The 72089-nt window shown below is 35.9% G+C and overlaps 1 long non-coding RNA gene across 1 annotated transcript; it reads left to right on the top strand.

The window, feature by feature from the left end:
• Positions 1 to 4140: 4140 nt before the first annotated feature.
• On the top strand, positions 4141 to 44139 carry LOC145526205 (uncharacterized). Its single transcript, XR_014068738.1, has 3 exons — positions 4141 to 4271; positions 4398 to 4785; positions 43905 to 44139. It is a non-coding gene; the product is annotated as an uncharacterized LOC145526205 (long non-coding RNA).
• The last annotated feature ends 27950 nt before the right edge of the window (positions 44140 to 72089 follow it).

Consider the following 72089-nt stretch of genomic DNA (forward strand, 5'->3'; position numbering starts at 1 on the left):
AAATACAATACAGCATTCTTAAGCATCAAATTGTGTTGGTATTATTATTATTTCTTGTTAACTTATAAATATAAATAGTATCCATGGTAGTAGCTAATTTTACATATTAAAAACACTTTATTTTGCTATATATTATACTAGGTAATTTATATAGAATACTCTAATCCTTTGAGGGCATCTCTGTAGTATTTAGCATAAGATTAGCAAATATAGGTTCATTAGGACTATTTTATGAAATAATAAAGAAATGTGAAGACTGGAATTTTATTTCAGCTCTACTATAGCTTGTGTCCACCCTCTTTCACAAATCCATGATTTTCAAAATTATAAAAAGAATAAGAAGTTCTTCTCATCTTCAAAGGAAACAAGCTAGATTATAATCTTTCTTTTTAATCTAAATTACTAATAGCAGGTAGTCCTGTTAAAAATGAAGACATATATTTTGTGCAATCTTAATTTTTAAAGGTAAATCTTAATATTGATCACAGAATTCCTTCAAGAAACATATTTTTTTTAGTTCTTTTTTTTCATTTTTTCTGGGAAATAGGTGGTTATTTAATTTATTATTTCATTGCTAATGTTTCTTATGGCCTAAACAACTCCCTGAGGGTAGTTAATAATCATTTTCAAAATGAATTGATAGTTGAATAACAAAATCCTCTTTCATGTTCAATCCATGCAAATATCTGAAAATGACTAATGCATAGCTCCCTTTCCCTGTGAATCATATTACCTTCCTCTAGCTTAAACATAGCTGTTTCTTTCAAAGGCCATTATATGAAAACAACATTTAATAGAATGTCCATCAGAAACATGTCAAAAAGCAATAGTTAGAACCCTGTATGGAACAGCTGCTTGGTTCAAGATTGAGAAAGTAGTATGACAGGGCTGTCTGCTGTCACCCTGTTTGTTTAACCTCTATACTGAGGACAACATGAGAAATGCCAGCTGGATGGATTACAAACTGGAACCAAGATAGGCAAGAGAAACATCAACAACCTCAGATATGCAGATGATACCACTCTGCTTGCAGAAAGTGAAGAGGAACTAAAGGACCTCTTGATGAAGGTGAACAAGGAGAGTGAAAGAGCCAGCTTAAGATTAAATAGTAAAAAAAACTAAGATCATGACATCTGCCCCCATTATTGCATGGCAAATAGAAGGGGTAAAGGTGGTAGAGACAGAATCCCTCTTCCGGGGCTCCAGAATCACTGCAGATTGTGACTGCAGCCATGAAACCTGAAGATCATTGCTTCGTGGCAGTAACCTGATGGCAAACCTAGACAGAGTGTTGAAAAGCAGAGACATTACCCTGTCGCCAAAGTCCACATAGTCAAGGCTAGTCTTCCCAGTGGTCATGTTCAGATGTGAGAGCTGGACTGTAAAGAAGGCAGAAAGCCAAAGAATTGAAGACTTTGAACTGTGGTGCTGGAGAAGACTCATACAAGTCCCTTGGACAGCAAGGAGATTAAATCAGTCAATTTTAAATGAGATCAATTCTGAATTTTCATTGAAAGGACTGATGCTGAAGCTGAAGCTCCAGTATTTTGGTCATCTGGTGCAAACAACTACTCATTGGAAAAGTCCTTGATGTTGGGAAAGGTTGAGGGAAGAAGGAGAAGAGGACAACAGAGGATGAAATGGTGGACGGCATCACAGATGCAATGAACATGAACTTGGGCAAACTCCAAGAGATGGTGAGGAACAGGGAAGCCTGGTGTGCTGTACTCCATGGGGTCGCAAAAAGTTGGACAGGATTGGGGGACTGAACAACAACAACAACATCGGAAATATATTTTGATTAAATTCAGCAACTTACAAAATAATATAGAGCAAATTACTAAACACTTTTTACATTTTGGGAGATTTTGTATACTCTAAAGTTCCATAAAACATATTAGCATTTGTTATATAAGGCTATTATATAGTGTTGTTATATAATGCTACTTATGCTTCATTAGATAAGTTGCATCTGGTGATAAATTTAATTCTTATAACAATCTCATGAGTCAGTTAGTCCTATTGGCTTTTAAAAATATATTTTTAAGTTTAGAAATCCGTTATTGTAAATGCACATGTGGCTTTATGCTACTGAAAATGCGGTTCTGAGATATGAATCTAATAAGCTAGTAATCCTGGTACATAATAGAATATTGTGGATTTCTTAAAGGGTTGTTTCTATTATGGCAGGCTAAGTGGATACTCTTTGCCTATTACATATCCCAGATTTATCTGCCTATAAATTTTATGAAAAATATATTGAGAATATTCTGGCATCACATATATTTGTAAACTAGATAAAATATTCATTGATAATATCTTTCCTTTGAAACTATTCTCAATGTTTGCTCTTACGTTTTTCTCCTGAAATTACACTGACATCATAATCAAGTTTAATTTATGTGTAGTAATCACTATCATATGCATCCAATTAAAAAAAGCATGGCATCTTTGATGCCAATATTTGTATGACCAATCAACATTATTTAAATATTATTAATGCTGAGGTGTGTAACACTTTCATCAGGAAAACTGCATTAAGTTTCAAAATGTAACTCACCATTCACTATTTGGGGTTTAGATCTCTCATTTATGTTTCCCCCATGCTTTACTATACTTGAAAAGAAGTTTAAATTAGAGTAAAATTGATGTTGCTTGACAATTCAGCTCTATGAATGTTAACACACATACAGATTCATGCAACACCATCACACTCAGAATGGAGAGGAATTCTATTACTCCTGAAAACTCTTCCATGCTGTTCCACTAAAGTCAAACATTTTCCGAACACCTTACCCTAGCACCAGAGCTTCTCTGGTGACTCAGTGGTAAAGAATCCGCCTGCCAATGCAGGGAAGGTGGGTTCAGTCCCTGGGTTGGGAAGATCACCTAGAGAACGAAATAGCAACTCACTCTGGTATTCTTGCCTGGGAAATCCCATGGATGGAGGAATCTGGTGGGCTACAGTCCAGAGGGTTGCAGAAGAGTCAGATACAACTGAGTGACTAAACAATAATAACAAGAAACCCTAGTAACCACTTATTTATGTTGCATCATTTTTCAGTTCAGTACAGTTCAGTCGTTCAGTTGTGTCCGACTCTATGTGAACCCATGAACCGGAGCATGCCAGGCCTCCCTGTCTATCACCAGCTCCCGAGTTCACCCAAACTCATGTCCACTGAGTCAGTGATGCCATCCAACCATCTCATCCTCTGTCGTCCCCTTCTCCTCATGCCCTCAATCTCTCCCAACATCAGGGTCTTTTCAAATGAGTCACCTCTTCGCATCAGGTGGCCAAAGTATTAGAGTTTCAGCTTCAATATCAGTCCTTCAATGAACACCCAGGACTGATCTCCTTTAGGATGAACTGGTTGTATCTCCTTTCAGCCCAGGGGACTCTCAAGGGTCTTCTCTAACACCACAATTGAAAAGCATCAATTCTTTGGTGCTCAGCTTTCTTTATAGTCCAACTCTAACATTCATACATGACCAATGGAAAAAGCATAGTTTGACTAGACGGACCTCTGTTGGCAAAGTGATGTCTCTGTTTTTTAATATGCTGTCTAGGTTAGTCATAACTTTCCTTCCAAGGAGTAAGCGTCTTTTAATTTCATGGCTGCAGTCACCATGTGCAGTGATTTTGGAGCCCCCCAAAATAAAGTCAGCCACTGTTTCCGCTGTTTCCCCATCTATTTCCCATGAAATGATGGGACTGGATGGCATGATCTTAGTTTTCTGAATGTTGAGCTTTAATCCAACTTTTTCACTCTCCTCTTTCACTTTCATCCAGAAGTCCTTTACTTCTTCTTCACTTTCTGCCATAAGGGTGATTCATCTGCATATTTAAGGTTATTGATAGTTCTCCCAGCAATCTTGAATCCAGTCTGTGCTTCTTCCAGCCCAGCATTTCTTATGATGTACTCTGCATGTAAGTTAAATAAGCAGGGTGACAATATACAGCCTTGACGTAATCCTTTTAGTTTTGTCTTTTCAAGAACATTATATGAGTGAAATGGCATGCAACCTTGTAAAATTATCTTGTTACACTCAGTATGTGCCCCTTAAGAGACATTCAGGTTGTTGTAAGTATCAATAGAATGTTCCTTTGTATTACTGAGTAGTGTTCCATTGTATTGATGTGCAGTTTGGATAGCCATTCACCCGGTGAAGACATTTGAGATGTTTTCTGGGTATACAGTAAGTCCCCTACATATGAACCTTCAAGTTGTGAACTTATAAAGATGTGAATATGCCTTAGCATATCCACTCATGTAAGTTTGTTCACATGTCTATTTCACACTGTCATGTGTAGCATCCTCTACAAGAGGTTGCGCTTTGTGTACCTTACTGTACAGTACTGTATAGAGTACAATAATACAGTATTTATTTCAAGCCAGAACTCCAAGAGGATAACATCATTGAACTCCTTGCTGTTCAACACGAGGAACTTACTAATGAACACTTGATGAAATTGGAGGCCCAGAGGAAGAATGAAGAGAGACAAGAGGGAAAAGTACCTGAAGAACCAAAGAAATTCATGATGAAGGAAATGGAAAGGGAATTTTCTTTATTTGACAGAGCACTGTTAGTTTTTGAGGAAGAGGAGCCAAATAATAATGGTAGAAGAAGGTTTCAGCAGCTGTTCAGAATGCAATCCAGTGTACTGTGTCATCTATGACAAGAAAAAAAAGAACTATTACCAGACATCAGTGGATCATTTTTTTCAAAAGGATAGATAGGATTGAATTCAGCAAGGAACCAGAATCTGTGTCATCAACACCACAGGTGAGTGAAATTGGAGCTTGCCCTCCATCTCCTATTGGTGACAATCCTTCAGCTCTATCATCTTCTCTGCCATCTCTTATTTCTCCAGTCAGTAACCCTTCTTGCCTTACTATTGATACTTACAACAACTTGAATGACTTAACAGCTACATGTTGAGTGAAATGCCACCCCCTGTATGCCAGCTATTGTACTGTTCTACTGTACTTTTCAAGGTATTGTATTGTAAGATGAAAAATGGTTTCTTAATATTTTGTATTTCTTTGTTTTTATGTATTATTTGTGTGAGGAGTATTATAAACTTATTATGGTATAGTATTATATAGCCAATTGTGTTAGCTGAGTAACTAGATTGATTTTGTTGGACCTATGAACAAATACACTCTCGGAATAGAACTTCTTTGTATGTAAGGGGTTCACTGTATTATGAATAGAAGTACTATAAATATTTGCATATAGGTTTGTGTGTAAATGTAAGATTACAATTCTTTAGGGTAAGAACATAGGAGCAGAATTACTCAGACAATGGCAATATATGGACAACTTTATTAGAAATTATAAAGCTTCTTCCTAGAATGTATGTATCATTTTGCATTTACACAAGAAATGTGAAAGAGATACAACTGCTTGGTATACTTGCCATCAGTTTGTATTTCCAGTATTTTATTTGCTTATTAAAATGTTTTTTTCAGGTGTCTTAAATTGAAGGATAGTTGCTTTACAATATTATATTAGTTTCAAGTGAACAACATAGTGTTTCAATATTTTATAGATTATATTCTGTTTAATGTTATTATACTATATTTTTGTGCATGCAATAAATCTTTGTACCATATTTTTTTATACATAGCTTGTAGTTTTTATCCTCTATCCCTATATTGCACCTTCCCCCTTCCGACTGCTGCTGCTAAGTCACTTCAGTCGTGTCCGACTCTGTGCGGCCCCACAGACGGCAGCCCACCAGGCTCCCCCGTCCCTGGGATTCTCCAGGCAAGAACACTGGAGTGGGTTGCCATTTCCTTCTCCAATGCATGAAAGGTAAAAGTGAAAGTGAAGTCGCTCAGTCGTGTCCGATCCTTAGCGAACCCATGGACTGCAGCCTACCAGGCTCCTCTGTCCATAGGATTTTCCAGGCAAGAGTACTGGAGTGGGTTGCCATTTCCTTCCCACTACCCACCAGTAATCACTAGTTTTGTTCTCTATGTCTGTTACTCTATTCAGCTTTGTCATATTCATATCTTTAAATTATTTCAATTCCACATATAAGTGATAACAGTCTTTTCTAGTGACTCAAGTGGTAAAGAATCCACCTGCCAATATGGGAGACACGCGTTCTGTCCCTGGGTTGGGAAGAATCCCTGGAAAAGGAAATGGTAACACACTCCAGTATTCATGCTTGGGAAATCACATGAAGAGGAGCCTGGTGGACTGCAGTCCATGAAGGAAATGGAAAGGGGATTAGATATGACTAGTGACTAAAAGAATTAGATATGACTTAGTGACTAAATAGCAACAATAAGTGATCACATACCATTTTTGTTTTTCTCTGACTTATTTCATTAAGAATAATATCCTCCAAGTCCATACAGGTTGTTGTAAATGGCAAAATTTCATTATCTTTATGGATGATAAAGATGATATATTTCATTGTGTATGCACACACACAAACACACACAAATGTAGTTGCTGCCGTTTAGTTGCTAAGTCATATTTGACCCTTTTGCAACCCCACGGACCATAGCCTTACATGCTCCTCTGTCCATGGGTTTTCTCAGGCAAGAATACTGGAGTAGGTTGGCAATTTCTTCTACAGGGGATCATCCCTACCCTGGGATTTAACCCATGTCTCCTGTATTATAGGCAGATTTTTTACTGCTGAGCCACCAGGGTAAATATATTTATGTATAAAGAAATAGAGGAAAACAATAGAATGGAAAAGACTAGAGATCTCTTCAAGAAAATTAGAAATACCGAGGGAATATTTCACGCAAAGATGGGCAAAATAAAGCACACAAAAGGTACAGACCTAACAGAAGAAGGAGATATTAAGAAGAGGTGGCAAGAATACACAGAAGAACTGTACAATAAAGATCTTCACGACCCAGATAATCATAAAGGTATAATCATTCACCTAGAGCCAGACATCTTGGAATGTGGAGCCAAGTGGGAATTAGGAAGCATCTCATGGACAAAGCTAGCGGAGGTGATGAAATTCCAGTTGAGCTATTTCAAACCCTGAAAGATGATGCTGTGAAAGTGCTGCACTCAATATGCCAGCAAATTTGGAAACCTCAACAGTGGTCACAGGCGTGGAAATGGTCAGTTTTCATCTCAATCCCAAAGAAAGGCAATGCCAAAGAATGCTCAAGCTACTGCACAATTGCACTCATCTCACATTCTAGCAAAGTAATGCTCAAAGTTCTCCAAGCCAGGCTTCAGCAATATGTGAAATGTGAACTTCCAGATGTTCAAGCTGGTTTTAGAAAAGGCAGAGGAACCAGAGATCAAATTGCCAATATCCGCTGGATCATCGAAAAAGCAAGAGAGTTCCAGAAAAACATCTATTTCTGCTTTATTGACTATGCCAATGCCTTTGACTGTGTGGATCACAATAAACTGTGGAAAATTCTGAAAGCCATGGGAATACCAGACCATCCGACCTGCCTCTTGAGAGACCTGTATTCAGGTCAGGATGCAACAGTTGGAACTGGACATAGAACAACAGACTGGTTCCAAATAGGAAAAGGAGTATGTCGAGGCTGTATATTGTCACCCTGCTTCTTTAACTTATATGCAGAGTACATCATAAGAAATGCTGGGCTGGAAGAAGCACAAGCTGGAATCAGTATTGCCAGGAGAAATATCAATAACCTCAGATATACAGATGACACCCTTATGGCAGAAATTGAAGAAGAAGTAAAGGACCTATGGATGAAAGTGAAAGAGGAGAGTGAAAAAGTAGGCTTAAAGCTCAACATTCAGAAAACTAAGATCATGGCATCCGGTCCCATCACTTCATGGGAAATAGATGGGGAAACAGTGGAAATAGTGGCTGACTTTATTTTTTGGGGCTCCAAAATCACTGCAGATGGTGACTGCAGCCATGAAATTAAAAGATGCTTACTCCTTGGAAGGAAAGTTATGACCAAACTATACAGCATATTAAAAAGCAGAGGTATTACTTTGTCATCAGAGGTCTGTGTAGTCAAGGCTATGGTTTTTCCAGTAGTCATGTATGGATGTGAACGTTGGACTGTAAAGAAAGCTGAGCACCAAAGAATTGATGCTTTTGAACTGTGGTGTTAGAGAAGATTCTTGAGAGTCCCTTGGACTGCAAGGAGATCCAACCAGTCTATCCTAAAGGAGATCAGTCCTGGGTGTTCACTGGAAGGACTGATGTTGAATCTGAAACTCCAATACTTTGGCCACCTGATGCAAAGAGCTGAATCATTTGAGAAGACCCTGATGCTGGGAAAGATTGAAGGCAGGAGGAGAAGAGGACGACTGAGGATGAGATGGGTGGATAGCATTACCGACTCAATGGACATTAGTTTGGATAGGCTCTGGGAGTTGGTGATGGACAGAGAGGCCTGGTGTGCTGCAGTCCTTGGGGTCCCAAAGAGTCGGACACGATCGAGTGACTGAACTGAACTCATACCACATCACTTGAATCCATTTATTTGTTGATACACAGTTACCTTTCTTCTGAATCTTGCATATTGTAATTAACGCTACTATGAATGCTAAAGTGTATTTTTCTGTTCAAAACTGTTTTTTCATTTTCTTCACATATATACACATGAGTTGAATCACTGGATCATATAGTAGCATTATTTTTAGTTTATTGAGGAAATGACATGCTGTTTTCCATAATGAATTAATCAATTTACGTTCCTACCAATAACATACCATGTTTTTGTCAACGTTTGTTATTCGTGTTATTATTAACAGCCATTTTGACAGATATGAGGTAATGTCTCATTGTGCTTTTAATTTTTATTTTCCTGATGATCAGAAATGTTGAGCATCTTGCAAATATCTGTTGATCATTTGTAGGTTTTTCCATATAATGTTTATATAAATCTGCCCATTTTAAAATGGATTGTTTTTGTTTATTTGACAAAGACTTGTATGAGTTTTTTTTATATATTTTGAATATTGATGCCTTATAAGTCACATATTTTCCAAGTATTTTCTCATATTGAAGAGGTTGTCTGGTCGTCAGTGGTTTATTTTGCTATGCAGAGCTTTTACATTTGTGCAATTTTGCTTTTGTTTTCTTTGTCTGAGAGGACAGAGCCAAAAAAATTAAAATTTCTAGATCTTATGTCAGTATTCTGCATATGTTTTCTTCTAGAATTTTTGTGGTTTAAATTCTTATGTTTAGGACTTTAATCCATTTTGAGTTCATTTTTGTGTATTTTAGGAAAAAGTGTTCTACTTTTATTATTTTATATGTGGCTATTTAGTTTTCTAGTACCACTTATTGAAGAGACTGTATTTTCCCCATTGTATTCTTAGCTCCAATGTCATAGATTAATTGCCCACAGGTAATTTTGTTTATTTTGAGGCTCTCTATTGTATTCCATGATCTATGTGGCTGGTTTTTGTTTTTGTTTTGTGTGTGTGTGTGTGTGTGTGTATGTGTGTGCCAGTACCATACTAATTTATTTACCTTAGTTTTGTAAAATGGCTGACATCTGGAGCCTAATACCTATGACTCTGTTCTTTTTTCTCAATATTGCTTTGGCTATTCAGGGTCTTTGTGGTTAACTTTATCTTTTAGGATTATCTGTTTACTTTCTATGAAAAATACCATGGATATTTTGATAGAGATTGCAGTAAAATCTGTAGATTGCTTTGGGTAGTGTGAACATTTTAAAAACACTAATTATTTAAATAAACATGGGAGATCTTTCCATTGTTTTTTGACATTATCATCAATTTCCTACATCAGTGTTCTATAGTTTTCAGAGTATAGATCTTTAACCTCCTTGATTAAGTTTATACCTAGTTACATTTTTCTTTTTGATGTGATTTTAAATGGGATTGTTTTCCTATTTATATTTTTAATATTTCACTATGTACTTGGATAAAGGCTGGTTGAATTTCAGACATTCAGGCAGCAGCTTTTGAAGTATTCATGTTGGCCACTTTCAAGGAAAGATTGTGAGATGAGTGCTTTTTCTCTTCCCTCTGCACTGATCCCTGGGGGATAGCCACAGCTAGTCCTTATGATCCATTTAAGAACCATTTCTTTGTTTGCTACGGTCTTGTGGGCCTCTGTCTTCCCCTTCTCCTCCTTCCCCCAATCTTTCCCAGCATCAAGGTCTTTTCCAATAAGTCAACTCTTTGCATGAGGTGGCCAAAGTATTGGAGTTTCAGCTTCAACATCAGTCCTTCCAATGAACACCCAGGACTGATCTCTCCTAGGATGGACTGGTTGGATCTCCTTGCAGTCCAAGGGACTCTCAAGAATCTTCTCCAACACCACAGTTCAAAAGCATCAATTCTTTGGTGCTCAGCTTTCTTTATAGTCCAACTCTCACATCCATACATGACCACTGGAGAAACCATAGCCTTGATTAGATGGACCTTTGTTGGCAAAGTAATGTCTCTGCTTTTTAATACGCTGTCTAGATTGGTCATAACTTTCCTTCAAAGGAGTAAGCGTCTTTTAATTTCATGGCTGCAGTCACCATGTGCAGTGATTTTGGAGGCCCCCAAAATAAAGTTTGACACTGTTTCCACTGTTTCCCCATCTATTTCCCATGAAGTGATAGGACCAGATGACATGATCTTAGCTCTCCGAAGGTTGAGCTTTAAGCCAAATTTTTCACTTTCCTCTCTCACTTTCATCAAGAGGCTTTTTAGTTCTTCTTCACTTTCTGCCATAAGGGTGGTGTCATCTGCATATCTGAGGTTATTGATATTTCTCCTGGCAATCTTGATTGCAGCTTGTGCTTCTTCCAGCCCAGTGTTTCTCATGATGTACTCTGCATATAAGTTAAATAATCAAAGTGACATTATACAGCCTTGACGTACTCCTTTTCCCATTTGGAACCTGTCTGTTGTTCCATGTCCAATTCTAACTGCTGCTTCCTGATCTGCATACAGGTTGACTGAGCGACTGAACTGAACCGAACTGTGGGTCTCAGGGATTAGAACTAGTACTTTGGGGGCCCTTCCCTCAGGTGGAAATCTTAAGTGTTGAAGTGCTATATGACAGTAAAAATCTTTCACTCCTCAGGCAGAAGCCTGGAGTATGAATGCCTTCCAAATTAAATGTTGCTGTTCCAGACATGTGGATGGTCTTTATGGTAAGAGTATGTCTCAGGCTTTCCTATCCTTGATATGCTTATTATCTCATTAGCCTGATGTATAGGAGTCACTTAGCTGGTTGCTGAATTTCTTTCAGGGGATTACTCTATGTGTAGCTGTAGATTTAATGTATCTTTGGAAGGCAGTGAGTTTTGGAGTCTCCTATATCACTATTTTGTACTGGTATACTACTATAGCATTTTCTGTTAACTTTTTACTCTTTTTCTGACATCTTTTCAGTTTTTTCACATTTGATGTTGTTTGCATGTTCATTTGTTTATTCTACTTTTTTTTTTTAACTATATGAATACATGTGATGTTTTCAGTGCTTCTTCTGAGTGTTGCTATATGGATGCTTCACATTTTTTAGTCTACATAGAAACATTACAATCATTTAGATGCTTATTGTCCTCCTCTATGTGATAGCTGTCTATATATTAATTCTTTACCTATTAGGTATTCCACCAGATAATTTTAAATTGTTCTTTCAATTTTCATACCTGTGTTAAAGAACTCCTGAAGAGAGGAATAGTTTATTATATTTGCTCATGTATTTACTGCCACTATTGCTCTCTCTGCATTCTATATATTCCCATCTTTCTTTCATATTATTTCCATTCTGTTCCTTGAAGATTTTTTTGTGTAATTTTTATGGAGATGTTTTCTTGGCAACAAACTATTAGCTTTACTTAATCTTAGAATGTTTCTAGTTTTACAGAATAGAAGTTATTTTTTTAGCACCTAAAAAATTTCTGTGCCATTTCAGTACCATAATTTTTAATGAGAAATCAGCAAACATTCTTATTTCTGTTTTTTTATAGGCTACACTTTTTTTTTCGCTCTCAAGAGTTATTCTCTGACTTGCATTTTTAGCAGTTTGCTTATGATTTGTTTGAGCACTAATATTTGGATTTATCTACCTTCTTTGGAGCTTTCTGAGTGTTTTGAATTGTATATCTGTCACAAAGTTTCAGAAGTTTTTAGTTATAATTTCATTAAATGTCTTTTTTTCAGCCCCACAATCTTTCTTTTTTACTTTCTTAGAGTCTTGGGAATCAAATGGAAGAATTTCTTATCATCCAATAGGCTTCTGTAGCTCAGTTCAATTTTTTTTAATTAATTAATTAATTTATTTATTTATTTTTGCACAGAATGAATGTTTTCTATTGCTTTATTTGGATTTACTTACTCTTCTGTCATATTCATTGGACCAATCTATCTGAGGGTTTCTGTTTATACAAAAAATTCGTTACTATATTTCTGTGCTAAAATATTCAGTTGACACATTTGTATGCTTTATAGTTTTCCTTTTTTTTCAAGAATATTCATGATTCCTTGTTGAGCATTTAAAAAATATCTTCTTTAATATCTTTGTCATTTAAATTTTGTGTCATCTCAGGTCTGATATCTGTTGATTTTCTTTCCCCTGTAATATTACATGTTTCCTGTTCTTTATATGCAGATTAATTTTAAATTATGTCATGGACTTTTTGAAAATTGCATTGTGAGACTCCAGACTTTATTAAAATCCTAGAAATGAATCTTTTTTTGTTTGTTTTAGTAAACAAACAACATGGTAAATTTCAGACTCTCAGTTCCAACTACTTTCTGTGGGCTGTAATTCTAATATCAGTCCAATTTTCGAAGATTTTATTGAATCTATCCCATTAATTCATCACCTGGTATTCAGTGTGGAGTGCTTAGGTGGTGGTCTACATTTATTTCCCCATATATTCTTATTGTGGGATGATCAACACAGGTGCCACTCAAGGGTGAGCTCATCAAGTCTGAAACATAGCCTTGGATTCATTCACTTGAGCTCTGGTATCTACATGAATTTTCTGGGTTTTATGAACTAAATTGCATGTTCTCACAAATTCATATGTTGAAGCCCTCACTCCCAGTGTGGCTATATTTGGAGACGGAGTTGATTTCCTGTTCCTTGAGCCAAAATCAGAGAGTTTTATTTAGAGTTCTCTCTGTGCCCTAGTGTCCATTTCCAGATATCATGTCTGCCTAGGGTATGCTAGAGGAGAAACAAAATGTAACCAAACAAAACACCCAAAAAGCAAAAAAGGAAAACCATCAATTTGGTAACACTGAATTTTTTTATTCATTCTCAATCCACCTATTATTTTCTTTTGAGAGCCTCAAAAAGTTACCCCCATATTAACTACAGTCAATAATTTGAGTATTTTTATAAATAATTCTGAATCAAAATTAGAATACAGTATTTTTATAGGAATATGGTATATGCACTCTGTTACAGAGAGAATGTGAGTGATAATAGAGTCTTGCATTTTGATATAGAGCATTTGTATGTGAAATGGGTATGTAGTCAAAGCAGTATATAGTCAAAAAATAAGGCAGGAGCCTTGAAAGAGAGAAAATTTGCTAATATTTTACAGATTGAAAAGAATGATGATTGTGAAAAAGAAAACTTAGATTTTTATCTTGTGTACGAGGAGATTTAACTAATGGTCTTCAAGGTTTAGCTTTAGTTAAAGCTGTTGTCTTGTAACTCTAAGTTTGGTTGGCTCTCTGGTAAGTATTTTTTTCAAATATGATTTAACAAGATTGCCTATGTCCTCTGGAGTAGATGGTCATAATTACTTATTTTAATGGAGTTGTAGACAGCAGGTTTTTAAACCTTTGTTCAATATGAGTTTGAGCTAAAATGTGAGAAAATTCATTTTACATCGAGATATTTATGAATAGATTTTCTCCACAATCAATTAGGATTTTTAAAATTGCACTTAGATATGTTTTTACTTTGCATTCTACTCAGATCATAAAGTTTTATAATGGGTTTTATTCCTGAAATGAATTTAATTATATTCATATGTACTTATACATCAAACATTTTTCATAAACTTCTTTGTATAGTTAGTATAATTCATTGCTTTTGAAATGTTCTCAAAAATAGCATTGACCTAAAACTGTTAAAATTTAACTTCATTCTCTGATTGAAAAAGGATATTGTTTTGTCTTGAGGGATGTTCAATTAATCTCTGATAATCCCTGGCAATTTCCCCAAACATGTTCCTTGGCATTAACAATAAGGACAACAAATCATGGCAGAACCAAAATTATTAAAATTGGGTTAATAGCATTTCAATTTTCCCAAAGATTTCAGCCTATTGTTATCTTTGCTTTTACCAATTTAAATGCATAGATTTCAAAGCTGGTTTTAAATTGAATATTTAAATTAATGCATTGTCAATTTGTTGTTACGGTAAAGGAAAAAAATTAAGTTATAAACATGGATGTAGAGAAATAATGGCACACTCTTAATTTGCTATTTTAATCCCAATATACTCTGCCATTATCCATGTTGCCATTATCCATGTAAACCTAATGACATCTGAAAGCAGTATTGGCAAAGCCCATTAGCAATATGTTCTTTTTAAAAGCTAGAGTAAATTGTTGCTCAAAAACAAACAATGTTATTTTGTATGACTGACTTGGTATGCACCTAGTACCTCTGATCACTGTATCTAAAAGAAAGAAATGAGGAAAACGTAATTGTGTTAATTAGCAGCAAGCCCATGCCTAAGTAGTTTTCTTTTAGATAGTCAACTTCACCGTAAATGAAATATGGAGTAAATAGTTGGCAGAGTATTTAAACATGAAATGAGCTGCAAATAAATTGTTTCCTCAATGACTGTTTTTTTTTCCTGAGTGGAATTTAAATGATATACAAACAACAAAGCACAAGCCCAGTTTCCTCCATCTTGGGGGTTAGGTATCTTTAGGTTAAGAATAAAAAATGATCACCATTTCGCTCTCTCTGTCTCTCTCTCTCTCTTTTTTTTCCTGTCCTCTAATCCTACTCCTTACCCTTGATAGCTGGCGTTAAGGGAACACAGTGTGCTCTAAATGTGCTTAACAGGTGTGCAGATCCTAAACTGAAATCGATATGCTTATGAAAGTACACACATACATAGTTTGACATAACGGAGCTGTTGGGTTTAGCATAGTGAAATATTTCACTTATTGACCAAGAATAATCGACAGATACATACAGACCAATGTGTGTGTGTGTGTGTTTGTGTGTGTGTGTGTGTGTTAGCCACTTAGTCATGTCTGACTCTTTACGATCCCATGGACTATAGCCCGCCAGGATCCTCTGTCCATGCGGATTCTCCAGGCAGGAATACTGGAGTGGGTTGCCATTTCTTTCTCCAATACAGACCAATAGCTAATACTTTAATTCTTCATTACTGAAGAACACTTCATTACTTCTGTCCTCTTTAAGTGATGTTAGAACATTTAGAATGGATTTCTAATGTTTTATGTTGGTAGATATGATGGACCATTTTGCATTTTCTTCTAAACTTTTTTGAAACTGGTTTTCAATGTGACTCAACTTTTTTCTTGTATTTTAAGAAATGCAAGGGCAAACATCACATTCTTTCTGTGTATGATGATTTTTTTTTTTTTCAGTTCAGTTTAGTTGCTCAGTTGTGTCCAACTCTTTCTGATCCCATGGACTACAGCATGCCAGGCCTCCCTGTCTACCACTAACTCCCAGAGTTTACCCAAACTCATGTCCATTGAGTTGGCAATGTCATCCAAACATCTTATTCTCTGTTGTTTCCTTCTCCTCCTGCCTTCAATAATTCCCAGCATCAGGGTTTTTTCAAATGAGTCAGCTCTTCACATCAGGTGGCCAAAGTATTGGAGTTTCAGATTCAACATCAGTCCTTCCAATGAACACCCAGGACTGATCTCCTTTAGGATGGACTGGTTAGATTTCCTTGCTGGCCAAGGGACTCTCAAGAGTCTTCTCCAACACCACAGTTCATAAGCATTGATTCTTCGGTGCTCAGCTTTCTTTACAGCCCAACTCTCATATCCATACATAACCACTGGAAAAACCATAGCCTTGACTAGACAGACCGTTGTTGGCAAGATCTCTGCTTTTTAATATGGTGTCTAGGTTGGTCATAGCTTTCCTTCCAAGGAGTAAGCATCTTTTAATTTCATGGCTGCAGTCACCATGTGCAGTGATTTTGGAGCCCAAAAAACTAAAGTCTGACACTGTTTCCAGTGATTCCCCATCTATTTGCCATGAAGTGATGGGACCAGATGCCATGATCTTAGTTTTCTGAATGTTGAGCTTTAAGCCAACTTTTTCACTCTCCTCTGTCACTTTCATCAAGAGACTCTTTAGTTCTTCACTTTCTGCCATAAGGGTGGTGTCATCTGCATATCTGAGGTTATTGATATTTCTCGCAGCGATGTTGATTCCAGCTTGTGCTTCTTCCAGCACACCATTTCTTATGATGTACTCTGCATATAAGTTAAATAAGCAGGGTGACAATATACAGCCTTGACATACTCCTTTTCCTATTTGGAACCTGTCTGTTGTTCCATGTCCAGTTCTAACTGTTGCTTCCTGATCTGCATACAGGTCTCTCAAGAGGCAGGTCAGGTGGTCTGGTAGTCCCATCTCTTTCAGAATTTTCCACAGTTTAATGTGATCCCCAAGTCAAAGGCTTTAGCACAGTCAATAAAGCAGAAATAGATGTTTTTCTGGAACTCATTTGCTTTTTTGATGATCCAGCAGATGTTGGCAGTTTGATCTCTGGTTCCTCTGCCTTTTCTAAAACCAGCTTTAACATCTGGAAGTTCACAGTTCATGTATTGCTGAAGCCTTGCTTGGAGAATTTTGAGCATTAATTTGCTAGTGCATGAGATGAGTACAATTGTGCAGTAGCTTGAGCATTCTTTGGCATTGCCTTTCTTTGGGACTGGAGTGAAAACTGACATTTTCCAATCCTGTGGCCACTGCTCATTTTTCCAAATTTGCTGGCATATTGAGTGCAGCACTTTCACAGCATCATATTTTAGGATTTGAAACAGCTCAGTGGAAATTCCATCACCTCCACTAGCTTTGTTCATATTGATGCTTCCTAAGGCCCACTTGACTTCACATTCCAGGATGTCTGGCTCTAGGTGAGTGATCACATCATCATGATTATCTGAGTCATAAAGATCTTTTCTGTACAGTTCTTCTGTGTATTCTTGCCACCTCTTAATATCTTCTGCTTCTGTTAGGTCCATACCATTTCTGTTCTTTATTGAGCCCATCTTTGCATGAAATGTTCCCTTGGTATCTCTAATTTTCTTGAAGAGATCTCTAGTCTTTCCCATTCTATTGTTTCCCTCTATTTCTTTGCACTGATCACTGAGGAAAGCTTTCTTATCTCTCCTTACTATTCTTTGGAACTCTGAATTCAAATGGTATATCTTTTCTTTTCTCCTTTGCTTTTGGCTTCTCTTCTTTCACAGCTTTTGTAAGGCTTCCTCAGACAGCCATTTTCCTTTTTTTATTTTGTTTTCTTGGGGATGGTCTTTATCCCTGTCTCCTATACAATGTCACGACCCTCCGTCCATAGTTCATCAGGCACTCTGTCTATCAGATCTAGTCCCTTAGATCTACTTCTCACTGCCACTGTATAATCATAAGAGATTTGATTTAGGTCATACCTGAATGATCTAATGGTTTTCCCTACTCTCTTCAATTTAAGTATGACTTTGGCAATAAAGAGTTCATGATCTGAGCCACAGTCAGCTCCTGGTCTTGTTTTTGCTGACTGTATAGAGCTTCTCCATCTTTGGCTGCAAAGAATATAATCAATCTGATTTCTGTGTTGTCCATCTTGTGATGTCCATGTGTAGAGTCTTCTCTTGGAAGAGGATGTTTGCTATGACGAGTGCATTCTCTTGGCAAAACTCGATTATCCTTTGACCTACTGCATTCTGTACTCCAAGGCCAAATTTGCCTGTTACTCCAGGTGTTTCTGGAATTCCTACTTTTGCATTTTAGTCCCTTATAATGAAAAAGACATCCTTTTTGAGTATGAGTTCTAAAAGGTCTTGTAGGTCTTCATAGCACCATTCAACTTCAGCTTCTTCAGTATTACCGGTAGGGGCATAGACTTGGATTACCGTGACATTGGATGGTTTGCCTTGAAAACGAACGTAGATAATTCTGTCGATTTTGAGATTGCATCCAAGTACTGCATTTTGGACTCTTTTGTTGACTGTGATGGCTACTTCATTTCTTCTAAGTGATTCCTGTCTACCATAGTAGATGTATTGGTCATCTGAGTTAAATTCACTCTTTCCAGTCCATCTTAGTTCACTGATTCCTAGAATGTCGATGTTCACTCTTGCCATCTCTTATTTGACCACTTCCTATTTGCCTTGATTCATGGACCTAACATCCTAGGTTCCTACGTTCCTATGCAATATTGCTCTTTATAGATATATGTATATATATACATATATATATATTTTATTTTTATTTTTTTAACATATCACAAATCACAAACTCTTGCTTACATAGGTGGTCAGTACATCTAGGTTGAATGCATTTTACAGTGAAAAGTTTTCTATGGAAATTATATATGGTGATTCAAATATATAAAAATGTATGATTACTGTTGTAGAAGGCAGCTCCCATCATTTAGTACTAAATAGCAGATACAATGAAGGTACATCCTAGGAAAAAATGGTGGGAAGTCACAAGGCTTTTCAGAAAGAACCTCCATGAGGTTGAAAAGAACAACCAGAGTCCACGTTTTTACTATCTATTAAATCCAACCTTTTATCTCCATGATTGTTATGAACTAGCTTCCCTCCTGTTATTCATACTTTTTCTTTACCTGAAGTTTATCTCCTATGTTACCCACCGAGGATTTTGTAAACTCTACAGGTAATATAAGCATCCTTGCCCAACATTCTCCAAAGTCTCTGCGTAATATTTAAAGTAATATTCAACAGCTTAGTGTAACACTGAGTGTCCCTTAATAGATCTCTCATGAACCTCTCCCTACTTTTCTCTTTAATGAATCCCACTAAACATACATCCTCCTACCCCGTGAGCCCTGTTTCTGGAATAAACTTTCTTCTAATTTCTTACTTTCTCTTCTTTAAAATTCAAATTGTGCTAGATTCCCTGATAGCTTGTTAGCTAAGAATTCGCCTGAAAAGCAGGAGAGCCTGGTTCAATTCCTGGGTCGGGAAGATCCCCTGGAGAAGGGAAAGGCTACCTACTCCAGTATTTTGGCCTAGAGAATTCCATGGACTGTATACTCCATGGGATCGCAAAGAGTCGGACACGACTGAGCGACTTTCACTTCACTGCTAAGAAATCTTCCTTTACTAGCTAGTTTAATTTGCTTTTTTTCTATCAGCTCCTAAAGTATCTCCACGATTAGGCTGGCTGTAAGCTCTTATATTTTAAGACAATGCCTCAACTATAATGGAAAAGAGCATTATTTGGCTATAGATGTCTTACATATATCAAAATCTAGAATTTGTTGAGACAGGGACTTGGCAGTGAACTGAATCAGATCTGCAAATAAACAGGGTAGAAAAAAAAATTGTTTTGGTTTGTTTCTGGCCCTGATTTTGATTTAGTTGTTTGTTTGCTTGTCTTTTTCCAGTGAGTGCACCAAACCTAAATTCTGAGCTCAAAGATTCTGTAAAGAGCCTAGTTGTTCTCAATTCAACTTTTGTTCTTTGACTTTCGAAATGTGTTAGCAGGAGGGCGAGGTGGTATTGATGACTGATTACAGAAATAGATAGAAAACTTAAAGTGTACACAGTAATGGTTAAAGGGAGAAAATATAAAGCATAAACAATGAATCTAAACTAAAGATCTGAATCTGATATGTGGAAAGGATGTGAAGAAATAGAACTTTTTAGAAAGATAAAATAAGCATATAAATATGCAAATTTCATTTGCTTTATCCTGTACTAACATTCAGACTTGTCTTTATGAGGAGAATTAGGCAGTCTGGAGAGCATTGTACCTTGACTTGCCTTCTGAGACTTCTGAATCAGAAATTTCTTCACCCTTGATGGTTCATAGATTTCTTTGGAGTTCTTAGAATAATTTACTGGATGCATTCTATAGCAATTTATTGGTGTCTATGTTAAATTTCTTGTCTTGAAAATTAGAAGTGGTTGCTCTTCCCATATCTGATCGTCAATATATGTAAAAGAGATTCTGTGCAATGCTTGATGTGCAGAAAGTTACAGTCTTAATTCTGCATAGCTTAATGGAGGTCAGAGTATCACAAAGTTATTATTTCTAGATTAGCCAATCTTGTAAAATATCATTATGGGTCAGCTGATTGACATTTCATAAATAGTTAACTGTATGTTCTGAGGGAGCTTCTAGGACAAATTACTACTTATAGTAGAAGTAGTGCAAAGCAGTTATTAGAAATACTTATTTGGGTTTGAGGACTCTAATGCTGAGCTGTATTGGATTTTCAATTTTTCTGTTACTCTGTTCCTCTTTTCATACAAACCAGGGTATTATCAAACATTTCTAGAATTGAGAGCCTAAATAGTTATATGCCATACACTTTAAAATAGCTAAACATAAGCAGCAATTAAAATATGTCTTCTCTAGTACAGAAATAATTTTCATTTCAATCCTTCTTGGTTACTTTATAAGCCATAGTTTATAGAAATCTTGCAGAAGTAAACATTATATAAACATAGAATAATTTTGCTTGTAGTTTATGACTTATACATTACTATAGTTACTACAATTTAAAATCACATCAGAACCACTATACCACCTTTCTTCAATGAGTATTTTGTGATGAAGATAATGATGATTAAAATAAATTGCTGGTTATAATAAGAGAGTCCCTGCAAAATTTAATACAAAATTATTTAGAGAAACTATAGAGATTTTGCAAGAAGAAAAATTGCAGCCTTACATTAAAGTAACAGTTTTATTATTTTTTAACTCAGTTCTCTGTAAAACTAAAGTGATTATGTGACACAGTCAGGAAGCAATAAGAAATTTAGATATGCTTTTCATAGGTCTATGTTTTTAGTATCATTAATGCTTTGAAAAAAATCTGTTTTTCTAGTCTCCATGTCAAAATAATCAATCATCTGTTAAGTATAGCATAAACTGAAATATTGATCTTGGGTTTTCTTCTGTTTAGGTGATAACAATGTCTTTATTCAATTGCAAAACAACATAAAATATTGCTGATGACATATCTGGTCATACATTTCTACTTCAAAATTGCTCAGAAATATTAGTTGAACAAAGTTTCTTTTAGGGATGGATTCCTGTCCTTAAATCATAACCTTCTAAGTAGGACGTGGATGAGATTGTGACTAGACTGATGGAAGCATTGTAACAAATTTAGCAAAAGGAATTTGGCCACAACACCTGTAATTTCTAGGCAGTGGCCCACAGAGTATGTGACTAAAAGCATTTTCTCCAGCTGGCATAGTGGTAACCTTCCTTGCCTGCACACAATTCGAGAAGTTCATTGGAAAAAAGTGTAGCATGTATAGCCTGTGAATTTCTTCTCACAAAGTACACATGTCCCATCCAGAACTAAGGATCTTCAACTTAGCAAAAGATTTCAAATAAAGACAGATGCTGAGTTTGGCAAAAAACAATTTCCAAAATAACACTGACATGAGGTTTTTTCCCCCCTCCCCAAAAAAATACGTTTTTGAGGACTAAACTAGAATGTTAAGATTTTGACCAGATAAATAGAAGTCTTAATAACACTCACTTAATATGATACATTTTAGCTTTATATGAATTACTTTGTAATGCATATTTTCTATATACCTTTTGAACTTTGCAAAAAGTACAAAATATCAATTATACTTTTTAATTGCAAAAATAATAATCAAAGAATAATAATATATTTGTGCTTTGCTTTCCAGAAATAACTTGTTTTGTAGATAAGATGTACGTGCTTTTATGGAATTAGGAAACAAACTATATCGTGTGTGTGTGTGTGTGTGTGTGTGTGTGTGTGCACGCGCATGCAAGTGCTTGTGTGAAGCAGAAGGCAGCACTGGAGGGATGGAATGTGAGGGAGAGTAGGTAGGCCAGGAGAGGTTTGGATTCGCCTAAGTGTAGTGAGATGCCATGAATGTAGTGAGATGCCATGAAAGTAATTAATATTACTTTCATGGCATCTCACTACACTTAGTAATTAACAGAGAGAAATTTGTATTACATAGCTTGTGTTTTAAGAAGATCACTCTTGCGCTCCTCATTGATGCAGAGGGTCATTTATGAGGCTATTTCAGGTGAATAACTATAGTACCTCAAGCTAATAGAAAAATATGTTTATTATAGAGTCAATATTTATGTCCCAATCAGAATTCTTAAGTTCTAACGGTAACGTGAATATGCATTTGGATTGAAAAATAATAATGGAAGAAATGATGCCAACTGGCTTTCTGGCCAGATTAAATGAATAGATAACACTACTGTTTACTGATATTTGGAACACCGTGTGAGGGGGGGAGATATTTATTGGTGAGAAGAGAATTTTTAATTACACTTTTAATATGTTCACTATCAGATATCTATGAGATTTGCAAGCGGCAGAGCTGATAAAAACAATTCGATAATACAAGTCAGAACCCTAGAGGACAAGTGTGGGCTCAAAATAGGGGAGGTAAGATAGAGTAACAGGCATGTAAATAGTAATTATCTAGGAGAAACATACAGGAATGATAAAAAGATGTCAAGGTCTGAGCCCAGCATGAGAGGTTCAGTAGACAAGAAAAATCCAGCACTTTATTGAGAAAAGATGATAGCCAACAGGTCTGTATTTAGAAATGTAGGAAAAAGGAAATGAAGACATCTGTGTCAAAACTTAAATAAAATTTTACTTAAAACATACTTCTCAATATAGTAACTCTTTTAGCAAATAATTTTTATGTCTAAATACAAGGAAATTTCAACTCTGTCTTTAGGTAGAAATTTTTAAGATTTTGACAGGACAGAGTCAATCTACTAAGACCCTTTGAGGACTAGAATTACCAAGTTCCTGAAATTAACTAGTATTTTAAAAAAACTTACTACTTTGAGGAATGATCCTTTATTCCTGCAAAAGAACTAGTTTTAAAGTCATTCCATACATTGAAGATATTGTATTTCTTCATTGTATAGAATGACATAATATGTAATATAAATACATAATGTAACAGATCTTAGATAATATATAATATAGTATGATATATTATGTAATATATACATCTCAAAGATCTGAGTTTCATTTGTGAAAAATAAACAACAAATACAATATATTTGACCACAAAGCTTAGAAGACATTCGGCCACACAACAAAACAAAACAAAAAACAGTTCCTGTAACGCTATTACAAAAGAATTCAGATTCAATTCTCTGAATCTCCATGATTTTTTTAAGTGTACAAAGTGTTCTATGAATGAATAGCCTATGTTATCAATATAGCACTTCATGCATTTGTGCTGCTTTTCAATTTCTACATAAAAAGCTATTAATAGAAAGCAAAACTAGTGGAGTTTCTTACTGTACTCCTTTCTCTAGCCTTTTTAGATAGTACTCAAATTTGAAAGTGACGTTGAATAAACTGGGGATCTTGTAAATATCCATATTCTGATTTAGTCCTTCTGGAATATTATGTGAGATTTTGCATTGCTAATAAGCTCCCAAGTGATGCCATTGTTCTGTGTCATGAGACACACTTTGGATAGAAATGATTTAAAGAACTGAGTGGCTCTGAGCAGCTGATAGGGAGAAAGACAAGCATCTCTTCTTACACCCAAAGGGGAGGATAAAACCTAATCCAATTTAACAGTGGAATATGCAGCTGTACTTGGCTCTAAGAATCATAAGACTTATATGAAAATTTTTATTTATTTATTCATTCATTATCTGTCTTTGCCTAACACATTATCCCAAACTTTAGTGGGTAAAAGCAATAAATATTTACTACCACACAGTGTCTGAGATTTAGAAATATTAAGAAACAACACAGTTCAATAGTCCTGGCTCAAGGGCCCTCAGAAAGAGTTGTGCTCTGGATAGCTAGTCATCTGAAGGCTTCCCTGGAGCTGGGGGATCTGCATCCAAGGCTCTGTATCCACACACATGGCTTGCAAAAATCCTTTGTACCTCATCATATAGACTTATCTATGTGGATATCTTCACAATACGAAACTAGCTTTCCCCAGAGAAGGCAATACAAAAGAAAACGTGATATCTTCTGACTTAGGCTAAGTCACACATCATCATTTCCACAGTATCCTATTGGTGACACAGGTCAACCCACCCAGTGTTGAAAGGAACTATAGTGATTTTCAGTCTCAGCACTGACACATTTGGTCAATAACAATAACATAACAAATAATTCTTTGTTATGAGAGACTGTTTGATCCATTGTATGATGCTTAGCATCATTATGGCTCTAAGCAATACAGTAGTAGCCCCTCCCCCAATGAGATAACAAAATTTGTTTTCATAGATTTCTAAATGCTCCCCAGTGGCTAGGCAGATAGAAATTACCTGAGCTACAGCACTGGACTATACAACTTAGATGACAGGAAGTGGAGATCTTTTGTTGGACACTCCAAGATGGAGGCCATCTCATTTTATAAAGCAAATAAAGAAACCTTGTTTTATTTCTTGATAAATGTATAGTAGGGGATTCTTTAAAGACTGAATTCTACTAGTACTTACACAATGAATTGGTTGCATACCTAGATTTAATGATTAATTATAAAAAATTAATTTTAGTTTGAGTAGGTAAGGTATTATGCTTTGAATAAGTAAAGCATTGTTACAAATACTTTGGGTATTACTCAGAAGGAACTCAGTAATTTTCATATAAAATGCTTAGCAAAAGTCCATTTGTAATGCTTTATGTATTGTGTTTTATTACTGAATTCAAAAGGCCAGAACATGCACTACGAACTGCAATAACAACTGTCAAAAACACACACAGACACATATACATCTTCAGTGAGCTGGTGTCCAGATAGAATAATATAGCTCCCTGGATCCAGTAGTCATGCCCTTTGCATTTAAACATAAATTAGACTGATTTAGAATCATATTTGCGGCAAATCTTGTCTACTCCAAATATTGAGGATTGCTGACATGCTGAAGTGAGATTCAAAATATTTTTCTTGCCTCAGACATTCCTTAATACATAAGAGATAGAAATATTTTTAATGTCTCTAGAAGGTTTAAAACAATGATAATACAATACTGGGCAAAGGGAACAGGCTGCTTACAGAAGTATTAATTTCACAATTTATTACCTCACATTGTCCAAAAGGTTATTATCATTAATCTAAAACCTACTGTTTCTTCAGAGCTAATCTCTGGCTACAGTTCTTCCAAAATGATTTCTGCAAACTGCTCAGTATCATCTTTGAGATCCAATATTGGGAATTATTGTACAATGAGACTATGTCCCTCTCATAATCATACATCTATATGTCTTGATGCATATCTTCTTGATGATATTATCATTTATTTAAGAGTAGAGCTTATATTTGATGCCACTTTTTCCCTTTTTTTTTAGTTTTGAAGGTTTTCTAAACACTTATTAACTGGTGTTTTCAATCAATTTGTCAGTGTAGACATGCTGTAGTGTAGTGAAGTGATAAACACAAACTCTGAAACTAGACTCCTATATTTGTATTACAACCTTCATTTTCCATCTGTTTGAGCTTGAGGGAAGCATTAAGATATTTGTACTGAATGTTCCCTTCACAAGAGAAGTGCTTCCACTAGACATTCACATAACAAGTTCTCTGACTTCCTTATAGTCCTTGACCAAATGTCATCTGCTTAATAGACACATCAGAAAATTTTATTTTAATTGCAGCCACTCATCTTCCCTACTCCAGTTTACTAACCAACTACTGAATCTTCTTCAATTTTATTTTTTCTATATATTTATTTTTTATTTTTGATAGTATTTGAGTGAAAGTGTCAGTCATTCAGTAGTGTCCAACTCTTTGTGATACCATGAGGCTCCTCTGTTCATGGAATTCTCCAGGCAAGAATCCTGGAGTTGCCATTTCCTTCTCCAAGGGATATTCCTGACCAAGGGATAGAACTTGGCTCTCCTGCATTGCAGGCAGATTCTCTACCATCTCAGCAAGCAGGGAAACCGTTGGTAGCATTTATCACCTATCATACTATATCATTTTCTAATTTTTATGATTACTGACTATTGTCCTTTAACCATTCTAGAATGATCAGTTCAGTTCAGGTGCTCAGCTGTGTCTGACTCTGCAACCCCATGGACAGCAGCATGCCAGGCTCCCCTGTCCATCACCAACTCCCAGAGCTTACTCAAGCTCATGTCCATCGAGTCATTGATGCCATCCAAACAACTCATCCTCTATCGTCCCTTCTTCTCCTGCCTTCAGTCTTTCCCAGCATCAGGGTCTTTTCAAATGAGTCAGTTCTTTGCATTAATTTGCCAAATTATTGGAATTTCAGCTTCAGCATCAGCCCTTCCAGTGCACACTCAGGACTGATCTCCTTTAGGATTAACTGGTTGGATCTCCATGCAGTTCCAAGGGACTCTCAAGAGTCTTCTCCAACACCACAGTTCAAAAGCATCAATTCTTTGGCGCTCAGCTTTCTTTATAGTCCAACTCTCACATCCATACATGACCACTGGAAAAACCATAACTTTGACTAGATGGACCTTTGTTGGCAATGTCTCTTCTTTTTAATATGCTGTCTAGGTTGGTCATAGCTTTTCTTCCAAGGAACAAGCATCTTTTAATTTCATGGCTGCAGTCACCATCTGTAGTGACTTTGGAGCCCCAAGAAATAAAGTCTGTCACTGTTTCCATTGTTTCCCCATTTATTTGCCAAGAAGTGATGGGACCAGTTGCCATGATATTAGTTTTTTGAATGTTGAGTTTTAAGCCAGCTTTTTCACTCTCCTCTTTCACTTTCATCAAGAGGATATTTAGTTCTTCACTTTCTGCCATAAGGATGGTGTCATCTGCATATCTGAGGTTACTGATACTTCTCCCGGCAATCTTGATTCCAGCTTGTGTTTCATTGATGCCAGCATTTTGCATATTGTACTCTACATAGATATTAAATAAGCATAGTGACAGTATACAGCCTTGAAGTATTCCTTTCCCATTTTGGAACCAGTACATGGTTCCATGTCAGGTTGTAACTGTTGCTTCTTGACCTGCATACGGATATCTCAGGAGACAGTTCAGGTGGTCTAGTATTCCCATCTCTTTAAGAATTTTCCAGTTTGTTATGATCTACACAGTCAATGTGGAATTCTAGAATGTAAGAACTTTATTTACTGAGTTATCTCACGTATCTAGGAAAGTGATTGGAAATTTTTATACAATTATCAGGCTTCAATACAAAGTTTTTGACAAATGAAATTTTTTAAAATTGGGAAACCATCTATAAAAAATAATAAAACATTACTAATACTAAATGAGGTAGAAACATATGAACCTAATTGTGGGACTTTATTTAGAGCATTGGAAGAGGTCCTTACCAGTGAACAATCATGAGTTCATCGTCTTCATTAACTTTCCAATCAACCCACCTTCGATAGGCACTCAAATATCGTCTGAATATTTCAATTCAAATTAGCTGAACCTTGATTTCTTCAATATAATCACAATATATTGACTTATCATATAAAAATGCCCAGAAAAAATGTGAATAAATACATGTTCATTTTTTTAAAAAGGGCCTGGAATAACGTTAGTCCTCAATAAATAGCAGTCATTGATAGCTTTGGAGGTTAGGCAACCACCAAAAGCTGAGATTATATTTTTTTTCTCCAGTGAAAATAATATAGTTTCTAAAATCCGGAAATAAGGTATATAATAAAGGAATAATATTCAAGCCATATTTCTGTCAAAGATCCCATATTAGGATGCATTCATTTATCCTGTTTGTGGATTTGTCAAAAGATTGAACACAATCTCACACTAATAAAAGCTTCTTAGTGTGATATAGATCCACTTATCCTGTGTGTTTCCCAAGTGCCCTGCAAGCTCCTTTTATACAGAAATCATTTCACCACTGAAATGAGGCTATTTCCAAGGCTGATAGCAGTAGCCAAACAGACAATCTGCACAGAACATATGGCACAACAGTGGGGAGAAATAATTTTGGCTAAGATGAACAGAAAAATTCTTACTCTTGTGAAACATATCTTGTACTTCTTTAAAGCTCATTTATAGTCAAAATAACATGAAATATCAAGGTCATGCCTAGCCAGACGTATTAACAACATAGCTGGGAAGACATGGCTTTCAGGAAAATCAGAGTCTTGTATTGATATAATTGTCCTCTGGACGTTTTATCATTTCAAGATAGATTTATTCTAACAGGAGTCACTTATGACTCCTTTAAATGTTCAGATTGATTCCAAGGCAAAGTGAACTCCTCTGTATATATCTAGATGAAAAAAATATTTTCCTTGGCCCAAAGACGGTAGATCAAGAAACTCCTTGTCAGTATATGCATCTCTTTGGTGCAAAATGATAAAGGATAGAATATAATTTTCAAGTTATGTCAAGACATCAGTGTGGTAATGGTAAAACTTGAAGGTGATCTCATTCAACTTGAAGGATATCGTGCAGAATACTATAGTACAGCCCATCCTAATAGGAGAATTCATTTACTTTGAAGTAAATAGAGGCTTCTTTTTTTCTTCCCATAAATTTTTGTTTGAATGTGAATCAGTAATCTTGCTGGCAGCCTCACTATACATTTGTTATGGGAATTTTCAATGTCATGCGTTATATGATCTGTATCCTCAAATAGTTTCAAATAAAAGTTGTCTGCTGTTTTCTGGTGGAGTGCCAGGTGAATGAATACTTGTTTTATTTGTTATCTGTACATATAGTTTTACATATTCTATAATTAACCTGTCAATCCAGTGTCTCCTAGAAGCTGCTGCCAGGTATTATAGAGTATATTAAAAGCCAAGAATCCTGGCAGGAGTACTGGCATATTTTTTCATACCTGTACCTGAGTTTTCCTTAATAGACTAAGACCAATTTAATTTTTAGTATTATGTGTCTTGTTTTATTTTATATCTGGGCTATCATTTCATATCATAGAAAAATAAAACAGGTTTCACTGTAACATTCAGGAAAATAAGCAATCAGACTTTAGTAGAGGGGAATATATTGAAAACAAAATGAGTTCCAGATTCTGCCAGCTCAGGTAAAACCCAAGATCCATAAATGAAACTAATACAATAAAAGGAACTTTAAATTATCAAATATGATGTTTGGCATGAAGTTATTGTCTTTAGTTAATTAAGCTTAATTTTGTAGCTAATTTAAGCTATAATTTCAAGTTATAAATTGTGGTATTCATCAAATGCAAATAAGTCATTGTTTGAGTTTTTAATGTGAATAGCTGTTTAATATAATACTAAAATCACTGAAACTTTTATTACAAACTGCTATTAGAGAATATCTATTGCACAAGTTGCATATGGAAGATCTCAGTTTGGGAAACCGCTTTGAAAATTTTAGGAAATTCACCCAAATTCCATTCTGCAGAAAATTGGAAATTTCCCTACTTTTCAAGTTGCTATAATTCAGCATCACAGAGGGCTTAGATTGCATTTTTTTTTCTCAGACTCTATTTGTATATTTTGACTTGTTAGGAAATTGATGAAAATGAGAAGAGACCTAACCTTCTTCACTTAACAGATAGCAAGGAAAAAATTGGCGTCAATTCTCACAGAGCTTTTTGATGGTAAAACATGACTTACTATAAGTGTAAAACGTTTTGCACATGTGGCCTGGTATTATTATGATTTTTCTAAATCTGAGATAGTTGAATGAATAGATGAATTTATGAATTAAACTGCAGGATAAAATTTGCTAAACAGTAATAGACATAGATATATGTATATTTTGGTTATGTGAAAGATTTACCTTAACCAATTATTAATGCAACTGTTGCACGGATAACTGAAAGGACTCACAGGATTCCACAGATAATAAACATTCCCAATAAAAGTAAAGGATAAAGTACAGTCAGAGAAATAAAATGCAGGGAAGTACTTTGGTCTCAAGAAACCTCTAAATGCAGCTGCCAGGTCCTTTCTAAGTTTCACTGGATATGCTTTACCTCTGGATTATGATCTATCAAGACATGCAGGTAGATCTTCATTTTAAGAGAGCTCCAGTAGAAATATTTAGGGTTTTTTGTTTGTTTGTTTCAATAAGCCACAGATTTAATAGGGAAACGAGGCTGCCATATGTCAGTCATTCATCTACACAGTGCTAGACAGTGGTCCTGGGTTCTTCCAGAGGAGTTTCAACTTTAATACACACATTAAAAATTGCTGCCAGAGGGGGATGGGGAGGGAGGTGGAAGGAGGGTTCTGGAAGGGGAAAACATGTACACGCATGGTGGATTCATGTCATTGTATGGCAAAACAAATACAATGTTATAAAGTTGAAAAATAGAAAATAAACTAATTAAAAAAAGAAAAAATTGCTATCTACCTCCTCTCATCTTTACCACAGACAAGTCTTTAGGTGACTTCCAGGTAACCCCAGAGACAATCATAAGGATGTTCTGGTCTGGTTGTAAAGTAACTATCTTGCACAGTTCATGAGCCAGGTTTTCATTCTGGTTGTGTAGACTTGGCCAAACACTTTATCTATACAATCATGACTTGGACTAGATGAAAAATAACCCTGAATCAGAAAGCTCTCTTGGAGAAAGAAATGGCAATCCATTCCAGTATTCTTGCCTGGGAAATCTCATGGACAGAGGAGCCTGGTATGCAGCGGTCCATAGGGTCAAAAGACTTTGACACAATTTAGCAACTCGACAACAACAATAACCAATTTAGTTATAATTACACTAGGTAAAAAATTATTAGCATTTTGATCATTGTTGCCTTTATGACAATGTTGGTGTTTTGAAACCCAAATCAAGAAGTTTTGCACATATGATAAAGTTTAGGAAATCATACATGAGTAAACACTTCATCTAAAATTCCAGCTGATTCAGCTAACATCAAATTTCTGTCCCAGAGCAGGTTAGCCTCTAGAAATGTGTCAGTAGAGGAAAATATTCATGTTTCCACCTTAGCCAGTCATCAAGGAATGGCTTAGTAGCATTTGAGCTATTCATAGAGTATGGAAAACTGAGCAGCCAGGTGGTTTTCACCAACTACACTTCATGACCTCTAGCATTTCCAGAATCCTCCTGAGTAAAGACTTCCTAGAAGTCTCTAAAGTCAGCTGCTGATTATCCACAGAATTGTTTCAGTGTCTTCTGAGACTAGAAAACTCCTACATTTGTTGATCTACTGGGTACTAAAAGGTCATATTTTACTGACTTCGAGTCTTCATTTTTTACATAGGTGACTTCTGGTTTTATATCATAGTTAGAAAGCTCCCATCTTTACCCTTGCTGGTATAAATACTAGGAAAGTCTCTGGCCAGGAGTATTTGACAATGGATATTAAAGGAAAGAGCTTCCCTGGTAGCTCAGCTGATATAAAATCCACCTCCATTGCAGGAGATCCCAGTTCAAATCCTGGGTCAGGAAGATTCCCTGGAGAAGGGATAGGCTACCCACTCCAGTATATTCTTGGGCTTCTTTGGTGGCTCAGAAGGTAAACAATCTGCCTGCAATGAGGGAGACCTGGATTCGATCCCTCGGTTGGGAGGATCCCCTGGAGGAGAGAATGGCAACCCACTCCAGTATTCTTGCCTAGAGACTCCCCATAGACTGAGAAGCCTGGCAGGCTACAGTCCATGAGGTCCAAAAGAGTTGGACATGACTGAGTAACTAAACACAGCACTAAAGGAAATAATCACATTATAGGAAAACAGAAAATACTGAGTGTCCTTTGAGAATTGATTGACTTTCCAAGATTTTTAAATGAAAAATCTGTGTCAACTGATGTTATATGGAGTTTTTTTTAATATAACATTTTACACTATTATTTTCCAAAACACTTTTTTTAAAAATAAGAGTTTTTTAAAATTCACAAGCTGGCATCATTAGAGTTGTCAAGGGGCTTGTTAGGAATATTTTAACATAATTTCTTTCAGTGTCTCCAAAGTTACTCTTGAGAAAAGGCAGTATATAAAAAGAGGCAGCTTTAAAACAAATCTTCTTTTAAACTAGAATGTTAACTTCAGAAAACTCCAAATAGAAATTCTGAAGTGTCCACTGATAGCTTGTTTTTCTGATTTTTTTCTTATCAAAGCAGTATGCAGAGTCAATGCAATCTCAAACAAAATCCCAATGGTATTTTCACAGAAATAAAACAAATGAATCTAAAATTTGTATGGAATCACAAAACATCCCAATAGTTAAAGTATTCTTGAACCTGAAGGCATCATACTCCCTGACATCAAACTATATTACAAAGTTATTGTAATTTTAAAAGAATGGCATTGGCGTAAAAGCAGACACATAGATCAATGGGTCAAAATAAACAGCCTAGAAATAAAGCCACCATATATGAAAAATTAATTGATGACAAAAGAGCCAAGAATATAAAATGGAGAAAGGATAATCTCTTGAATAAATTGTATTGGATATGTTGGATAACTACAGGCAAAACAATGAATCTGAACCACTATCTTATGCCATACACAAAAATTAATTCAAAATGGATTAAAGACTTATAAATATAATACCTGAAACTATAAAACTCTTAGAAGAAAACCTAGGTGGGAAATTGATTAACATGAGTCTTGGCAATGGCTTTCTCTTTAATATGACACAAGAAAAAAAAGTAAAAAAAAAAAACAAAAATAAACGTGTGGGCTTATATCAAGCTGAGAAGTTTCTGCAAAACACAGGAACAAATGGGAAGGCAATCTCCTGAATGGGAGAAAATATTTTCGAATTGTATATCTGATAAGGGGTTAATATTCAAAATATATACAGAACTCATACAACTCAAAAGAAAAAACAAAAAGCTAAACAAAACTAAAAAACTACCAAAAAACCAAAACCAAAAATCAATACAATTTAATCATGAGCAGAGGATATAAATAGACATTTTCCCAAAATGTACAGACCAACAGTTATATGGAAAAATGTTGTGTCATTAATCATCAGGTAAGTGCAAAACATAACCACAATAAAATACTACTTCATACTTGTTAGAAGAGCTGTCATCAAAAATACAGAAATAGCATGTGTGAGGGAGAAACTGCAAGTTTTGAGGAGAATGGAGAGGGGAATCTTGTGCGCTGTTGGCAGTAATACAAATGAGTGCAGGCTTTATGAAAAACAGCATGAAAGTTCTTAAGAAATTTCAAAGTAGACCTATCATAATGTCTAGCTATTCCACGTCTGGGTATTTATCTGCAAAAAAAAAAAAAAAGGAAAAACTTAACTTAAAAAGGCATATGCTTTCTCATGTTTATTACAGAATTATTTACAATAACCAAGATATGGAAGCAATCTAAGTGTCCAAGATGAATGAATGAATAAAGAAATCTTCATGTATACATATACCATCACAATAGGTATTTAAAGCATAAAAAGACAAATATAAATATGACTACAATAATACACTCTATATTGTAAATTTTTATTGAGTCCATTTAGTCACCAGTATTATTGCTGTTTTATGCTTTTCAATAATAAAATTCTTAGCAATTCTTTAACATTTCTTCTTATAGTTTTCTGAAATTTATATATATATATATATATATACACACACACACACACACACATACATACATATATATCGGAGAAGGCAATGGCACCCCACTCCAGTACTCTTGCCTGGAAAATCCCATGGACGGAAGATTTTCCATCCATGGGGTCGCTAAGAGTTGGACACGAATGAACTACTTCACTTTCCCTTTTCACTTTCATGCATTGGAGAAGGAAATGGCAACCCACTCCAGTGTGCTTGCCTGGAGAATCCCAGGGACAGGACAGCCTGATGGGCTTCCGTCTATGGGGTCGCACAGAGTCGGACACAATTGAAGTAACTTAGCAGCAGCAGCAGCAGCAGCAGCAGCATGTATAAAATAAAACTGGGGCTTCCCTGGAGGCTCAGTGTTAAATGATCTGCCTGCCAAAGCAGGAAATGCGGATTTGATCCCTGAGTCAGGAAGATCCCCTGGAGAAAGAAATGGCAACCCATTCCAGTATTCTTGCCTGGGAAATTGCATGGACAGAGGAGCCAGGCTACAGTATACAGGGCTGCAAAAGTGTTGGACATGACTTAGTGACTAAACAATAAAATATAACTATACTAAGTATAAATGCTATATAAATACTCAAACGACTAAATTTATTATTTGGTATGAAATGTATACCTTTATTAAATAACTTATTGTATAAAACCCATATCTATTAATTGAATTTTGTATTTTATAGCACATTTTTAATGGGGAATTCACCTTTGTATTTCAAAATGCTATTTTGAAGCTGAAGGAAATATGTTTTTGTTTAGTTAGAAGACAGAAAGTTACAGATGATAGCTAGATATCAATAGATGATAGATAGAGTTTAAATAACTATTATCCTGGATTGTAAAAAATAATAATAATAACTTAAAAAATGCACATGACACAATCTAATACATAAAATGGGAATCTTTGACTAAGAGTTACACATAAAATACATTAAAAGTTTAAAGTACTCCCTACTAAAAAGTTAATAAAAGACTACACTGCTTCAGACTAAGATTAGACTCTAAAATAAAATATTATATCTACCACACTCTTTCCTCTTTTATTGTTTTGTGACCCTGGACAGGGAAGTTTTGAAAGTTATTACTGACTCACACTCCTGGGAGCCTTCCACCCCCACCTACTGAACCACTTCATCAGCTTTCACGGCAAGAAGAAGGTAAAAAAGATGTTTGAACAAAAGCAAAGTTATTGGTATATGACTGGAAAGAATTTTAATCAGTCTGAAAAAAAAGTAGTAGAAGTAGTCTCTTCCATCATATGTCTAATTTCAACAAATGTGAGAACAAAAATGGCCAAGTATTAATCATTAGTTGGTTGTAGTCTTATCATCATTGACAGGTAAAACCTAGAGACTGTGTTCCAAATGACAAATTAATTGCTTAATTTTTTATTTCAGTAAAATCAATCAATCAATCAATCAATATTGAATGTTTACTTTTTAGCAACGTCTAAGTAAATGAAATATTTAGACATGAGTAAGAAACTACAGGTTTTTCCTCTTTCCACTCCCTCTTATCCTAGCTAACATATAATTGCTTTTATGATTCTAAAGAAATGCAACGTCTTCAGTGAAACATTATTACTCTTAAATCTCAGTATTAATGCCCTCCTACTGTTTCCTCTTTATTTTGTATTTTCCACAATTAAAAATGTACAATTATTTAGAAATTTGATGTTATTTTCCTCATCAAATGATAAATTAAATGAGAAAAGAGGACAGTTTTTAACTCCCTCAGTTCAGTTCAGTTCAGTTCAGTCGCTCAGTCGTGTCCGACTCTTTGCGACCCCATGAATTGCAGCACGCCAGGCCTCTCCGTCCATCACCAATTCCCGGAGTCTACCCAAACCCATGTCCATCGAGTTGGTGATGCCATCCAACCATCTCATCTCATCCTCTGTCGTCCCCTTCTCCTTCCGCCCCCAATCCTACCCAGCATTAGGGTCTTTTCCAATGAGTCAACCCTTTGCATGAGGTGGCCAAAGTATTGGAGTTTCAGCTTCAACATCAGACCTTCCAATGAACACCAAGGATTGATCTCTTTTAGGATGGATTGATTGGATCTCCTTGCAGTCCAAGGGACTCTCAAGAGTCTTCTCCAACACCACAGTTCAAAAGCATCAATTCTTCAGCGCTAAGCTTTCTTCACCGTCCAACTCTCACATCCATACATGACCACTGGAAAAACCATAGCCTTGACTAGATGGACTTTTGTTGGCAAAGTAATGTCTCTGCTTTTAAATATGCTATCTAGGTTGGCCATAACCTTCCTTCCAAGGAGCAAGCGTCTTTCAATTTCATGGCTGCAATCACCATCAGCAGCGATTTTGGAGCCCCAAAAAGTAAAGTCTGACACTGTTTCCACTGTTTCCCCATTTATTTCCCATGAAGTGATGGGACCAGATGCCATGATCTTAGTTTTCTGAACGTTGAGCTTTAAGCCAACTTTTTCACTCTCCTCTTTCACCTTCATCAAGAGGCTCTTTAGCTCGTCTTCACTTTCTGCCATAAGGGTGGTGTCATCCGCATATCTGAGGTTATTGATATTTCTCCTGGCAATCTTGATTCCAGCTTGTGTTTCTTCCAGCCCAGCGTTTCTCATGATGTACCCAGCATATAAGTTAAATAAGCAGGGTGACAATATACAGCCTTGACATACTCCTTTTCCTATTTGGAACCAGTCTGTTGTTCCATGTCCAGTTCTAAGCGTGGCTTCCTGACCTGCATACAGGTTTCTCAAGAGACAGGTCAGATGGTCTGGTATTCCCATCTCTTTCAGAATTTTCCACAGTTTATTGTGATCCACACAGTCAAAGACTTAGGCATAGTCATTAAAGCAGAAATAGATGTTTTTCTGGAACTCTCTTGCTTTGTCGATGATCCATCAAATGTTTGTATTTGATCTCTGGTTCCTCTGCCTTTCCTAAAACCAGCTTGAACATCTGAAAGTTCACGGTTCACGTATTGCTAAAGCCTGGCTTGAAGAATTTTGAGCATTACTTTACTAGCGTGTGAGATGAGTGCAATTGTGTGGTACTTTGAGCATCCTTTGGCATTGCCTTTCTTTGGGACTGGAATGAAAACTGACCTTTCCGGTCCTGTGGCCACTGCTGAGTTTTCCAGATTTGGTGGCATATTGAGTGCAGCTCTTTCATAACATCATCTTTGAGGATTTGAAATAGCTCAACTGGAATTCCATCACTTCCACTAGCTTTGTTCGTAGTGATGCTTTCTAAAGCCCACTTGACTTCACATTCCAGGATGTCTGGCTCTAGGTGTGTGATCACACCATCATGATTAACTGGGTCATGAAGATCTTTTTTGTACAGTTATTCTGTGTATTCTTACCACCTCTTCTTAATATCTTATGCTTCTGTTAGGTCCCTACAATTTCTGTCCTTTATCAAGCCCACCTTTGCATGAAATGTTCCCTTGGTATCTCTAATTTTCTTGAAGAGATCTCTAGTCTTTCTCATTCTGTTGTTTTCCTCTATTTCTTTGCATTGATTGCTGAGGAAGCCTTTCTTATCTCTCCTTGCTATTCTTTGGAACTCTGCATTCAGATGGGAATATCTTTTCTTTTATCCTTTGCTTTTCACTTCTCTTCTTTTCCCAGCTATTTGTAAGGCCTCCTCAGACAACCATTTTGCTTTTTTGCATTTCTTTTCCATGGGGATAGTCTTAATCCCTGTCTCCTGTACAATGTCATGTCCCTCCGTCCATAGTTCATCAGGCACTCTGTCTATCAGATCTAGTCCCTTAAATCTATTTGCCACTTCCACTGTATAATCATAAGGGATTTGGTTTAGGTCATACCTGAATGATCTAATGGTTTTTCCTACTTTCTTCAATTTAAGTCTGAATTTGGCAATAAGGAGTACATGATCAGAGCCACAGTCCGCTCCCAGTCTTGTTTTTGCTGACTGTATAGAGGTTCTCCATCTTTGGCTGCAAAGAATATAATCAATCTGATTTCAGTGTTGACCATCTGGTGATATCCATGTGTAGAGTCTTCTCATGTTTTTGGAAGAGGGTGTTTGCTATGACCAGTGGTTTCTCTTGGCAAAACTCTATTATCCTTTGACCTACTGCATTCTGTACTCCAAGGCCAAATTTGCCTGTTATTCCAGGTGTTTCCTGACTTCCTACTTTTGCATTCCAGTCCCCTATAATGAAAAGGACATCTTTTGGGAGTGTTAGTTCTAAAAGGTGTTGCAGGTCTTCATAGAACCATTCAACTTCATCAACGTTATTGGTAGGGGCATAGACTTGGATTACCGTGATATTGAATGGTTTGCCTTGGAAACGAACAGAGATCATTCTGTCGCTTTTGAGACTGCATCCAAATACTGCATTTCAGACTCTTGTTGACCATGATAGCTACTCCATTTCTTCTAAGGGATTCCTGCCCACATTAGTAGATATAATGGTCATCTGAGTTAAATTCACCCATTCCAGTCCTTCTTAGTTCGCTGATCCTAGAATGTCGACGTTCACTCTTGTCGTCTCCTCTTTGACCACTTCCAATTTGCCTTGATTCATGTCTGTTAGCAAGTTATTAATTAGATAAGAGAGACACCTCAAGGGTGGGTGAGTTTCACCAGGCCCCTCTCCCACAATATGCATTTTTGAGATAGAATGACCTGAGGTGTGTCATCTCCGGCCATAGAACAGTTGACATGAATACTGGTTTGTTGAGCCATTATCAGCCCAAGATTTGAGAAAATTAAAAAAAAGTTATTCTTAGATGGAACCTTTTTGAAGAAAGGCAAATTCCAAAGCAAATACATAGTTTAATTAACATAGCTTAAGAAAAACATTTCCATAAAAAAAACGCATTGATTAGCTCACGGTAGAACCAGGTGTTGTCAAGAAGCCTCCTTTAATTTTGTGTAGAGAAGGAAAAACAAAAACAAAAAGGCCTGTCACTTGCAGCTTATTTCCTCCTGCCTCTTGGGGACCTCTTGCCTTCCTATCTGTTACCCTCTCACATGTGTCCTGAAACAGTCCTTGGCAAATTCCTGAAAGATTTTTTTCAAACTGATGCTCATGTAAAATACCAAGTCAGTTAAGATGAATATTTACAAAAATGAAATAGCTCATGATCTAAACAACTAAGCTACATGAATAAAAGAGGAAACAAAATTGATTATTCAGCATTAGATTTGATCTGTAGTGACAAAAATCTGAATAATATTTAAAATAATAGTGAGTTTCTATAATATGAACAAGTGAGTGCTAAGTTGCTTTGGTCATGTCTAACTCTGTGCGACCCTATTGACTGTAGCCCACCAACCTCCTCTGTCCATCAGAGTCTCTAGGCAAGAATACTGGAGTGGGTTGCCATGGGCTTCTCCACGGGACATTCCCAACCCAGGGATCGAATTCGTGTCTCTTATGTCTCCTGTATCAGGAGATGGGTTCTTTACTGATAGTGCCACTAATATGCATGCTCACAGGATATTTTCAGGATTATCAGAGACTCCAGTAGTCTACCTTTGTATAATTGGAGTACCTAGAGAAAATTTATATTGAAAGAAAGAAGCATAGCAAGAAAATGGAGATAAATTAAAACAAACAAATAAAAACTAGAAAGACTTTCTCATAATAAAGAAGACTGAATGTATGAGGATCCTTAAGAATCAATCCCATACAGGACAATAGGAGATATTTTATTACTGTTTGATAAATAGTACAAGCATGTAAGAGGAAATAATTGAATGTAGCTGTGGTGTTGAATTGGCATTGGAGGTATCAGAATGATATTTACCTTAATATATAGAGATATGTATGCATAGGAGGAAAGACCTATATCATCTATCTATTTATGTATTTATCTATCTATCTATCATCAGCAAATTTTCTAGCTCTGTGTTGAGAGAACTGAGAAGCAATGACTCGGCCACAGTGAACTGCACATCCATCATCCAGATCTTGTTTTTTGAAAATGTTATCAATTTATTAGAATAACTAAGATTCCTTAGAAAGAAAGCTCATTTCAGGGATAGGAAGAGAAATATAAGTCCAGAACATCATGTGGTGCCAGAAAGTAAGGAAGTGCTCAAAAAATTATGGGAATATCAAAAATACTGGCCAAATCTGCGGCAATTTTACTACCAAAATAAACAGAGAAGTTAATTACTTTAGTGTATTGAAAAAGCATATTGTTTAAATTGATTTTCAATTTTTAAGAAATTTGTTATTCTTTTTATACATTCTGCATTATTAAAACTTAAAATTCAATTAAATAGGGTTCTCTGTATATACAGTATGTTCTTATTAGTTATTTATTTTATACATATGTCAGCTTAATGCACTGTGGTGACCTGAATGGGAAGGAAGTAGAAAAGGGAGGGGAAATATATATATATATCTGATTCATTTTGCTATACACTAGAAACTAAGAAAACATTATAAAGCAACTATCATCCAATAAAAATTAATTAAAAAAGAAAAAACAGAACAAAAATTTAAAATTCCAAAGAAAGAAAATAATCGAGTTTCTTTTTTCTTTGTGTATTGAAAAGCAGTCATGCATATAGAAATAGGAAATAGTGCAATCAAATTGAACAAAAATAGAAAAACATTTAGGAACAGATCTTTTTTTTAAAAAAAAGATAATGAATATATCTGAAAAATATCTTGTTCAGGACACAGAACACCATCTCCATAAATGATAAATCAGGACCTGATAATAAGGAGAATGCTGGACATTGTAAAATATCAGTATTTTCTCACAACATTTTATGCAATTATAATGAGAAATAAAGATAGCATACAATGCATTTTATTTGTTAGATAAGCAAAGAGAATGCACTTCAAATTTATAAGAAATACAGTCAACACTTGGGAATAACCAAAAGTTGTGGAAATAGTAATAAAATACAGGCTTGGTTAAAAGGTAAAAAATATAATAAATTTCTATTATAATCAAAATAGAGTGAGTTTAAAAATTAACTGAACAAATGTGTGAGTGTGTGCTTAGTTGCTCAGTCGTGTCCAACTCAGTGTGATCCCATGGACTGGAATTTTCCAGTCTCCTCTGTCCTTGGAATTTTCCAGGCAAGAATACTGAAGTTGGTAACCATTTCTTCCTCCAGGGGATCTTCCTGACCTAGGGATCAAACCCCTGCCTCCTGCTTCTCCTGCATTGGCGGGAAGATTCTTTACCACTGAACAAGCATAAAAGAATATACGAGAGTAAATACAAGTTAACAACATCTGTGCTATTCCCCATCCCCAACCTCTTGTAATTACCATTTTACTCTCTGTTTTTAGGAGTTTGACTTTTTAATTTTTTGGCCACATTTCTTGGTTTGCAGAATCTTAGATCCCTAACCAAGATCGAACCAGACCCTCAGCAGTGAAAATGCAGAGTCCTAATCACTGAGCCACCAGGGAATTACTGAATTTTACTTTTTCAGATTCCAAATATAAGAAATATCATACAGTATTTGCCTTTCTCTGTCTGATTTATCTCCCTTAACATAATATCCTCAAATGTTCTATATCAATACCTTAAATATACACAATGTTATAAGTAAAAATATATCAACAAAAAGCTATGCATTATCAAAGGTAATAAAAGTCTCAAAGCCAGTATTCATTTGAATTTAATATGCAAATATTGCAATTTATTGAAAGGTTATGTATTTTTCATAAATAATGAAAACAAGATTGGTCTCTGCTCTCACAATATGTACAAAAGTCTTTTCCATATAGATTACATTTCAACCAACATTTATAAGAATGTAATATTTAGAAAAATAAGGAAATTTTAGTCTCAGAAAATCTTTCAAAACAATATAAGCACTCAGACACTATAAAGTAAATAATATATTTCTTTGCAATTTGTCAAAATGATGACAAAACTTTCTCAGCTTAAGCAAAAAAGGATTAGCAGATTACAGAAATACAAAAGCAAGGTATACCTTTGTTCCCTAACTTTTGAACAGCTAAGGATTACAAACAAAAAACCATAAACATCCACAAAAGAATGGGCAATAATACAAAGATCATTTTATAAATTAAAGGCTATAAATGATCAATAAGGATATAATCATTCATTCCAAGTAAAAAGAGTGGTAAACCACTCACAATCTATGAAAAGGAAAACAGATACAGATGCATCACAAAATTCAAGTAGTGATATTTTAAGGACGTGTGTGTGTGTCTGTGTCTGCATATGGAAAGTGAAATCAAGGAAGATAGTTGACAACTGGTAAATGGTTAATTGATGTATGATTGGATTTTAGGACATTTGTATTTTATTCTTTTTACCTTTTCCCAAAAAATGATTAAATAAAAGAACACATATTTAAGATATTTGCAATATTACATATACTATAATTAAATGATCTAAAAAATCATTTCCAGAAAACATTTTTTGCTGATTTTACCTAAGCTTCACAGTGTAATAACAGCGGTATTTATGTAATTATGCACAAATCATGATGTTTTATTACTGAAATATATATACATTCATTCATTTATTCAAGCATTGAATTTTAAAAACATTAAAAAAAATTTAGAGCTATTTTAATGTGTCTAATAATAAGAAATATCAAAATACAAATGGAAAACTGTGACTAATCAAAGGAAATGAAGTAGTCTTATTGCCCATTGGTCTAAACTCACTTTTCACTTAATGACTTATATTTTTGTTCATGACCTATGTCATTTTTTCCCTCTATCATAAATATGATCTATAGCAATACTTGCATGTAATCAGTAATCTCCTCTCGAAGATTAAGTAAAATTTTAGTAACATTTATGTAGGCATTTGTTATGCTTAACTATTATTCCCTCTCTCATACACTGAAGCTCTAACTTTGTAAAGTTCATTTCCTATGCTATGTTTTTCATGATGCCCAGAACTTGTTAGTCAGTTAGTACTGGTACTGGCATTTCTATTTGTCACTCCTAAGGTTTTTCTCTTTTTTTTTTCTTAACATCTCTCCGTTCTTCTACATGGTTCCAGCTCTTTTCAAGTTCATCAGACTTTTAAATCTTGATTAATTAAGTAACCCTACATTTTAAACACTCAGAAATACATGTATTTAAGAAATATAGTTAGTGTATTAATATAAATTTATGAAATATAATTAACAATATCTGTTGTTTACAATAATAAACTTTTTCTTAAAATAATATATCCAGAAATACAAACAACTTTACCTGTAATAAATAATATTATGTTACTGTATTATTGCATAAATATCAGATACAGCTTTCATTTGATTGCTGAATGCATGGGCATTACCTGCTTACAATGATTACTTGAAAAGCACACATGGCTTGAACCCTGAGAGAACACATGTGACATTTCATAAAGTGATGTGTTTTAAGAATTCCCATTCATATTTTACTTAAATTTATAAATAAAATATTGTTATTGTTATTACAGATTTTGAAGCTAGAACTTATATTCCTTTTTTGTGTCAGTTCAGTTCAGTCGCTCAGTCCTGCCCGACTCTTTGTGACCCCATGAATCGCAGCACGGTCAGCATCATCAACTCCCGGAGTTTATCCAAACTCATGTCCATTGAATCAGTGATGCCATCCAGCCATCTCATCCTCTGTCGTCCTCTTCTCCTCCTGCCCCCAATCCTTCCCAGCATCAGGGTCATTTCCAACGGGTCAACTCTTCGCGTCAGGTGGCCAAAGTATTGGAGTTTCAGCTTCAATATCAGTCCCTCCAATGAACACCCAGGACTGATCTCCTTTAGGATGGACTGGCTGGATCTCTTTGCAGTCCAAGGGACTCTCAAGAGTCTTCTCCAACACTACAGTTCAAAAGCATCAATTCTTCGGTGCTCAGCTTTCTTCACTGTCCAACTCTCACATCCATACATGACCACTGGAAAAACCATAGCCTTGACTAGATGGACATTTGTTGGCAAAGTAATGTCTCTAAAATTGGGATTTTAGGGTTCCTTTTATCACAAGATTTCTATGAGATCAAATAAGATAATATGTGTCAAAAGCTTTAGAAAATACTGTGCCGATATTAATAGCTACTACTGTATCAGAAAAGAACAAACCTGACTTCATGTTGAATCTACTCTTTTAACTCTTAACTTTCTGTCTGTTTCCTGTATTTTAGACATGCTGGCTCTTCACCTTTGTCTTGTCAATCAGTAAAACAATATTGCTTTTAGGCTGAAATACACATAATAATCCTTTCTTAAGGCTCTGCCTCCCATGAATAACCTTTAAAGTCATAACACTGGATTCATATAGAGATAAAAATTTGCAAAACACTTGTTTTGTTGAATATTTTCAGGAACATCTTGACCAGACATAACTGGAATTGGACAGCTGCAAGAACAGAAGATTATCACAACCCTCAGGGTCTATCCAGCATCAAGAAATTTTCAGCAACAAGCCATATTCTCTCCCCTTTTAGTATAAAAGAAACCTAAATTCTAGCATGGGTAAGATGGCTCTTTGGGACACTAGTCTTCTATTTTCTCAATCTGCTGGATTTCTAAATAAAGTTGCTATTCCTTGCCCCAACACCAAATCTCTCCCTTGATTGCCTGTCATGGGAAGAGCAGCAGGAGCTTGGTCTTGGTAACAATTTTACTGGTGATAATCTGTTCTTAGATATTAATAATCAATTAATTATATTTTACTATAAAGAAATTATGCAAATATTTCAATCAAGCTTCAGTAAGTATTTGATAAGGAAACAGAATTGTGTTAATCTTTAGCAATAATATTTTATAGAAAAGTGTGGAGAGAGAGAGTGTGGGCAGGAGGGTGGAAGGGGGGTTCTGGAAGGGGAAAACATGTACACCCATGGTGGATTCATGTCAATATACGGCAAAACAAATACAATATTGTAAAGTTAAAAAATAGAAAATAAACTAATTAAAAAAATTTTAAAAATAAAAAAAAGTGTGGAGAGAAACTCGGAGTTTTTAAAAACAAAATATAAGCTAGATATCTGAAAACTTTTATTACAATTAGTTGCGTGACATTTTCAATCAGTCAGTATTAAAAAAGCAAAAAACAACAAACACAACTTTCTACATTTCACAAAGCTAGTGTTGGAGATTCTTATTTAGTTTTGTAGAACACAAAAAGATTAACACAGTGGTGTTTCTCAGCAAACATTAAAATTTAACACCAACATATTTTCAATGAAATTTTCAGTTCATACAAATAAATATATTTAGAGTAGATGTTATTCTGCGGTATTGAAACTGTTGAAGTTTTCTAAAGCCTAAGAAGAGACAAGAACTATATTCACACAACTGAAATTTTTCAAGAGACCCTGTTTTAGTAGCAAACTTCACACCTGCAAAGCTCAAGTAGGGTTAAAATTAATTCAGAATCTCTTTTGCCTTCTGACTTGATCACATATTCTTTAAAGCAATTTATATGCAAATGTTTATTGGAAAAGTACAAGATTATTGGGATAAACACCCAACTCTACCGCATGTCAGTATCATTTTTAAAACTAAAGTAAGACTCATTCAGTCTGCCTTTAATATGCCTTGTTTTATATTTGACGGTTGTTTATTTGGGTATATAAGATGGTGCCAACCAGATTTCTGAATTCTACTTAGAGTTGACTTATTCAGAACAACTCAGGTTTCATTGCTTCATTATATTAAAGATACCTAACGTGTTGCCTCTCTGGAAGTTAAGTGGTGGTGGTGGTTTAGTTGCTAAGTCATGTGCCAGCCAGGCTCCTCTGTCCATGGGATTCTCCAGGCAAGAATAGTGGAGTGGGTTGCCATTTCCTTCTCCAGGGGATCTTCCCGATCCAGGAATCAAAGCCGGGTCTTCTGCATTGCAGCCAGATGATTTACCAACTGAGCTATGAGGGAAGCCCAGAAGTTAAGTAGAGGGAAATAATAATATCTAAAGCTCTGAACAATGATCAATAAATGTTTGTTAAATCAAATTGATTAAAAGATCCTGACAAAGTGATTGCAACATGTAGTGGCTAGTATCTTGCTACCTTCAGTCTCTATAACTAAGGAAAGGCATCAACTCTAAAGATTGATTATATTCCTCTCAATTCATTATCTAATCCAAGAAAAGGAATTGACTGGCAAAGCATAATCTAGACTGTCTTATATTTGTTAACTATATCCTTCCTGATTTTCTTCAAGTGTTCCTGTTTCATTTGTTGCTTAATCTTGGTGATAGTCTCCAAATACAAAAACTGAAGAGAGTCTATTTCTTCCTTTTCTTATCTTGCTTGAATTGAGAAATAAGCCCATGATATAACGCTGATCAGTTGGAAACACCAAATACAAAAGGGATATTTGAGATTAGTAATCCAAGACGACATTATTTTTAAATTCCCTAAACTCTACCCCATCCTTCTGTTTCCCTATAAGCCTTCTTTACTCTCTGTCTCATGAATGAGAACAGTCTCATGTTGTGATATATTATATACTTATTTATTTAAGTCCCTCTAACTAACATAAAAATTCCATGACTACAGGGCAGTGCATTCTTCATTTTTATATCCCCAGGACCTAGAATAGTCTTTTATGCATAACATTCCCTGAAAATACATTTTCTAGATAAATAAATAAATCATAAGTAGTGTCATTGATAAATGTAATAGCATCCTGGTTAGTCCTAATAGTCCTGGTTAGTTCTGAGGCTATATTTGGGGCTCTTGCATTGGTTTCCACTGGTTAATTAAGTTCACCAGTTTCCTTTTTTTCTTATATTTACTTATTTATAAGTTAATTTATTTTGATATTTTTGTTAAAGTACAGATGACATATAGCATTATATTAGCTTTAGGTACACAACATAAAGATTCAATATTGTATATATATTATATATATTACATATATGACATTTTAATTCTTTTATCTATTAATAGACACTTAGATTGTCTCCACATCTTGACTATTGATAATAATTCAATGAACATAAGGATGCATGTATCTTTTCAAATTGATGTTGCATTATCTTTGGATAAACAGCCAGCAGTGCAATGTGTTTGTGAGTCCATGTGTATGCTCAGTTGTGTCTGACTCTTTGTGACTCCATGGACTGTAGCCTGCCCATAGAAAGGATCTCTGTCTATGGGATTATACTGGCAAGAATACTGGAGTAGGTTGCCACTTCCTACTTCAGGGGATCTTTCCAACTCAGGGATCGAACCCATGTCTCTTGCATTGGCAGGTGGATTTTTTACCACTCTACAATATCTGTATCAAATGATACATTTACCTTTAATTTCTTTAACAACCTGCATACTATTTTCCATAGTGATCATCAGTTTACATTCCCATCAACACTTCACAAAAGTTACCGTTATTCTACAATCTCACCAACACTTATTTCTTGTCTTGTTAATAATAACCATTCTAACAGTTGTGAGGTGATATCTCATTGGTTTAAATTGCATTTTTCTATTGATTAGGGAAAATGACCACATTTTCACATGCCTGCTGACCATTTGTATGTCTTCTTTAAAAAGAATCTTTTTGGATCCTCTGCCCATTTTCAACAGGATTGTTTTATTATTAATTTTGAATTGTGTGAATACTTTATATTTTTTGTAAATTAATGATTTATTTGATATATGATTTGCAAAATTTTTCCCATTCCATAAGTTGCTTTTTCATTATATTGATAGATTCATTCCTGTGCAGAACCTTTTTAGTTTGATGTAGACCTACTTGCTATTTTTTCTTTTGTTGCCTTTCTTTCTGGAAGAAGATGCAAAAGGTCATCTTCAAGGCCTATTTCAACAAGCTTACAGCCTAGGTTTTGTTTTTTTTTTAATGACTTCATGTCTTTAAGTTTTTATTTTGAATTAATTTTTGTATATGGTATAAGCTCGTTCCAGTTTCATTCTTTTGTATATGACTGTCCAGTTTTCCCATGATCATTTATTGAAGAGGCCACCTTTTACTCACTGTATATTTTTGGTTCTTTTATGGTAAGTTAATTGATCATATATGTATAAACTTATTTGGGGCTCTCAGTTGAAATCAATTGAACTATGTACCTGTTTGTTAAAATACAACAATGTAGTATTAACTATAGCTTTATAAAATAGGTTGAAATTAGGGAGAATGATATACCAAGCTTCATTCTTTTTTCTTTTCTTTAATTAAGGTTTAGCTGACATACAATATTATATTTAAGTTGGTGAAAAATACTTGCGTCTCTGAACTATGAATTTTAAATCGTTTTAACTAGACTCAAACACATTTTTATTAACCAAAATAGGAACCATTGGAATCAACACATTTTTGCCAACAAGGAATATGTTTGTATACCCCTGTAGCATACAAATCCATGCTGTGGGATTCAACGAACTCTTGGAAAGCATTTTCTGATTCTGCTAGTTGTGGAAGCATGTTCCCTGCAAAAAGTCATTGAGATGCTTGGAGAAGTAGTAGGTGGTTTGAAAGAGGTCAGGTGAATATGGCTGATGAGGCAAAATTTCATATTCCAGTTTGTTCAACTTTTGAAGCATTGGTTGTGAGATATGTGGTTGGGCATTGTCGTGGAGAAGGACTGGGCCCATTCTATTGACAAATGCTGACTGCAGGTGTTGCAGTTTTTGGTGCATCTCATTGATTTGATGAGCATACTTCTTACATGTAATGGCATCACCAGTATTTTGAAAGCTGTAGTGGATCAGACAGGCAGTAGACCACCATGATCTTTTTGTGGTACAAGTTTGACTTTGGGACACGCTTTGGAACTTCTCAGTCCAGCCACTAAGTTAGTCATCGCTGGTTGTCATATAAAATCCACTGCTTATTGCACACCACAATCTGATCAAGAAATGGTTTATTGTTGTTGTGTAGAATATGAGTAAACACAGAAATATGATGATTTTTTTTTCCACTGAACTGATGAGGCACCCATTTACCTAGTTTTTTTACTTTTTCAATTTGTTTTAAAAGCTGAATGACCATAGAATGGTCAATGTTGAATTCTTAGGCAATTTCTCCTGTAGTTGTTAGAGGATCAGCTTTGACAATTGGTAGCTTAACTTCTGATGGCCAGCCACTGCATACCTCATCTTCAAGGCTCTCAGCACTTTGCAAAACTACATGAACCACCACTGCACTGTGTTTCCATTAGCAATTACTGGGACAAATGATGTGTTGATGTTGCCAGTTGTCTCCAGTGATTTTTGACCCATGCTGAACTCAAATAAGAAACTTCCTTGAATTTGCTTTTTGTCTAACATTATTTCTGTCAGTTCAGTTCAGTTAAGTCACTCAGTTATGTCCCGACTCTTTGTGACCCCACGGACTCTAGCATACCAGGCTTCTCCGTCCATCACCAACTCCTGAGGCTTCATCACACTCGTGTCCATTGAGTCAGTGATGCCATCCAACCATCTCATCTTATGTTGTCCCCTTTTCTTGCCTTCAATCTTTCCCAGAATCAGGGTCTTTTTCAATGAGTCAGTTCTTTGCATCAGGTGGCCAAAGTATTAAAGCTTCAGCCTCAGCATCAGTCTTTCCAAAGATTATGCAGGACTGATATCATTTAAGATTGACTGTTTGATCTCCTTGCAGCCCAAGGGACTCTGAAGAGTCTTTTCCAACACCACCATTGATGCTTTCCAAAAGCATCAATTCTTTGATCCTCAGCTTTCTTTATGGACCAACTCACATACATACATGACTACTGGAAAAACTATACCTTTGACTAGATGGAAATTTGTTGGCAAAGTAATATCTCTTTAATATGCTGTCTAGATTGGTCATAGCTTTTCTTCCAAGGAGCAAGTGTCTTTTACTTTCATGGCTGCAGTCATCATCTGCAGTGATTTTGGAGCCCAAGAAAATAAAATTTGTCACTGTTTCCATTGTTTCCCCATCTACTTGCTATGAAGTGATGGGATCAGATGTCTAGATCTTTGTTTTTTGAATGTTGAGTTTTAAGCCAGCTTTTTCACTCTCCTCTTTAACTTTCATCAAGGGGCACTTCAGTTCCTCTTTGCGTTCTGCCATAGGGCTGTGTGTTCTGCCTATCTGAAGTTATTGATATTTCTTCTGGTAATCTTGATTCCAGTATGTGCTTCATCCAGCCTGGTAGTTCACATGATGTACTCTGCATATAAGTTAAATGACCAAGGTGACAATATACAGCTTCAGTGTATTCCTTTCCCAATTTGGAACCAGTCTGTTGTTTCAGGACAACTGGTTCTAACTGTTGCTTCTTGACCTGCATAAAGATTTCTCAGGAGACAGGTAAGGTGGTCTGGTATTCCATCTCTTGAAGAATTTTCCAGTTTGTTGTGATCCATACAGTCAAAGGTTTGGCATAGTCAGTAAAGCAGAAGTAGATGTATTTCTGGAACACTCTTTCTTTTTCTATGATCCATTGGATGTTTGCAGTTTGATCTCTGGTTCCTCTGCCTTTGCTAAATTAAGCTTGACTATCTGGAAATTCTTGGTTCTTGTACTGTTGAAGCCTTGCTTGGAGAATTTTGAGCATTACTTTCTAGTGTGAGATGGGTACAACTGTGTGGTATTTGACCATTCTTTGGCATTGCTTTTCTTTGGGGTTGGAATGAAAACTGACCTCTTCCAGTCCTGTGACCACTGCTGAATTTTCCATATTTGCTGGTATATTGAGTACAGTACTTTAATAGCATCATTTTTTTAGGACTGAAATATCTCAGATGGAATTCCATCACCTCCGCTAGCTTTGTTCATAGTGATGCTTATTAAGGTCCACTTGAGCATGGATTTCAGGATGTTTGGCTCTAGGTTAGTGATCACACAATCATGGTTATCTGAGTCATTAATATCTTTTTTTTTTGTACAGTTCTTTGGTGTATTCTTGCCATCTTTTTAAAAAATATCTTCTGCTTCTGTTAGTTTCATGCCATTTGTGTCCTTTATTGTGTCCATCTTTGCATGAAATGTTCCCTTGATAGTCCTAATTTTCTTGAAGAGATCTCTAGTCTTTTCCATTCTATTGTTTTCTTCTGTTTCTTTGTATTGATCATTGAGGAAAGCTTTCTTATATCTCCGTGCTATTCTTTGGAACTCTACATTCAGATGGGTATATCTTTCCTTTTCTCCTTTTTCTTTAGCTTCTCTTCTCAGATATTTTTAAGGCCTCCTCAGACAACCATTTTTCCTTTTTGCATTTCTTTTTCTTGGAGCTGGTCTTGATCACTGCCTCTGGTACAATGTCATGAACTTCTTGCCATAGTTCTTCAGGCACCCTGTCTATCAGATCTAATCCCTTGAATCTATTTGTCACTTCCACTATATAATCGTAAGGCATTTGATTTAGGTCATACCTGAATGGTCTAGTGGTTTTCCCTACTTTCTTCAAGTCTGAATTGTGTAATAAGGAGTTAATGATCTAAGCCACAGTCAGCTCCTGGTCTTGTTTTTGCTAAGTATATGGAGCTTATTCATCTTCGGCTGCAAATAATATAATCAATTTGATTTCAGTATTGACCATCTGTTGATATCCATGTGTCAAATCATTTCTTGTGTTGTTGGAAGAGGGTGTTTGCTATGACCAGTGCTTTCTCTTCACAAAACTCTGTTAGTCTTTGCCCTACTTCATTTTGTACTCCAAAGCCAAATTTACCCTTTGATCCAGCTATTTTTGGACTTCTTACTTTTGCATTCCAGTTCCCTATAATGAAAAGGATATCTTTTGGGGGTGTTAGTTCTAGAAGGACATCTTTTTTGGGTGTTAGTTCTAAAAGGTCTTGTAGGTCTTCATAGAACCGTTCAACTTCAGCTTCTTCAGCATTACTGGTTGGGGCATAGACTTGGATTACCTGATATTGAATGGTTTGCCATGGAAACAAACAGAGATCATTCTGTCATTTTTGAGATTGCATCCAAGTACTGCATTTCGGACTCTTTTGTTGACCATGATCGGTACTCCATTTCTTCTAAGAGATTCCTGCCCACAGTAGCAGATATAATGGCCATCTGAGTTAAATTAACCCATTCCAGTCCATTTTAGTTCGCTGATTCCTAGAACGTAGACGTTCCCTCTTGCCATCTCCTGTTTGACCACTTCCAATTTGCCTTGATTCATGGACCTACCATTCCAGGTTCCTATGCAATATTGCTCTCTACAGCATCGGACCTTGCTTCTATCACCAGTCACATCCACAACTGGGTATTGTTTTTGCTTTGGCTCCATCCCTTCATTCTTTCTTGAGTTATTTCTCCACTGATCTCCAGTAGCATATTGGGCACCTATCAACCTGAAGAAAGCTGAGCACCGAAGAATTGATGTTTTTGAACTGTGGTGTTGGAGAAGATTCTTGAGAGTCCCTTGGACTGCAAGGAGATCCAACCAGTCCATCCTAAGGGAGATCAGTCCTGGGTGTTCATTGGAAGGACTGATATTGAAGCTGAAACTCCAGTACTTTGGCCACCTCATGTGAAGAGTTGACTCATTGGAAAAGACTCTGATACTGGGAAGGATTGGGGGCAGGGGGAGAAGGGGATGACAGAGGATGAGATGGCTGGATGGCATCACCGACTCGATGGACATGAGTTTGGGTAGACTCCGGGAGTTGGTGATGGACGGGGAGGTCTGACGTGCTGGGATTCATGGGGTCGCAAAGAGTCGGACACGACTGAGCGACTGAACTGAATTGAACTGAACTGAAATTCTAGAAGGTCTTGTTGGTCTTCATAGGACTGTTCAACTTCAGCTTCTTTGGCATTAACCGGTTGTGGCATAGACTTATTAGATTACTGTGAAATTGAATGGTTTGTCTGGGAAACGAAGAGATCATTCTGTCATTTTGAGATTGCACCAAGAACTGGATTTTGGATTCTTATGTTGACTATTATGGCTACTCCATTGCTTCTAAGGGATTCTTGCCACAGGCTGGGGCTGAGTTCCCTCCTTGTTGTTTGGCCTCAGGCCAAACTGTCAACCCAGGTGCCCTCTGGAGACTCCGGGACTCTCACAGGCAAGTCTGACTCAGCCTCTGTGGGAACACTGCTCCTTTCTTCTGGCTCCTGGTACACACAAAGTACACATAATGTTCCTTGTTGCCATGCACAAGCATCTTTTCCCTAGTAGAAAATGAACACAGAATACACAACAAGTAATAATTCTTTAGCAAAAAACATAAAGTGAGAAATGCACATTACAAATGTTGTGTAACATAACCATATTTATTTAAGAATGTATTCCAATATTAAACTGCAAATTTCAACAATGAAAAACCACAGTTACTTTTGCACCAATCTGTTTCAAGTATACAACATAGTGATTCACAGTTTTAAAGTTTATACTGCATTTATGGTTATTATAAAATATTGCCTATGTATTCCCTGTGCTGTGCAGCATATTCCTAGAGCTTTTTTAATATATAGTTGTTTGAACATCTTAATTCCCTACCCTTGTCTTGCCCCTCCTCCCCACTGGCAACTATTAGCTTGTTCTCTTTATCTGCAGTCTGCTTTTGTTGTTGTTGTTGTTGTTGTGTTCACTAGTTTGCTACATTTTGTTAGATTTCACATATACCTGATACAATGTGGTATTTGTCTCTCTTTATCTGACATTTTATTTATCATAATACCCTCCCAGTCTACCTGTGCATTCATGCTCAGTTGCTCAGTCATGTCCAGATTTTTGCAACACTATGGACTGCCAAGACTTCTCTGTCTGTGAAATTTTCCAGGAAAGAATACTAGAGTGGGTTGCCATTTCCTTCTCTACTAAGTCCATCCATATTGTCGCAAATGGCAAAAAAACCCCAAAAAACATTATTTTTCCTGGCTGAATAGCACTCCATTGTATGACTGTATATGTGTGAGTGTGTGTATTACATCTTTCTTACATATTCATCTGTTGATGGACACTTACATTGCTTTTATATCCTGGCAACTATAAGTATGCTGCTATGAACATAGGAGTGCATCATTTTTTTGAGTTAGTTTTTTTTTTTTTTTTCCCCAGTATATAACCAGGAGTAAAATTGTTTTTTGAGAAAAGGAATGCTGGACTTTATATGGATTTCAGCATATACACATAGAAATAAAATAGAAACATCAACCAAATTATAGCATTTGTTGGATAACAAAGGTTTGCCAGGTGATGTTTTAGATGCTGTTATTTACCAGTTAACAACTTTGCCTCTCCCATCAGTCCTTATTAGTTATCGTTGTTGACTTATACTTTGAAATAAATATAGATGACTTCACTGCACTTTTAGGCATTTATTTATCTGTGTGGGAATTGTCAATTTGGAGCCATAAACTTGGAACACAAATTTTGTTCCAAAGAACACATTCTCAGTGCCAGTAAATTGCAAATAGAAATTTAAAAAAAAATTCCGTTTCTTGCTAACATGTACAAGATTATGTGACTATTAATTTGAAGCACAACATATGTGCTGAACATTCTAAAGAAAATTCATACAAAATAATTCCTGTTTCTGAGATTAGAGATTGATCTGCTCACACTGAATGATGATAAGTTAATAAATCTTATTAAAATAGAGTAGTAGTTTTAAGACCTGACTTGGACAGTTAGTATTTCAATGAATTTAACATATACATTGCCATATGTAAAATAGATAACCAGTGGGAATTTGCTGTACTTGAAAAGAAATAAATATGATAAAGAAAGTTTTCCAAATAATCAAGAATCATATTCATATATCTGAAAAATTTCCTCTGATGTGATGCTGTCATTTACAATGTGGACAGCTAATAAAATACAAATATTTATACTGTGTATATTTATCCTATAACTTTTTGTTTATCTATGAAATGGTGTATTTTGGAGTCACATTTATTCACACAATACACTCTGTAAGACTTTAAAGGAAGTATTTAATGTTCATTATTTTAATGTGAAACATATTCATCTTTAATGTAAAACTAATGTCCATTACTCCAAAGTATTAAATGAGCTTAGAAAGTTAAAAGCCATTAGGAATGTTTTCCCTATTATTGCAATTCAATTTATTAATGTAAGGATTATTGAATTTAGTCTACTTTTTTTACTTAAATAAATGGTTTGGCAACATAAATTCTTTAGCTATATTCAAGTACCCATTTTAACTTTTGCCAGTTAGACTAAGAATTATTCCATGGTGAAATGTAACACTCTCTTCTATTTTTGTGATATAGATAGACTATTGTTATATGTGCATGCTTGAAAAAGAATATGTGAGTAATTTGACACAACATTCAGATTCTGAGTATTCATATTTTCTAAGGGACAAAAGTAATTTCAGCTTGCATTGATCCCTCATCCAGGAGCATTTCTTTCTAAGTGTTAAACTTACTCCCTCTTATGTGCTGTGCACGTAATGAGAGCTACAATATTAAACATTTTGCTTGGAAACTTACCACCTCAGTGAGAAATCAGCAGGTATGAGGATGATTCCTATGAATTATATTTGAAAGGTGTATTTCCAAAGCAATACATGTTGCATTAATTTGGGTCCTGTTCATTCAAAATGCGTATTGGAAGTAGCAGCATTATTTCTATGATATACAGTCAAATCCATATCACAATGAATTTTTTAACCACTTTCTATTTGTCATCAGAATAAGAATGCTATAATTAAGTCTTTCAATGAGTTATCTAATGATGTGTTAGGTTATCACTGAAGTTATTTCTATTTATTTAGACAGTATTTCCAAATTCTGATACCCTTTATTCACATCTTATACTAAAGCATAGAATATATTTTTGAATTTTAAAATTTTCATTTTCTCCTGCATCCACTAAGCAATTATTTATAGTTTGCTTCTCTTTTTAATAAAAAAGTGTTTATCTAGAACTACTTACAAATTACCAAAACATAGGAATTGCTTCAGTAAAACATGAACTTTTACCTTGCATTAAGCTCTATCTTAATTGTATGAATGTAAGTGTATAGCTTTCTAAGCAAGCTATTAAACTGGAAGGTCTCTATAGGGAGTAAACACAAATAAATCTGCTTGGGGTGATAGTTTCTTCATAATAAATTCTTAAATATTTTATAATCTGAATATTTTCTTTTCCTATGTTAGGGTACTTTTTTTTTTTTTATCATACCATGAACTTTACTATTTATCTTTAATATATAGCCTAAGAAAAATAAGAAGTCTATGCTATGATTAATATTCCTTATTCTCCTATTACCAGTGATGTATACAGGAGTATTTTATTCAGATAATGTTTAGTAAATGAAAATACAATAGTGAACTAACTATAACTATAAAATGTATTTTTAAAATCCTAAAGCAATTTGAAATTATGTCACTTGTTGAACATGGAAGTAATTTAGATAATGAAAAACTAAACATTTCTGGCAGAAACTCAGTGTTGCCAGCAGCTTATGTAGCATGAACTCATTATAATAATGTGAGAACTTTGTTTTAGGTTTAGAATATTCAGTATTTAGCTTCTTGATGGTTGTGGGAAGGACAGTTTTACAGTAAATGCCCCTTGTCACCTGCTCCTTGAGCATGTTTAATGGTGATTCACAAGGAGAATCATCATACAGTGCAATGAAAGCTCACTGAGGACCTGCATCTTCAGGCCGAATTATTGTTTGCTTTTTCCCTGAAATGGGCTCTAGAATAGCTTCCATTTGCTCAGTGCAAGATAGAGATAGCACACATCTAGATCAAAGGAATGCAGTAGAAGAGGAACTAGCACAGGTCACTTATTAGAGATGCAGTGCAGGAACCAGACATAACCGCTTTCGTTAACAAGTCAAGCAGATAGCTTTTCAAGAGCATACTGTAGGATAGCAAACGACTTGTTAAACAATGCTGCTGCTGCTAAGTCGCTTCAGTCGTGTCCGACTCTGTGCTCTGCCGTCCCTGGGATTCCCCAGGCAAGAACACTGGAGTGGGTTGCCATTGCCTTCTCCAGTGCATGAAAGGGAAAAGTGAAAGTGAAGTCGCACAGTCGCGTCCGACTCTTAGCGACCCCATGGACTAGCCTACCAGGCTCCTACGTCCATGGGATTTTTAGGCAAGAGTACTGGAGTGGGGTGCCATTGCCTTCTCCGTGTTAAACAATACTTAGTAAGAAATGTATGTCTAAAGAGCCTAGTTTGAGAGAGCCGATGAGTAAAGCCTAACAACTATTTCAATTTAGAAATAAGGGCTCTGAGTAAAGACACAATCATTCCTTGGAGGTTTTGATTAAAAAGAAGAACTTAATTAGAATAGCTGAGATACCTACAACCTAAAAAATATATAATCCAGACTGGGCAAAAAAAAAAAAAAAATAGTTATCCTTTTTTGACCACAGAAAAGTTGTTGGCCATAGAAAGTTACTGAATTGCTTGGTTTATCTCATTTTATATATCAGTAACTATTTGCTGATAGCAACTTCATGGTATGCTTTTTGGTGAAAATCTTTGTTTTCATAGCACAAGTAACAAATATTCATTGCAGAAATTTTTAAAAGAAAATTAAAACCCAGACATACTTCTCTTAACATGTAAGTATAACCCTTATAGCATTTTCCTACGTTTTAACCAAAATGGAAACACACATTTCATAATATTTCATAGTCTGCTTTATTGTGTTTGTTTATTTCACAGACCAGGAACTGGTTCTGTTTTTAAGTTAGTGTAACACGGTAGTAGTGTTAGCCACTCAGTCATGTCCAACTCTTTGAGACCCCACGGACTGTAACCATCAGGTTCCTCTGTCCATGGGATTCTCTAGGCAAGAATACTGGAGTGGATTGTCATTCCCTTCTCCAGAGGATCTTCCTGACCCAGGGATGGAATAGGGGTCTCCTGCATTGCAAGCAGATTCTTTACTGTCTGAACTACAGAGAAGATGTAACAGTAGGTTACTAATAATAATACAAGTTACTACTATTTGTTGAACAATATCCTAAATGCTTTTATGCACATTATCATCTGCAGTCCTCCCAGCAATCTTACTAGGTGAATTTGTACTATTATTTCCCCTGTTGTGTAGATGAAGGAACTGAGTCACAGAAAGGTGAAGTGGTTTGTCCAACAAAAGCAGCAAAGCCAAGATTTTAATCCAGCTTTGACTGAAAAACTGAGTCTTTAACCATTTTGTTATGACTTCTCTGTGCCAAACTATATGGCAGTTCAGAGGAATCTTGGGAAAGAATATGGGTAGGGGAGATCTCTTGGGGCTCAGAGTGGAAATGAGGAGATGGAACAGCTGTCATACAGGGTGCCATGAGCTTAAATCTCGGTAGGGTGTCAGAAGCCAGGGGCTCAGTATAAGTAGGAAAGGCTGCTTGTGTAGGGCTGAGGGGTGTGTGTAGACAGAGATGGGAAACAAGGCAGGATGGGCATTTCCAGTGAGGAGGGGCCAGTCTGTGCAAAGCCTCAGGTGCAAAACTGAGTATCTCTCTCCTTGCTTTAAAGCAAGTCTTCTCAGAGAATTCCCTGGTGCTCCAGTGGTTAGGATTCTAGAGGCTCTGTGCTTTCATAGTGTAAGTTCCCTGGTCAGGGAACTAAAGTCCCATGCATTGCCTGGCCGAAAAATAAAAATTAAAAAAAAAAAAGAACAAGTCTTCTCATTATCCTTTGGATAAAATCCTAATTCAGCATAGCCTGCAGGACTCTTGTGGGATCGCTACTATTATTATCCCAGTTTTACAGAGGAGGAACCTGAGCCACAAAGGAGGTGAGGCCAGACTGCTTAGACTTGAACCTGGGTCAACCACTTAAAGGACTGTGGATTAAAGGCAGTCTTGGATTACATTTAAGGCCAATCACTTAAAGGCAGATGAATTCACCTCCCATGGTTACATAGCTAAGTAGCTGACCTGAGACTTGATACCAAGGTTCATGATGTACAGTCTCCCATTGAAGAAACCCATCACATTGGCAGTAGTAACTCTTTACTTGTCAGTCTCTCTGTTTAGACTCTCTGTTCTATGAGGTCACTGCTGGTGCCCCAGTCCAAGGTCACTGTTGAAACCTCGATTAAATGAATTAATGATAGTGAGCAGCTCAGACATGTTATTCAGATGACGGAAGTGGTGGTCATTGCATCCTGGCCTCCTCTGAAGCATGCTTTGAGAAATACTTCAGAGTCTCCTACATAGTCCAGGCCCCTCTGCTCTATCCATAGAACCTGTAACCCTACCATGATCACAGCAAAAATGATAGTGAACAATAAGTGAAAACTTAATTGAGACACAAGATTAGCCTTTTGGCAGATAAATATTTATTGGTCCAGGAATTGGATAAACTCTTAGCTGGGAGAAACCACAGTAGAAGTAGCGGGCAGAATGCCCCGGATAAGCTTGGCCCTAAGCAAGCCCACTCTTTGGCTAGGCAGCCTCCCCTGACTTCCCTCTAATCCCCTCACCAGCAGCTGGCCCCAGTATTGAGGTGCCTGCCTGCCAGCTCCCTGTTTCAAGGAAATAGAGCACCAGAGATGTTAGTGGCTTCAGCATTAGTGCAAACATCACCAGATGCCAGCGAAGATGACATCAAATCCAGGCCTGGCTGGCCATGGCCTTGAGGAGACTCCCTGAATGGAGAGGCCAGATGCCCTGTGGGTCACTGTGAGAGGCAACACAAGGTAGAAACTGCCTGCTCAGCTCGTAGAAAGTACATCTGATGGTTCTGTTCCATTCATTCTCAAGGACTCCATGACTTGAAATATTTTCTTTCTGAACCTACTAAAGTCAGACGTTATATAGCTTTTTTTTTTTTTTTTTTTTTTGTCTTGCAAAGTCCCTGATGCTGGGAAAGATTGAAGGCAGAAGGAGGAGAGGGCATCAGAGGATGGGATAACAGGACAACATCACCAATGCAATGAACATGAACTTAGACAAACTACAGGAGATGGTGAGGGATAGGAAGGCCTGGCGTGCTGCAGTCCATGGGGTTGGAAAGACTCGGACACAGCTGGGTGACTGAAAACAACAATAATCTCTATTCAGAGAATCAGACCAGCATGAGCTTGACAGGGTGACCTTTCAAAATTGGTGTTATTCTACCTACAGCAAAGTCTGTATGGCTTTGATGTTAAAAGAACTGACTTGACGGACTTCCCTGGCGGTACAGTGGTGAAAAACCCACCTGCCAATGCAGGGGACATGGGTTCAATTCCTAGTCCAGGAAGATTCCACACGCTTCAGAACAACTAAGCCCATGCACCACAACTACTGAGCCCACATCTTCCAGAGCCAGTGCTCTGCAATGGGCACCGCAATGAGAAGTCACCACAATAAGAAGCTCTCTCACCACAACTAGAAAGTAGGCCCCACTCGCCACAACTAGAGAAAGCCTGTGCAGCAACAAAGACCCATCACAGCCCAAAATAAAATAATTAATTAAAAAAAAATTTAAAGAAGAACTTGAGTCCCACACTGCCTGGGTCCATCACTTGCCTAAAGTTTTGTGATTATGAGAAATTTCCTGCAAAACTTTGAGTCTGTTTCCTTATCTGAAAAGTAGAGGGAGAACAATATCTAGTGCACAGGATCATGGTTGGGATTAATGTATCTTTAGTGAGGTCCAATCATGTGCCAAGTTGTCACACCAGTGAATAAACCATAGTTCCTGCCTCCTCGGTGTCTGTCAAGGAAAGGCAGACAATAAACCAATAAATATTTAATACAGTAGGTGGTGGGAAGTGCCACAAAGACAGAAAGGCACAGTATGGAGGATAGAGTGTCAGGGTGGGTAGGAGCTATTTCACTTCAGGTTGGTCTGTGAAGGTCTTCCAGATAAGAGGATTCTAAGCCAACCCCTGAATGAAATAAAGAAGCAATTCATCTGGGGGGAAACACTTTCAGACAGAGAAATGAATGTATGCAAAAGTCCTGAGCCAGGGGCATGCCTGGCATGTACACAGAAAGGCAGGAGGGGTCAGTGTCGCTGGCATGAAGTGAGGAAAGGGGCAGGTAGACTAGATGGCATCAGCGAGGAGGCTGGTGACAAGGTGTGTAGGATCTGGCGGCCCACTGTCAGGACTTTGACATTTACTCTGAGTGAGATTGGAACCACTGAGGATTTGGAGCAAAGGAAGAAGATGAAAGGTTTTAGAGGTTTCCCTTCGCTGCCATGTGAGAATAGACTGTAGAAGAGCTAGGAAGCAGGGAGACCAGCTAGAAGGCTGTTGCAATTGTCCAGGTGAGAGCTAATATCTTTGATTGATTTGGAAGCAGTAGGAGGTAAGATGTGGTCAGATTCTGGAAAGAAATTGTATGTGTGAAAAAAAAATTAAGAAAGTAAAGTAAAATACAATGTGTGTGGGGACTTCCCTGGGGTTCCAGCGGTGAAGACTCTCTGTTTGCACAGCAGGAGGCATGAATTCGAGTTTGATGGTCAGGGAACTTGGATCCAACATGAGAGAGAGAGAGATCAAAGATGATTCCAGTGTTTAACTTGAGGAATGGAGTCACCACTTACTGAGGTAGGGAAGACAATTTACGTAAAGTGCTTATTATAAATGTGAGCATGAAGCAGTTGGTTGCTGTTCAGTTGCTCAGTCGTGTCCAACTCTTTGCAACCCCATGGACTGCAGAATGCCAGGCTTCCCTGTCCTTCACCATCTCCAGGAGCTTGCTCAAACTCATGTCCATTGAGTCGGTGATGCCATCCAATCATCTGACCCTCTGTTGCCCCCTTCTTGCTCAGTAAATATTAGTTATTTGTTGTACTGATGATTTTGGTTTCCTGTGTTGTCTAAACTCCATTACCCAAGGCTTTGCAAATGCTGAGCAAACCTGGCAATAACATCATAGGTATCATGCCTGAGGAATTACTGTGTGCCAAGCATATGACAATCTTTACTTAGCAATCAAAGTGTTAATGGCTCAGTTGTGTCCAACTCTTTGTGACCCCATGGGCTGTAGCCTGCCAGGCTCCTATGTCCATGGGATTCTCAAGGCAAGAATACTAGAGCTGGTTTCCATGCCATCTTCCAGGGGATCTTCCCAACGCAGGAATTGAACCCGGATCTCCCACATTGCAGACAGATTAGTACCAACCTGCAAAATGTATGAAAGTCCTATGAGAAAATAAACATTTGTTGAATTTTTAACATATCCCAGGTATTGTGCATTTTTCATTTAATCCTGTCTCTAACACTGAATTGTAAATTCCATGAGAGAGCTCTTATGGCTCTGCATACTATGGAGTACATCTGGCACACAGTAGCCACTGTAGTTAATATTTATTAAATTAGCCATCATTACTATAAATGGAGTTTGAATAACTTCCCCAGGTGAAGATGTGTCTCAAATTATTGTTTGTCAGATAAAGGGATGGATAAGTGCCTATTACATTCCCATTTTAGAGAAGAGGAACAGCTGAGGACAGATCAAATTCGAATTCAGGATTTCCTGATCCTTAAACTTCCCTGGTGGCTCAGTGTTAAAGAATCCCCCTGCCAGTGCAGAAGACATGGGATCCATCCCTGGTTCAGAAAGATTCCACGGAGAAGGGAATGACAACTCATTCCAGTATTCTTACCTGGGATATCCCATGGACAGAGGAGGGTGGGAGGCTATAGTCCATGGGGTCAAAAAGAATCTGACATGACTGGGCGACTGAGCACACACACATACCAGAAAGGGCTTCCTTGGTGGCTCAGATGGTACACAATCCACTTGCAATTCAGGAGACCTGAGTTGATCCCTGGGTTGGGAAGATCCCCTGGAGGAGGGCATGGCAACCCACTCCAGTATTCTTGCCTGGAGAATCCCCATGAACAGGGGAGCCTGGTGGGCTACAGTACATGGGGTCGCAAAGAGTCAGACATGACTGAGTGACTAAGCACAGCATAGCACAACTATTAACATGTATAATAAAATGTACATATCTCTAAATTCAGTATACATATTTAGTAATTTCAAACATTGGTTCTCAACACTGTTAGACTGACTTTTAATGACAACTATTTGATAACATTGGCATATTTATGTTACATGCTAAGTTTGTATAATAAAGAGAATGCCAAATAAAGTACATTTAAAAAGATGGGAGTGTATTTGCCACTTAGGTGACAACTCTGAGGTAGACAGATGATCTGGTTCTGGTAGGCAGCTCTAGTATGTTCTATCTTGCTTTTCAACAACTGTATGGTTTTTTGTCCTCATATGTGTGAGAACATGACTGGTACTAATTTGCCATGATTAGAACCAAATTCCTGAAACACAAACACACACACACACACACACACACACACACACCTCAAACTTTAAAGATCAAAGCTTGATGTTTCTCATGTACATTCCACTCATTTCCCATTGGCAAAAACTTACAAAGAGACACAAAAATGCAACAAATTCTGTGTAAAGTAATGTCTGCCTAGGCAGACAGTAACTCTACTCTAGTTAACAAAATTCTATTGCTAAAGGAAGGTAAGAGAGGATATTATAGTTAAATAAATGGTCTCTGTCAAACTCACTTTACAGAGGTAAAAGAACTAGGTACATAATTTAAAAGCTAAACTCTTTTGGTAAAATAATAGAGGATTTCAAAGTTAACGTATAATAAAAAATATCAATATCTGATTGCCATGAAGTCATCAGAGACATGTACCTTCATAAACCCAAGTTAATGAAAAAACAACTTGGATGGAATAGCTTCAGATAGAAAACTATACAGATTTGTTCTATCTTTTGTTCAGTCAGTCATGTCCACCTCTTTACAACATCATGGATGCAGCACACCAGGCTTCCCTTTCCTTTACTGGCTTCCAGAGCTTGCTCAAATTCATGTTCATTGAGTCAGTGATGCCATCCAACCATCTCATCCTCTGTTGCCTGCTTCTCCTCCTGCCCTCAATTTTCCCAGTGTCAGGGTGTTTTGCAATGAGTCAGCTGTTTCCATCAGGTAGCCAATGTATTGGAGCTTCAGCTTCAGCATCAGTCCTTCCAATGGGTATTCAGGGTTGATTGCTTTTAGGATTGACTGGTTTGATCTCCTTGATGTTCAAGGGACTCTCAAGAGTCTTCTCCAACACCACAGTTCAAAAGCATCAATTCTTCAGCATTCAGCCTTCTTTACAGTCCAGTTCTCATCTGTACTTGACTACTGGAAAAACCACAGCTTTGACTAGACAGACCTTTGTCGGCAAAGTAATGTCTCTGCTTTTTAATACATTGTCTGGTTAGTCATAATTTTTTTTTTTTTCAAGGGGAAAGTGTCTTTTAATTTCATGGCTGCAGTCACCACCTCCTGGGATTGTGGAGCCCAAGAAAATAAAGTCTGTTACTGTTTCAATTTTTTCCCATCTATTTGCTATGAAGTGATGGGACTAGATGCTGTTATCTTAGTTTTTTGAGTGTTGAGTTTTAAGCCAGCTTTTTCACTCTCCCCTTTCACCTTCATCAACAGACCCTTTGGTTACTCTTCCCTTTCTGCCATTAGGGTGGTGTCATCTGCATTTCTGAGGTTATTAATATTTCTGATTGGCATCTCCAAAACTGTGCTATATTGATATTACTGATTTAATTTTCTGAAATTATTACCTAATTTAGCAATGTTCCAAATGGAACAGAGTTTTCCCCCAATTTATATGGTTTTATTCCTGATCATTAGAGTGCATAATAAAGTCATAACAAAACAATTTGCATTTACATTCAAAGCAGGGTGATATTCTAGGCTTCAATAATTATGAACATATTTATCATCAACATGAATAATTATTAGTATATTGGAAGTTTTATGCGATGTTCTTTAATTATTTTACTGATACAGCCAGTAATATCCTCTAATTATTGTGACAATCAAAAATAACCTCCTATATTTCTAGAATGCACTAGGGAGAAGTGAAAATCTCATTGATAAGTGCTAGTAAAAACAAGTGAGGTTTTCATTTTATCGAGTCTATGTTAAAGAAACCATGACAGTATTTTCATGAGCATAGATATTCTTAAAAGGAAGGAGTCAATATCCAGTGATTCAAGGAGAAAGCTGGGTAAGCAAGATATAGCATTATGAAACCCAGAATTACTAAATCTAACTGTATTTAATGCTCTATGCTATATTTGAAATATGTATGAAAATTATCAGAAAATTCCCAGGTGTACCACAAAATAAATAACATTTATCAAAATAAGTCTTCTTACATTGGCATTTATAGCATAGCATAGTTATAAAAATGTTCTATAATCTCTATCCAATTAATTTTCTTTGACATCTTCCCCTTTCATATCAGCAAAGTTTGAAAAAAATGCCTTTCTCATTACTTTACTTTCCTGAACGAAGTAGTTACTTGTATCTGAGACTAAAACCAACAAGCTAAGTTTTCTTCAGTTTATATAGCTTTTTAGATTTACATACATTTTATCATAAACTTGCAAGATTCACTATGTCAAACTTTGTTGAACAAAAGCAATTATTTGCTTGATTTTATTACTCTTTGTAGCTAAAAACCTTCCTTTTAGATATTTTTTGTCTAAACATTTCCAACAACCATCTACCTCTTTTTATTACCATAACAAAATTGCAGATCTAGTTTGTTACTTTTTTAAATTAATTAATTTATTTTATTTGGAGGCTACTTACTTTATAATATTGTAGTGGTTCTTGCCATACATTGACATGAATCAGCCACGTGTGTACAGTTTGTTACTTTTTAAGCTTAATGTCTAGTCTCTGAGTCACTGAAATCTTTGAATTGATATTTCTTTATGTATATAGTGACCGATAATGTTATGCTTTTTACTTTGAATTTTCGTCTTCCTAATATCAGCACTCCTCTCCTTTTTTATTCTGTATTTTCCTATTTCTTTGAGGAATTTTTAGGCATTTTGAATAATTTTATATACGTCTGTTTCTTGAAAACTAAGAGAGCTTTGTGAAATCATTACCATAGTCTCAAAGTTTTTACCTTTTGATCAGAAAATTTGACATAATTATATTTATTTTCATGTTTGTTGCTTCTGAATTTATTATGATTATATCGCCGTATGTTACTTTACTTTCTGGTTATTTGCTATTTAAATATACAATTTTTTTCCTTCTGCAAAGTTTGAAAGATTAAAACCTTATTTTCATTATAAAATCAATTACTTGTAATTTTATCAGATGCATAGGTAAATGCATATTTCTATAAAAAAGTTACAAAAATAAAAAAAAAGAATCCCTCTTCCACAGTGAAAAATATAGTTCAGTTTACAACCCTTGGTATGCTCCTCCACTTTATAATGCTTGTTAATTTATTTGAAAGTTTAGAGACACTGCTTGTAAATAATCATTATGATTCAACATGCAAATTATATTTCTCAATATCAAAATTAAATTTACATATAAGTATGCAAACCATATTTACAGCAGTATTTTTGCAATGTCCTTTCCAATATTATTATGCCATTACTTTCAAAATATTGATTTCTTAATTTTAATTTATTTTTACTCAAGAGTGCATCTTCAATCTCCATTCTTGCAGGAAAATATTATTTTTTCTAAGGCTTGCATAATTTGCCTATATGATGGCTTAGTTAGATAGAGATTATTTGAATCACAATAATCTCTCCTTTCTCTTTACTGTGCACTGGATATGTTTTGCTCATTTTACTGTTGGCACTTGACTCTAAGAGTACAGCATTCTTGTTAGTTGTATGTACTCTTGAAACAATGGTGGGTTTGAATCTTAAGTTGACCAGATATTTGTTTTACATGACCAAGTCACTTAGTATCTCTTTATGTTAAATTTCTACATGAGGTTAATAGGGGTATCAACTTTATAGTTTGTGCAGCTATTTCTTAATATTTGAATTGATATTCATGAAGTACTTATGAGAATAGAAAGAATGTGATAAGTTACTCATAATATTGGCCATAATTGTTTCAAGAATTCTGAGTAGTCTGATCTTTTTCATGATCTGATTTGCTGCCTCAATGCTTGCAAGAACTTTTGTTTAACCTTAAAATTAACTTTGACTTAATCTTAAGATTCAAAAAGTTTCTAGAAACTTGGTGACCTCTTTGGGCTTGGAGACCGAAAACTATTTTTCATTAAGAAAAATGTAGCTTTAATTAAGAAATTAAAAATGTATTTTACTGTTATTTTAAGTTCTGTTCTTTACCATATTAATTTTTCTTAGGTTTTGTTTTTTCACTTAAATTTTTTTCAAACTTTCCAACAGATTAGCTAATTTTATGACCTGTGACAGCTTTTTATTTTTGAGGTTTCTTTTTAACAATATAATTCTTTTGTCTTCCAGTTCTTTCCACATTTCTGTTGTTATTTCATTATTTATTTATTTATTTATTTTTGCCTTTTTATATGTTCTTGTTTCTTTTCATAAAAGCTATATCTGTCCTTTTTGGGAAAGTTGTCAAAAATTCTTCAAATGTTTTACCATTATTACTACTACCATCATTAGTATTATTGTTATTTTGATAGAAACCCATTTCCACTGTACCACATATTGAAGAACATAGATTTTAGTATAGAAGTCTGATCTTGGTCTTTCCTTAGATCCATTATCCAAGTATCACAGGATATAAGCTTTCTTTCTTGCACCACTTTCTAGTAGTGGAGTCTAGGAGTTGTAATCTGGAAAAAAAAAAATGGGAAAGCTATGTGCTGATTGATGATAGAGGGTCAGAGGTATAAATCTGACTACTGCTGGTTAAATCATCCATGGGACATGACAGGTTAATTTTATGTTCAGTATATTTCTCTGTCATCATGTTTAAGGCAGCAAAAACCACTGTCTTCAATCTTGCATCAATATTCAGAGTTTTCTTCTCACTTATTTTAAAATTTCTCCTAGATAAAAGTTATTCATTTTTATGCATTATTCTAAGACTCAGTTTTCAATATGGCTATATAAAATTTTTAAGTTCAAATGGTGAAGAGTTTAGCATGTTTCATGTTTAAAAATATCAACCTGAATAGCATTTCAAGTTGTCTTTCCCAACAGTTAGTTATTTTTGCTTTGCCATAACATCATATACTTAGCATCTTATTACTTTCATCATGCATGCATTTACATACACATGTCTCTCTTCCCTGGGAGACTAGCCATGAGGGCAGGGATAGCTTTTACTTTATTTATCACTGTCTCTCTAGGGCCTATTAAAGGGCCAAAAAAGAATTGCTAATTATTCATTGAATTGTATGATCATATACTGTGAGATTGTGGTTTATTGCTTATTTCTTTTGTATTGAGAGGGTTTCATTAGAAATTCACATTATTTTCTGTAACTTTCCTTTCTTATAATAGTTTTCTTTTATGGTTGAGGAATGAAAAGATGCAGTTGGTAATTGTTTTGTTGGTTAATTAAGATAATCATGGAACTGCATTTTCTTGGTTAAAAAAGTACCAGCTACTTATTTATAAACTTCTAAAAACAAAAATAGCAAATAATCATATTTATCACTGATTCTTGCCAAATCTATGCGTGGTAGGTTGAGAATTAACATCATAATTCTTCAACTCTCTAGACCAAAGAATTAAGCAACACCAACAAGGTAAAATAAAATATTTCAACAAAAAGTGAATGATGTACAGGAAATGATGTACTGATAACTGACAGAACTTTTGAAAGCTAATTTTGCACTATTCTTGTTGTTTAGTCATTAAATTGTGTCTGACTGTTTTGCAACTCCATGGACAACAGCCTCCTAGGCTCCTCTGTCCGTGGGATTCTCAGGCAAAAACACTGGAATGGGTTGCCATTTACTTCTCCAGGGGCTCTTCCTGACTCAGGGATGGAACTCAAACCTCCTCCTTAATAGGAAGATTCTTTACCACTGAGTCACCTGGGAGCCACTGATAACTGATATAAAAGTTCCAAAAATTAATTTTGCACTATAGAACTTTATAAAAGTTAAGGAATTGAGGAGACATAATAGTCGTAGTAGTGCTTTTTACAAGAGGATCTTTTTAGAACTAAATTTTAGAAAGCTGTTAGACAGTGGGATTCTCTTCTCCAAAGTTTGTAGTGAGTAATTGCTTCTTCATTGTCCCAGGAAAAGCAGAACATTGGATTCTTGTGAGACTGAAACAGAAATTCTCTGTATTCTTCTACACCACATACAACAAGAGGCATGAGCGAGTTACTGATCTTGAAGCAGGAGGCTAAGTGCATGTTTACATATTGACTATTTAGACACTTCATTGTCTCCAATTCTCTTCTACAATAAGCTGCAGGAGCACTGACAGCCAGGATTATGGATCCAAGTAAAAGATTGGAGAATTTACTTTAATTTTAAGATTTCCAAGATTCCAAGTTGAAATGCTGTCTCTACCAGTTTGCAGAACTTTCAGTAAGAAAATTAAAATGTAAAAACAACACCACAAGCGAAACATAGTAAAATTAAATAGAAGTAACATGATGATAGAGACTGTAGAAGAAAAAAAAATATATCAATAATATCATCAAGAAGAAAGAGTACTAACTTGCTACCCAAGATGCTTTAAAAAATACAATTTAAAAATGACAATAATCTATAAAAATAACAAGAAACAAATGACAAGGAAATCAGCAAATAGCAAACTAAAGAGATAGTAACAATCAAAAAACAATCAACAAACAAAAATCTAATAAATCAACAAACTTGCCAAGAAAAGAAAATGCTGGAGCAAAATGACTTTCAGCTTGAATTATATACCAATATTGCCAGTCAATCTAAGAACTGATATCAATCAAAGGTGAGAATAGAAAAAAGTAAACCAGAATGTTCCCAGAACAAAAAGAAAACTCTACTTCCCATGTTGATTTATTCAGGAAAGTAATGAAAAAGATAACTTTTAAATATAGGGAGTAAAAAAAAAAAAGAAAGAGTAAAGCAAGATTGTAGGATACTACAGGAAATCCAGGAAACACAGATTCCTAAAAATCAGAAAAATCTTGATAAAAGGAATTCTATAAAACACAATTAGTTGAATTGGAGCAGAAGAATTGAGATCCCCAGATAGCACTTCTTAAAATAAGAGAGAAAGAGAGAGAGAATAAGAATGAGATGTTAATTTTGCCACTTGAATGTGCTAGAAGTAAAGCTACGGTATATATAAAACTAAACAAAACTATAATTATTAACAATAAAAATGGAAATGTTATAAAAGTTATAAAAATATTTTCTAATTGTAATGATGCAAATGTTAAATATTTATTTAGAAAATATGTGATGAGTTAATACTACAGACATAAAAAAAAATACTACAGACATATTGCAGGAAGAAATTATGTGGGAGGGCAGGTTGATGCTTATATCATCTTTCTTATTAGGAATCAATATAATAACAAATATAGAAAGCCAATATTAATGTACACATATTTTGAAATATGTTAGTAATTTTCAGAAGAAAATCCAATTAAAACCAGAGATAAGAATAAAGGATATGGAGGAGTGGACATGGTTGATTTTTCTTTTTTCATTTTAAATACGATGGTGCTATTTAAGTTAAAAGGTAATTATGCATTAATTATAAAAATAATTTAAAAATTAAAAGTAGTTATTGAAGTGGATCTAATTTTTTTTTTTTTTATAAATTTATTTATTTTAGTTGGGGGCCAATCACTTCACAACATTGCAATAGTTTTTGCCATACATTGACATGAATCAGCCATGGGTTTACATGTGCTCCCCCTCCTGGACCCCCCACCCACCTCCCTCCCCATCCCATCCTTCTGGATCATCCCATTGCCCCGGCCCTGAGCCCTTGTCTCATGCATCGAACATGGAATGGTGTTCTGTTTCACATATGATAATATACATGTTTCAATGCTATTCTCCCAGAACGTCCCACCCTCACCTTCTCCCTCAGAGTCCATAAAATTGTTCCATGCATCTGTGTCTCTTATTCTGTCTCGCATATAGGGTTATCGTTACCATCTTTCAAATTCCATATATATGCATTAGTATACTGTATTGTTGTTTTTCTTTCTGGCTTACTTCACTCTGTATAATGGGCTCCAGTTTCATCCATCTCAGTAGAACCGATTCAAATGTATTTTTTTTAATGGCTGAGTAATATTCCATTGTGTATATGTACCACAGCTTCCTTATCCATTCGTCTGCTGATGGACATCTAGGTTGCTTCCATGTCCTGGCTATTGTAAACAGTGCTGCGATGAACATTGGGGTACACACGTCTCTTTCAATTCTGGTTTCCTCGGTGTATATGCCCAGCAGTGGGATTGCTGGGTCATATGGCAGTTCTATTCCCAGTTTTTTAAGGAATCTCCACACTGTTCTCCATAGTGGCTGTACTAGTTTGCATTCCCACCAACAGTGTAAGAGGGTTCCCTTTTCTCCACACCCTCTCCAGCATTTATTGCTTGTAGACTTTTGGATAGCAGCCATTCTGACTGGTGTGAAATGATACCTCATTGTGGTTTTGATTTGCATTTCTCTAATAATGAGTGATGTTGAGCATCTTTTCATGTGTTTGTTAGCCATCTGTATGTCTTCTTTGGAGAAATGTCTGTTTAGTTCTTTGGCCCATTTTTTGATTGGGTAGTTTATTTTTCGGGAATTTAGCTGCAGAAGTTGCTTGTATATTTTTGATATTAATTGTTTGTCTGTTGCTTCATTTGCTATTATTTTCTCCCATTCTGAAGGCTGTCTTTTCACCTTGCTTATAGTTTCCTTTGTTGTGCAAAAGCTTTTAATTTTAATTAGGTCCCATTTGTTTATTTTTGCTTTTATTTCCAATATTCTAGGAGGTGGGTCATGGAGGATCCTGCTGTGATTTATGTCGGAGAGTGTTTTGCCTATGTTTTCCTCTAGGAGTTTTATTGTTTCTGGTCTTACATTTAGATCTTTAATCCATTTTGAGTTTATTTTTGTGTACAGTGTTAGGAAATGTTCTAGTTTCATTCTTTTACAAGTGGTTGACCAGTTTTCCCAGCACCACTTGTTAAAGAGATTGTCTTTTCTCCATTGAATATTCTTGCCTCCTTTGTCGAAGATAAGGTGTCCATAGGTGCGTGGGTTTATCTCTGGGCTTTCTATTTTGTTCCATTGATCTATATTTCTATCTTTGTGCCAGTACCATACTGTCTTGATGACTGTGGCTTTGTAGTAGAGCCTGAAGTCAGGCAGGTTGATTCCTCCAGTTCCATTTTTCTTCCTCAAGATTGCTTTTGCTATTCGAGGTTTCTTATATTTCCATACAAATTGTGAGATGATTTGTTCTAGTTCTGTGAAAAATACCATTGGTAGCTTGATAGGGATTGCATTGAATCTATAGATTGCTTTGGGTAGTATACTCATTTTCACTATATTAATTCTTCCAATCCATGAACACGGTATATTTCTCCATCTGTTTGTGTCCTCTTTGATTTCTTTCATCAGTGTTTTATAGTTTTCTATATATAAGTCTTTTGTTTCTTTAGGTAGATATATTCCTAAGTATTTTATTCTTTTTGATGCAATGGTGAATGGTATTGTTTCCTTAATTTCTCTTTCTGTTTTCTCATTATTGGAGTATAGGAATGCAAGGGATTTCTGTGTGCTAACATCTAATTTTTGATGTTAGAAGTGAATACTGGGAATTATCACATGATAATTCAATGATTAATCAAAGATAATTGAAGATATGTATAAGCTGGCTTCCGAGGTGGCTCAGTGGT

Source organism: Giraffa tippelskirchi, chromosome 11 (genome assembly GCF_054371585.1).
Source record: "Giraffa tippelskirchi isolate mGirTip1 chromosome 11, T2T-mGirTip1v1.2.pri, whole genome shotgun sequence".
In the NCBI taxonomy this organism is placed as follows: Eukaryota; Metazoa; Chordata; class Mammalia; order Artiodactyla; family Giraffidae; genus Giraffa; species Giraffa tippelskirchi.